We start from the raw sequence: 72,089 nt of genomic DNA, 5'->3' as shown, positions 1-72,089 counted from the left end.
TAGTGAAAGAATTTAAATTGTGGATTTCTCATTACAGTCATTTTAAGTAAGTGTGGGATGCTCGGATAACAATCCCAGGGTAAAAAATAAAGGATGAATGAAACACCATACAAGTTTGGTTAAATGAGGCATTGATGGATTATATATGCATATAGATATTAAATAAATGTGTATATATAAGCAGGTAATGAAGTTCTAATTGTACATGTTAAATACTGAATGTTAGAACAGTGGAGGCAACATAAAATGCAAGTAGTGTTGGAAGCTACAGTATGTATAGGGTTTAAGCTCTGGGTCATCGGTGAACCGAGTCTTTAACTATTCAGGTTTATTTGATTATTTGATTTATAATTAATAGTATACAGTAGGGGTGGCGAACCTGTTTGCCATAATGACCCCCCCCCCAAAAAAAAAAATATATATATATATCACCACAAAGACCCACAACAGATGTGCAAACAACAGTATCACAACTTACACATAATTACATTTTTCATACAGTTTTTATGGATTTAAATCAGCCTACCTCCTTTTATTTGACTAAGTGGGACACCTAACAGTCCTTGGTTTCCCCAATCTTTTTAAGTTCTGGCTTGTATTTAGTTGTGGCTACGCGTAGTAACTCTTTTACATGTGTGTCAGAAAAACAAAGCGATGCTTTAATTTCACGTGTTTCAGTATCGAACAAAGTGATTCACAGATGTAAGTTGACAGTAGTTTAAGTGCAGCCTGTTTGACACTGGGATATCGCTCAACCGGCACAATCTTCCAAAACTCCATGGTTCCTTCCTTCAGAACGCTTTTAAGTCTGTCATCCTCAGAAAGTTTGATCATTTCAAGCTGAGATGCTGCTTCATTTTCTACTAAAGGGGCTTTTAAACAGTCTGATTCAGCAGTGAATGGGTTGATCAGAAATGTAACCTCAGTCTTTTTTGCTGTAGGTTGGAGAATTTATCCTCAAAACTTTTCTCAAGATTTTCAAGCAGTGTTGCATATCGTGCAGTACTCCCTTTTACTCTGCTGCTTGTCCACTTGCCTTCAACAAGGTTGGAAAATGTGTGAAGTCTCTCTTTTGGAGATGTTTCCTGAACAACTTAAGTTTGTTGACAAATGTAAAAAAAAACATTTAGCTTCAGGTCAGGCAGCATCTTTAACCTCCCTTGCAGATTCACATTCAGTCCATTCAGATGATGCAGAATGTGAAATCCTTTGGGGATCATGTAGCTCAGGATAGTGCTTATGTTTCTCTGTAAGGAACAGCTTTACCGCATTCAAAAGTTTAAAGAAACGAGAAACCACATTACCTCTTGAAAGTCATCTCACACGGCAGTGCAGAAGCAGATCAGATGGAAGATCTTCATCAAGTTCATCAATGAGATTTTTGAACTGTCTGTGATTGAGAGCATGTGTGCATATAAAATTTTAAATTTCCAGCACAGGTTTCATGATGTGGTCCAAGTTCAGCTTTTTAGACACCAAGTGTTCTTGATGAATAATACAGTGAAACGTCCAAAATTCTGGAAAACGATCATCAGCTTTACACAGCCCTACAAGACCTTTCTCAGATTCCAACATGGCTGGAGCTCCATCAGTAGTTATTGCTATTAGTTTTGATAACTGCAGATTTGCTGTCATCAAAAACAACAGTCATCAGTGTCTCTTTCAGATCGATGCTACGAGTTCTGTCTTTCAGCAGCACAATGTCAAGCAGCTCTTCCTTATATGTCTTCTGACACAAACTATACAAATATTGCCAATTGTGGCTTGTCTTGAACATCACATGACTCATCCAATGCAATGCTGAAACACTCACACAATTTTTGGAAAAGCTGAGTTTGCTATTCTGACTGACATTTCAGTGTCTTTACCTTGTGTTTACGAAGTTCACTGCCTTTGGGAAATTCCCGGGCTACAGTAGATTGGAGTGAAGTGAAATGGCGCCAAGATTTGAAGTCCTAAAATATGACAATAAAGTCTGGCAAATCAAGCAGAATGGCTTTCCGTTTCTTTTAACAACAACAAAAAAAATTTCGGCAATTGCATTTAAAAACAATATTATTGACAATATTATTGACATTTTAAAACACAGCGAGTGGGGGAGGGGTGGGGGGTATGACTCCCAAATGAAGTAGCCCAAATAAGAGAGGATGGAGTACTGGACACACACAAACACATGCTCACGCCCATGCACAAACACACACACATACACACACACACACAAACTAACGGAAACACTGCTCTGTCAGAAAACTTCTCTCGCGCACACACACACTAAAGGAATCGCTGCTCTCAGACAGAGAGAGACTCTGGATCTTTAACAAGGAACCTCTCTAATTACTTTTGCTTCGCGCGCACACACACACACATGGTCACAGTTTTAAAACAAACAATACACACGCATGGACGAGTGACTGCACAGCAGCTTTAAGAGTATGTTTGGTCAGGTCTGTGCTTTAAGCAATAATTTTCAAATGGACTGGACGTACAGCTATGAAGCCATCCACACGATTTGAATCCAAGCTATCACATGTTACCTGCTCTGTGCTCAGGAGATTTAAACCTGATGATGTCACAGATACACATGGACAGGGACTTTGGTGTCTGGTGTTGATTGATACAGTTTTCTATCTCGTCTTCACTGAGACGTAACTGATGTCTATGTTGGGCGTCTCTGAGCTCCTGTAGGTGAAAGAGTTCAGTTAGAGTTTCCTCTGAGTATGTTCACTAACTAGTGAGAGGGAATAAACACTGAGTAAAATTTTAAGGTTAAAAAAAATTACAATTCATTTAAAGAATATAAATGACTTTCCACTTTAATAAACTGCAGTTAAACAGAGACATTACAAACACTGGGGTTCTAGTGAAGGTGTGTATGAATGTTCTACTCAGGATGGAAGATTCTCACAGAGGGTGTATTTGACTCACACACTATCAGAACACACACATCTGCAATCGTAACACACACACACACACACACACACACACACACGCTCATTTACTCCGCTCTAGTGGGGAAACATAAAAACTCAAGCCTGGTAAATGTGTAATTGTTGATCAGGTAGTGATGAGAAGTTTATCTGTGGGCTGTAAATAAGAACCAAAAAAAAAAAGAAGAAAATCACAGATTCACAAATCTCTTAATTTACTGAATAGTTTTTTAATTACATTTTCTGTTTTAGGAAAAAAAAAAGATGCAATCATTAATGGTTAGTTAGATGATCATGTAAAGACCTCTGTCATGATTTAACACCATAAAAAGACAAGATCTTGACACTTTCATATATAAACACACGTATAGATTTAACACTATTTATAAACATCACACAGAAAAGAAACATAACAGTAAATACAGAGACATTTACACTTTAATCAGGAATTTCATTATGATGACATGGTGGTACATCTCTCTCCTGTGTGTGTGTGTGTGTGTGTGTGTGTGTGAGAGTGCTGTAAGGTGACAACACTACACTGTTTAATTGATGTTTAGGCAAAACAAAGTTAAAAAAAGATTATTTCGAAAGTTTCCCAAAATGTCTTACAATAAAGATTATATGTCTAGTTTTGCTGTTTATGTTCCACTTAACGAAAAATAAATTTTACTTCATACACCCATAAAGATAAACTGCTATAGAGGAATTAGAGAGTGTTATTATAATATAACTGTTGTTTTATGATTATATGCTATGGGCTCATTTGTGCTGGTCAGCCTCCAATGTAGACAGCTAGCTTAGCTGTTGTAATTAGCATGGTTTCTGTGTTAGTTTCCTTACACATGTGGGCACAGATTAAACTGACATGGTGGAAATAAGTGTTTATATCGGAGTGTGTAATAAACTAAATGGAGTTTCATGGACTATTACTTTAATAAATGGAGTTTATACTCTGCATTTTCCACACACACTAAAAACTTATCATTTACATCTTGAATGTTGAGTACAAACCAACAGCACCTGATTCACACACTGACCTTCAGACACTTTTTAGAGGCAAGACACATCTCTCTCATGTGTGAAGTTTTCCTAGTTCCTCTCTCGAGTGTCATGTCTCTCTTGTGTGTATGGTGGCTTTTTGATGTGTGTGTGATGTCTCATCTGTGTGACAGATTTCTCATGTGTGTCTTCTCTCTTATGCGTGTGACAGCTTTCATGTTGTCTTGAATAACTGAATGAATAAATGATTAAAGTATAATAAACAGTCAATAGGAATGAAAAATAGAAACGTCTTTAAATGCAAGCTGGTAGCAAAACAAAAAAGTGGGACAGAGAGAGATGGAGATTTCTTTCTGCGATATTAATGCTCTTATAATCTACCAATATCAGAACTATGGTCAAAGCTTTTGTATCTAGCTGAGTATTTACATCAGTGTGTGTAATGGATTAAACATGATCACTATTGTTCTTAACAAATGTCATTCATCGATTGTTATTGCTTGTCACTTCTTAGCAGTACCAGCTTCCTTGCCGCTGCTTTTGCGCTAGCTTTCCTGGGCTTGTACTGCACTTGCAGAGGATGCACACTGCACACACGTGACAATGTACTGTACACCAGACATGTGATCTAACTTCACCCAATAAACATGCGCCAACACATGTTTGTATCTTGGAAAGTTTGTAACTTGGATGTTTGTATGTAGAGGACTTACTGTGTTGCTGTTAACGAACGTCATTTACACTCAGCAACTGTGACACACGAGAGATGACACACGGGGAAAGATCAGACCCACACTACAGAAAAAGGCACACACACTAGGAGGTAAAACACAAGGCAGAGATAAGATATAACATAACAACAAGAGACAACATACATTAGAAAAACATGTCACACACACAAGAAAGACAACACAAACATTCAACAAAGGTGACAAAATCACTGGAGAAATATCTCGCACGAGAGAGATGACACACAAACCAGGGAAACATGTCAAACATTATACAAAAGAGAGAGGGATACTGTACGTCTTGCCCCTGGATCAGTAGAAATGTGATCGACCTGTGTTGCTCTGAAATGTGCAAACAAGTGAAAAAGTGACAACCTAACATTTCACTACTTTGTCGAATGAGGTAATGAGTTGAGTTAGTGGGAGGAGATACAGTAAGCAATAAACATTCCTTATAAGTAGCAGCAAAGATAAGAATAGTTTGTGCCAATTAGCAAGTGATAAATATTATGCAAAAACATATTTATGGTTGGTGTGTACAATAGTTTGATGATTGTTGATCAGTGTGTTTGCGTTTATTGATTTATTAGTCCAGTCTCAATGCTTTAAGGAAGTTGAGTTAATCTGAGTGGTTGTGTGTGTGTGTGTGTGTGTGTGTGTGTGTGTGTGTGTGTGTGTGTGTGTGTGTGTGTGTGTGTTTATTAGTTCCTTTTAGTTGAGGAGAAGGATGGCTTGTTGAAGAATATATGTGAGAATGTGTGTTGAAATTCTATTTTCTTTGTACAGTGAGACCAAAGCCTGTAGTGAAAGTCCATCCAGCTGAGAGTGTGGGCTTACAGTTGGTTTTACACCTTCATTCATGAGAAATTTCACTGCAAGTCTCGGTTTGACTTGAACTTTCCTAGGATATTATTTTCTTGTTCTATAGTATATGTACACCGATCAGCCATAACATTAAGGTGGAAAGTGTCAGAACACACTGTCACTACTGTTTAGATGGCAAAGGGGGACCTACTGTAGAATCAGGACAATAATGAGGGTAACTGAACACACGGTGATACTGTATGAAAAAATGTGTTGTGCAAACGAGTGATGGGAAATCGATTGCGCATATGTTATCATTTTGAACTTTGCATTAATTTTTCTCTGCGATTGTACTGCCGCCCGCCGACCCAGGAGAAGCTCATTCTCTCTTCTCTTTGCTGTTAGAGACCATGACAGAAAGGCTAAAAAATCATGAATGGAGATCTCTTCACTATTTGGTGAAGTCACGTGGTAAAAAGTCTACAGTAAAACCTATAGTTACGTTTAATAGCGAGAGTAGCAACATTTCCATACACACAATGCAGCAAGATCACACAGGGCCGAGTATAAACTGTGTGTCCATAAGAAAACCACTTGTTAGTGAGACTAGTCGGGAAAAAGGCGTCAGTTTGTTAGGGAGCATAAAGATTGGACTTTGGAGGGATGGGAAAATGTCATGTGGTCTGATGAGTCCAGATTCCCTCTAGTCTATAGTGATGGGCGTGTCAGGGTAATAAGGGAAGCACATGAAGCGAATCACCCATCATGCATAGTGTCCTCTGTACAGGTCTCTGGAGACAGTGTTTTGATCTGAGGTTGCTTCAGTTGTTCAGACTCAGCAACGTTATATAGTAATAAAGTGAAGTCAGCTGATGACCTGAAAGTACTGAATGACCAAGTTATCACATCAATAGAGTTTTCCTCCCTGTTGGCACAGACATATTTCAGGAATCATATTGTGCGAGTGGTTCTGGGAGCGTGAGGAATCATTTTCACACATGAACTGGACACCACACTGTGATTGAGTCATGCAATCACACACACACACACGCACACACACACACACACACTTGAATGTGAAATATGAGAGAGATGTGACAATTGCACAAGAGAAACTTCACATAGAAGAGATAACATACATTATAAAAAGTCACACACACAAGAAAGACAAAATTAATACAACAAATATGACACACTCACATGAGAGAGAGAGAGAGAGAGAGAGAGAGAGAGAGATGTCTTACCTGTACCTCTACGCTCCACTGTAGAAATGTAATTAACTGTAACTTTTACAATACATTTGTAATGTCTTTATTAATCGTCTTTATTAATTAGACGTCTTTATTAATCAGGAATGTGAGAGAATAGATGTTCATGCTGTAAAGGTAAAAACAGCTCTAATCTCTCCATCATTTCATATCAACAGAAAAACCCAAACCGACTGTGAGTGTGGATCAGAGCTCCATCTACACTGGAGACAGAGTTACTCTGAGCTGTCATCTGGAGGGTCCTGGATGGACTTTTCTCTTTTATGAAAATCAGAAAATAAGTCCTCTCTCTAAAGAAGCTGCAGATGCTAACACACATGAAGTGACAGTTTCTAATGTACGACAAACAACATACTACTGTAAAGCACGCAGGGGAAACTACGAGTCAGAGTTCAGTGATCCAGCCACGATCACAGTGAGAGGTACGTCACTACAGGGTTAAAGTTAGTAAGTCTGTGAAAAAAACTATTTATTTTTAAAAAATCATTCTAATTGTGTATTTATATAAAATCATATTTAAATAATGTTTAGTCGTACTGTATGTGTTGAAGTTTTATTATCTTTGTACAGCGAGACCGCAGCCTGTAGTGACAGTCCATCCAGCTGAGAGTGTGTTCACTGGGGAAAGCGTCACTCTCACATGTGAGATACAGACTGGAGGGTCCTGGCAGTACCACTGGTATAGAGATAATAATAAACTCAGTGCTGAAATAAGGAAAACATACACAATCACTGACGTTAAAGAGTCTAATAAAGGTGATTATACATGTAAAGGAACAAAGTTATCAGACCCAAAATACACAGAGACCAGTGCTGCTGTTACACTGACTGTATCAGGTGAGTGGGTTTTATTTCTATTTTGTTAATGTTGTTTGTGTATAACAGTGAAAAGTGTAGGTGTGTATTCTGTATAATGGCTTTAAACATGTTCTTTATATAGACATAATGTATGTTCGTCATTTTACTGATAAACACACGGCATATTAATAAGTTTACAGCCATCAAGCTCACCTCATCAACACGAGTTACATGAACTAAAAGCTCAGTAATTATTTATTATAAAACAGTCAGGAGGTAAAAGAATCAGGAAGTTTAGTATTTAAGTTGTAAAAGTTTTCTCCTGTAACCTGAAGTCATCGAGCTTTTGGGTTCTAATATCTTTTGAGATTGAAAAACAGAATGTTTAGGTTTTTTTTATCATTTTTTAAATTATAATAATCCATGTAATAATAATAATCTGTGAAGAAGAATATTATGATCAACGGTGTCAAAAGCTGCACTGAGGTCGAGTAACACACCATAGTTACACAACCTTGATCAGAGGCCAATAGAATGTCATTTACTACTTTAACGAGCGCTGTCTCTGTACTGTGATGAGGCCTAACTCCTGACTGATACAGTTCATGTATGCCATTTCTATGTATATATGAGCATAGCTGCTCCGCTACTATCTTTTCCAGGATCTTAGAGATAAAGGGGAGGTTTGATATTGACCTGTAACTGGACAGCTGACAGGGGTCGAGGTCAGGTTTCTTAATTATTGGTTTGATAACTGCTAATTTAAAAGATTTTGTAACATAACCAATGCTGAGTGATGAATTAATTATTCTCAACAGGGGTTCTGTTATTGCTGGTACTATCTGTTTAAGAAAATGTGTCGGTACAGGATCTAATATACAGGTTGATGAATTTGAAGAAGAGATGAGTGAAATTAGTTCATTCTCTTCAAGGGGAGTAAAGTATTCTAGGTTCTGATCTGACATGGCTAGATTAACATCTGCATCAATTACATTGTTCGGTTTCAAAACCTCAATTTTATGCCTAATATTTAAAATTTTATTATTAGAAAAATTCATGAAGTCCTCACTATTGCATGATGTTGTTGTGGAGATTTCTGCAGTGGTCTTATTTCTGGTTAATTTGGCTACAGCATTAAATAAGAATCTAGGATTATTTTTGTTATTTTCTATAAGAGTGGAGAGATATGTTGATCTAGCTACACTAAGAGCTTTTCTATAGTTCAGGATGCTCTCCTTCCATGCTATTTTAAATACTAACAATTTAGTTTGACGCCATTTACGTTCTAATTTCCGAGTGGTCTGTTTTAAAGTGCGCGTGTGATCGTTATACCAGAGAGCGAGTTTCTTATCTCTAATAATTTTTCTTTTAACTGGAGCTACATTATCCAAGGTACACGGAACGTTGAGTCTAAATATTCAGTCACCTGATCGAGTTCTGTGGGGTCAGACGGTGATCTAATTGAAGTTGATAACTCTGGGAGATTACTGATAAAACTCTGTTTGGTAGTTAATGTGAACGTACGTTTAATACGGTAGCGCGGCGCAAATTTTTTATACTAAATCCGAATAATATTATTAAATCTAAAGTGTGTCCTGCTTTATGAGTGGGTCCTACTACACACTGATTTACCCCTAGCGAGTCCAGTATGGACATCAATGCTGTTCTCAGGGGGACTTCTTCATTTAGAGCTACATACTCATCCTGTTTAATCCAGGTTTCTGTTAAACAGAGTATATCAAACTCCTGATCCGTGATAATTTCATTAACAGTAACTGCTTCAGATGCGAAAGATCTAATATTTAACAGATAAGAAGTGCATTCTCTGTTCTTTGTTTTGGAAGAGACCATGACAGACAGGCTGAGTGAGAGGAGCGGTTTCCTTTTATCCACTAACATTTTGCTTCCATCATACAAATCACACTGTCTTATTAGTCTAACCTGTAATATTTCTCTCCAACGTTTCACTGATTTTTAAAATATGTAACATATTGGGACAATTTCGGATTTTTTGCGGGATGATTGGCAACCCTATCCAGGGTCCTTACGACCTTGTACGAGATAAGCGGTATGGAAAATGAATGAATGAAATTCACCACCGTAAAAGAGGTAACAATCATGGCCAATAATCCATAGTGAATTATACTGGAATTATAATTTTCACTAAATATGTGACTACAAATACAGTAGTTATCAAATATCCTTGAAATAGCAGTAGGTGAGTTTCAGGAGGAATTTTAGCCCATTCTTCCTGGCAGAACTGCCTTAGCTCCGTCATATCACTTTAGCTCTGTCATGCCATAGCTTATCTGTTGGGTTGGGGTCTGGGCTCTGACTTGGCAGATTTTGTTTTTTTAAAGCCATTCTGTTGTGGACTTGCTCCAGTACATTTACATTTAGGCATTTGGCAGACGACTTACATTTTTATCTCATTATACATCTGAGCAGTTGAGGGTTAAGGGCCTTGCTCAAGGGCCCAACAGTGGCAACTTGGTGGTTGTGGGATTTGAACCTGGGATCTTCTTAACCGTAGTCCAATGCCTTAACCACTGAGCTACCCCTGGCCCCATAAATACGCTCTAATAGATCCTTCACTGCGTGTGGTGATAATTACATAAGTCTGCTGCAGGTTCATAGCTTCTGTCGTCACAAGTTGGAGCACATAAAGGGATAGGGATAAAAAAGGACTCAAGCAATCAAGAAAGGAAAAGGTTTTTCTGTGCACCAGAAAAGCTCTTGGGTGCAAATATCCTTTCTATGACAATTCATAACAAATCATAGAGCATAGTACAGTACAGGTGGTAGATAAATTGAGACAGTTCTTAGACAGTTCTGCTTGAGTTCGGCATGTCCTGTAGTGGAGTCCTTGGTGATTTGTCAGTATATCTTAACATTTCATAGCAAATGTGTAGTTAATTCATAAGTGACTACAGCTTGTGCCATCACAGACACAAGTGACCAAAAATTTTCAAGAATGTCAATTTTTAGACAATTCCTCAAACAGTTGGGGAATGTGGGGAAAGGCTCCTTATACACTGGGAAGTTAAGCATAAGTGTGTTTCCTCTGCAGATGTCTTTTAGCTCAGTTGGGTTTATTCTGCAACAAACAGAAAATGTAACAAACAATGAGTTTGGAATTTAAAAATATATTTAAAGTAAAAGCATTTCCTGTTGTATCTTCTTCTCCTTCTTCTCCTTAGGCCTATATGTTTGTTGTTTACCATTTGTAAATAACTACTTATTAACGTTAATTCTTTAGTCATTTCTATACCTGTACATAGACTGTCTCACCATTTACTTGTGTGGTTTTTCATAATACAGTTTCACTTATAAACAAACTAACAAAGCAGTAAGCAAGCGTAAACTCAGTGTAAAAGTAAAAGAAGAAAAGATCTTATGTAATATGATCCTTATATAAGCCTATAATAGGGGTTCTCAAACATAATATGCGAAGGTCTAAATCTGATTTCCAGTCAAGGTCAAAGGTCCAGAAAGATTGTTAGAAGCAAATAATTTTTTATTAAACTTGCTTATTCCTTACACACAATGTACATTCGATTTTAAGAAGGTCTGAGACAAAATACATTCAAGCTCAGTGAAAAAATGCCACTGTTTGACTGCAATCAGATACTTAAACTTACATTCAAGTGTCAGAAAGAATTAAAATACATACAGAATTTGTGCCAAAATAGGTGTTTGTGAACTCTAAACAGCCCCAAATTTCAGCATTAAGAAGTTTACAGATGTTTAAAACCTTTAGGAGTCGGCTGGCCCACCGGTGGAGACACTTGCATTTTTTTCTGATAACCGTGAAAAGAACTTAAAATGCTCCATCATGTTTGATTATACACATAAGTGTAGTACATCATTTTAATCTGTAAAGGGTCTACTTTTATTTGTAAAATAAAGAAAATAAACAGAGTGCGCTTTTAGTCTCAGTCTTCGAGAAAATATGTTTGAAACCTGTCACCAACATGAACTGAAACTGTGAATCCTGTACACACAGTAGGAATTAATAGTGTAATGTACGACTTTAGCCATTTATATGTTTATAAGTAACTGAAAAATACACAAATGTCAGGACGTGTCAGAAGTTCTTCAGGGCCCCAGAACAGCTGCAGACTCCTAAGGGTTCAGAAAATAGTTTTTTAACTTCAAGAGAAAAATCTTCATTGTGTGATTTTTATGCCTAAACAAACTAAATAAGCAAAGTGTATTAATTTTAAAAGGACTGACCTTACAGGACAACACACTTTAATACCAAAATAATTTTAAAGTAAAAGTTACATGATGCCCTAAGGGACCGTTTGCATGTTATGTCTTAAAAATGTATACATGCCAGTCACATCGCTTTCTCCTTCTTTCCAAAAGGCACAAAAAGTTGTTCTGTCATGGCGTCCGGTGTTGTGTAAGGTGATTATCTACATACTGTAATTGTAAAGGAATTATTTACTTTTTCTTATTTTCTTTACGCTCTTATGCGACTTAAAAGTCACAGAGCGGGAAATATGTAAGCATATATGCAGCAATGTGACAAAATGATAATAGTAATTAACAGAATATGGATCTTAGTAAAATAATATAGATAGGGGAGGAATAATATAGTAAGGGGAGGAAACAGAGGTGAGCCAAGGACAAAAGCAGATGTCATAAAGACAGGTCGTAAGTCATAGCAAAAAGGAGATTGATGTAATCTCAGTGTACAGTACAGTGTGTACCCAGCGTCATAGGGGATGGGTAATGATGTAATGGTGTTCAGTGTACAGTGTGTACCCAACGTGCATGATGTAATAGTAACCCTAGACATGATGTAATCTCAGAAGTACACGTGCAACATGTACACCCACAGTTGCGCACACATGACTAAATAAGAGGGCATAGACAAATACCAAAAAGCAGGGGGCTCAGACTCATCCCGGGTGAAACTCACAGAGGCCCGGTCCATGGCAGGTTCAGGAGGGGTTGTAATCCGTTCTGCCCTGGCTGTCCGAGTCATCCAGAGGGATGTAGTGTAGTGAGCACTTGAGCAATTACAATCAGCTACAAGATTAAAATAAAATACACAACACAACAAATTGGGAAAACAAGACACGAAATTAAAATAGTGCGACAGAGATGCTTACCCATGGCCTGTTTCTTGAGAACTGTAGAGTAAACCAGAAAATTCAGGAATGTATAGTAAAAATAAGCACCACCCCAATGCTTTTTAAATTAAACAAGAAAAGTGCAAAGATAATGGAAAGTAATTTGCAAGAAAAATGAATTATAATGGGAAAAAATATAAGCACGAGGTCAGATGACGTAGGGAGTCAGATGACAAGGTATATGATGTAACAGAACTGGTAGAAAAAAAAATGTACATAATGGGTGAAATTATTGTAAAAAGTTGGATTATAATGGGTTAATTATTTGGTAAGGAAAAAAAGAAGTACAGAGGAGAAGGTGTGCATCCCTCCCCTTCCTAACTGTATATAATGAGGCTGCATGTAACTGTCACATCAGTCTGCTCTTGGTGATGCTTGGGTTTACAATCTAGGCATTACAAGTGCGGCTCACTTGGATTTTAATGCTGCAATAAATCCTGCCTTACTTCATCCAGATGTGCACAAAGTCCGCACAGAGTCTTTCTTTGGTTCTTTTTTACTAGAAATACAGTATTTGTTTAATAATTAGACAACATTAACAAGTGAATTTCAAACTCTGAATTTTTAACATACACTCCATCATTAGCATTTACATCATAAATGTTGAAAACAGAACAGCAACACCTGATTCGCACACTGTGCTTTTCTGTGTTTGTGTGTGTGGGGGGGGGGTTAGATTCACTCTAATCTATAGTGATGGGCTCATCAGAGTAAGAAGGAAAGCACATAAAGCGTGCACCCATCATGCATAGTGTCCACTGTACAAGACTCTGGAGACAGTGTTATGATCTGGTCACATTAGTAGAGTTTTTTCCTCCCTGATGGCACATGATTTCAGGAATTAAATTGGGAGGGAGTTTCTGGGAACATGAGGAACATTTTCACACATGAACTGGACACCACATTGTGTGCTGTAATCAAAGCTAAAGGTGACTGAATGGAAGCTTAGTGTGCATGACTTTTTTTTTTTTTTTTTTTTTGGCCATGTGCTCCGATTGGCCATGAAATACACTTGTATTTTACAAAATGTAAAGTAGGGTCAAAGGTCAATCCTCTCATTGACAATCTACAATAAGGGGACAAAGTATGATATGTGATGTTACTATAATATAAGTGTCAGATATAAAGACTGTTGATTCATGATTACACACTGTGAAGCACATATTTAATCAGACATCATGTAACCATGCAATTTAAAACACACACACTTGGATATGAAATATAAGAGATGTGATAATTGCACACAAGAGAAACTTCACATAGAAGAGATAACCCACATTATAAAAAGTCACACACACAAGTAAGACAACACTAATACAACAAATATGACACACTCACATGAGAGAGAGAGAGAGAGAGAGAGAGAGAGATGTCTTGCCCCTCTGCTCCACTGTAAAAATGTAACTAACTGTAATATTTTTAATAAATTTGTAATCAGAAAATTTTTGTAAATTTGTAATTTGTAATTAACTGTAATATTTTTAATAAATTTGTAATCAGACGTCTTTATTAATCAGGAATGTAAGAGAATAGATGTTCATGCTGTAAAGGTAAAAACAGCTCTAATCTCTCCATCATTTCATATCAACAGAAAAACCCAAAGCGACTGTGAGTGTGGATCAGAGCTCCATCTACACTGGAGACAAAGTTACTCTGAGCTGTGATCTGGAGGGTCCTGGATGGACTTTTCTCTTTTATGAAAATCAGACATTAAATCATCTCCCTGAAGGAGCTCCAGATGCTAACACACATGAAGTGACAATCTCTAATGTAGGACAAACAACATACTACTGTAAAGCACGCAGGGGAAACTACGAGTCAGACAACAGCGATCCAGCCACGATCACAGTGAGAGGTACGTCACTACAGGGTTAAAGTTAGTAAGTCTGTAAAAAAAAACAACAACAATGTATTCATTTTTAAGGAATCGGTCAAATTGTGTATTTATATAAAATCATATTTAAGTTATGTTTAATTGTACGTACTGTATGTGTTAAAATTTTATTATCTTTGTATAGCGAGACCAAAACCCACACTGACAGTCCATCCAGCTGAGAGTGTGTTCACTGGGGAAAGAGTCACTCTCACATGTGAGATACAGACTGGAGGATCCTGGCAGTACCACTGGTATAGAGATAAAACAGAACTTACTACTGGAATAGAGGATAGATACACAATCACTGAAGTTAAAAAGTCTCATAAAGGTGGTTATACATGTAAAGGAACACAATCATCAGACCCAAAATACACAGAGACCAGTGCTGCTGTTACACTGACTGTATCAGGTGAGTGGGTTTTATTTCTGTTTTGTTAATGTTGTTTGTGTGTAACAGTGAAAAGTGTAGGTGTGTATTCTGTATAATGGCTTTAACATGTTATTTATATAGACATAATGTATGTTTGCCATTTTACTGATAAACACACGTACAGTAGGTCAGCAACGGGAATGCCTGTTACCGCCGTGCTCACCGCCGCAGGAGAAAATAAATCAGTCACATTTCGTGTCATTCATGAAACGACCGCCAGGTGGCATTTTCATTCGATGCAGTTTTCAAATATAATTAGAGCTTAAGTCATAAAAAAGTCACATGTTGTATCAAAGAAATACTAGCGATGGTAATTTCCACATCTGAGTACTTTATACAACAAACATGAATAATCAGAACCAGAGCTATTGATATTTACTGTACAACAAGGAGTTTAAAAAAAAGGTTAAATTTTGTTTGGACTGACGATTTACTACGTGACAATTGTATTTGTACAAAGAATGAACTGTTATATAGCCTGTGTTTGGCTCATTGTTATTATAATTTTTTTTTATTTTACATTTTAAAGACATTAAATATAAAAATAACTGGAAAAATAGACTTTCAGAATAGAACATTAGAATAATTTTAAAAATTCACTCTAAACTGCTGTGTTGTTTCTGTAAACACCAGGTTGGGTTATTTTGACCCAACAACTGTTTTATTCTTTATTCTCTGGTTTCTCCAAACGGCAGCCTGCAACATGTTTACAATATTACTGTTATTGTGTCACAAAGTGTAGTATTAAGAGTTGTTTAGGCGAGAATGTGTGTGTGTACAGCTCAAAACCTCCATCAGTTATTAAAGATAGCGTCTATTTAAAAAACTGCCCCAACGTTTCGGAGATTTGAGCTCCAGGCAATGCCCATGAACATGCCTCATGTGGCCGCGCAACGCAGCCTCACCTCTAAAAAGTACTTCTGAAAATTACTGCTGGCTGTGACGTCTTTGTAGTGGTTAAAACAGCGGAGGTATTTTATTTTCTGTATTTCTAACAAGCATTCTTTGGTATAATACTGTTATAGTATAATATATCACGGCTGTGTGACGCATCCTGTACTCTGTGTTCCAGACTCTTTGGTGGAGGCTGTTGATGTTTGTTTTAAAGATTTTCTTGTCTTTAAACTACACAAAGCAGTGTCTTCCCACCTGGGAGTTTCTCCCGCTTACTGTAGATCAGATTGATGGACATGAGTCCTCATCTGTTACATTTTTGGTGACAACAGTTTAATGGTTTAAATGGTTAAAATAAATAGTTAAAATATTAAGATGGGGAATGTTTGATGTCATGTGGGCGTAATAAGATTCGTATTAAAAACTTCTAAATAAAAAGTGGCAGCTGGCACGCCTGAAAATAGATGAAGGCTTATTTTTATAGTCCAAATAATAATGCTTTTTTAATTTTTTGGCTATTGTTGTTTACTTACAATACTTGTTAATTTAATTTAAATGAGGTTTGGGTTCGGGATGTTGAGCATCGTGATCCTTCTCTTCAATTCCCTACGTAGTCTATTTAGTGCTTAACCGCACGCACGTTTTCTAGATCGCACCGGCAGAAGTAGACTAATGATTATGAATATGTCGGGAAAAACAGCAAGAAGACCATTTAAATCTGACCATTTTAATAATTCATTGATAAATTAGTGATTTCTTTGGTTTCGGCTGCAGTGATGAAGGTAATCATGTCATCTCGTCGTCTCTGCAGCAGTGGATGTGTCTATAATTCACGTTTTATACAAATTACATCATCTGATATTTGTTTTCCATTAGTTTATATAAAAGCAGACATTTTGCTTTCTGTAAGTATATATTTTTCACGTCTGTGAGGCGAGTATACACAGAGTTTCGGTTTATTTTCTGACGAACTCAAGTTCACAGAACCGATACAGAATGGGCCCCTGTTTACTTATTTTAGAAAATCATAACATTTTGTGCACTTAAATAAAAGTAGAGTCTTATAAAGTCTATGTAGCTTATATAGTTTTATTGTATAGTTTTTGTATATTAATCTGACAACTTTTTCTGATGCACACTCAAAGTTTTCTGGCTACGCAAGTGTTACACATGATAAAATATAAAGGCTCAATTTTAATTTTAAATCTGTACTGTAATTTTAGTACTGTGATTGTAAATCCGTTTAATGTTTCACTTGTATTTTATAAGGTTTTGCTGGCGGTGGTACAGCACAATGGGGGTTATTATTTAATAAAGAAAATTATGATGATCATAACAGCCTACTGCATTTCATTCTTATAATAACGCAAAACACAACCGGGGCTGAATGACAACGACATTTGCTGGCGCAGTAGCACGTCCTGACAATTTTTTTTATTTTATGGTAATTTAGTTTCATTTATTTCAGTTAATAAATCTATTTATCAAATAGTAATAGTAATTTAATCAAATTTAAAGAACACAAAGTATAAGATGACACAAGACCCTACACGTAGCTTTCCTAATTACACATGATAAAATATAAAGGCTCCTGTGTTATTGTTTACTTCGCTTAAATTCGATCCTTATAAGATTTAATAATTTTTTAATTCTACATTTGTACTGTAATGTTAGTACTGTGATCATGAATTTATTTAACTACAGTGTTTCAATTGATTTTATCCGCTACTACGTGCAGCTCTGAAGGAGCTGCGGCTCATTAATCCTTCAGAGAATGAACTAAGGCCTGAGGAGTCAGTAGTCATATACTGTAGTTACTGTAGTTATATAGCGCCACTCAGCGGTAAAAGCCAGCAAATACAATGCCAAGTGCTGCCGCCGTGAGACGCAAAGGTAAAACCATTATTCCGGTTGGGGACCATCTGTATGTGTGCATTAAATTGTGTTTTAATTAAATGTGTAAATAAGCAGATGATTAGACTGTGAATACAGAATGTTGTATACATCTCCTACTGAGGGTCAGAGATTTCCACATGTTTATTGTGTTTATAGAACTTTAATGACGGACATTAATTTGTTCATCTGATGTGTGGTATCAACACTCCACATGTTTATTGATGTTTATACAAAACACAAAGTGTTAAAAACAAAAACATTAACATTTATGGAGTTTTCCAAAATATCTTCCAGATGTGTAGTTTTTCATTTTCCAAATTACTTGTCACTCTGTACACCCATGATCATGAACTGATGTAGAGAGAGATTGAAGACCAGCTTCATATTTTCTGACTCTCACCTTAATCACAGCGAAGATTTACATTTAATATCCTTCTTCATTTTCATCACGTGTCTAAATGTAAATTCTCAGTCAGTCATAAGTTGTTTAACATCATTACAGAGAGAATATCACTGTTTTACTGTAGAAGTTATTAGTGTAATAAACACTACTTCACATTTGAATTGTATTTCATTTCTAACAGAAAAACCTAAACCTGAACTCACATCAAGTCTTAAAGGAGACGTCCTGACAGGAAACTCAGTGACTCTGACCTGTACACTGACACCACAGTCTAATGGGTGGAAGTTTTACTGGACCACACTCACACAGAGCAACGAGACTAAAACTGAAACATTTAACTTCACCATCAGATCAGTTAGTGTCTCTGATGGAGGTCAGTACAGGTGCAGAGCTGGAAGAGGAAACCCAGTCTACTACACACACTACAGTAAAGAATTCTCACTAAAGGTTAAAGGTGAGTAAGATATTTCCTATAAAGTGATTCTGTACAACACTGAACATATAAACAACATGTGAGCAGGTTTTAAAAAGTCTTTCAGCTAAATCACTGTATTAAAGTTAAAGAGAGACAGTGTGAGCTCGGCCGAGCAGGACTGGTGTGAAGTGAGCTGGAAAAGTTTATATGGAAACACACTAATTTATCTTCAGAAGAAAATGTCACCAAAAGCTGTAAAAGTCTTTTAAAAGCTGCTGAACCTGTGTGTAGTCGCTCCCAACACAACGGCTGAAATAAACAAACCATGTCAGTTTGTTAATGCACAAAAACGAAACATTACTTTTATATTTGTTAATATTATTGTGCCATTATTTAGATTCATTTTAACAAAGGCATTTCGAATTAATAATATGTGAAGCCTACATGTATAAATGACCTACTTTTATTGTTTATGTTTACAGATTAATTAATTTACAGTGTCATGAAAAAGTGTTTGCCACCTTCCAGAATTTTTATTTTTTTATTATTTAAATCACCAAACAAATTTTAATATCACACAAAGACAACCTGAGCAAAGTCAGTTTTTAAGGGAAAAACCTCTATCCAAACCTACGTGGGCCTGTGTGAAAAAGTAATTGTCCCCTAAGCCCAATAACTGGTTGTGTCACTGTTGGCAGCAGCAACAACTGCAACCAAGAGTTAGTAGTAACTGGCAGTGAGTGTTTCACATTGCAGGCAAACAAAAACAAAAGCGGGTAAATACTTTTTCACAGCACAATGAATAAAATGAACTGCGACTATAGAGCAAGCAGGTCATTGTGAACGGATAGTGTAATACGGTGGCCCATGTGGCAGGCGAATCTGTAGACAACAACTCTGTGGATTTCCAGACAGGTAGATCAGCGGAAAACGCGCTTGCTAGACAACACCGCCAATGATAGCAATCAGGTAAAACACACGGCACCTGGCCACATGCCCACTTAAGCCCCCAAAACCGACACCCAGTGTGCGAACATTAGGTAGCACCCGGTATGAGAGCAAGTCATTTCAGTAAAAGAGTTTAAAGACAAAGGTACAGACAAAGTCTAAGCAAGAGCAAAGCAAACCACTTTATTATTATTATTATTATTATTATTATTATTATTATTATTATTATTATTATCAAGGCACACAAAGATGGACAAGGTTCTTTAATAAGAATAAATAAGGATATTAGAATGATTATAGTCTGAGTCACATTAAATACAGAAAGCAAGTAAAATCAACTGGTATATTGACATAACATTAATAAGATAAAAGAAATATTAGAAACATAAACTCAGGAAAAACAATGTTATAAGTTAACTGTAAATTCTGGTCACGCTGCTTCTCTTGTTGGCTGGAGCTCATTTTAGGGCTCAAAGAGTACGTGGTCCTGACTGACTGCATAGAATCCAAAGACTGAACCGAAATGAGACTGACTTTGGTTAATGTCATATATCATTAAACCAAGCTTTAAAACAAAATCCTGGCCTAGTTTATGTACTAATTTAAATATAACCACTTATTTGGACACAGATTACAAATATACCATGGAACTTTGATCTTTTTTCTTAACAGAAAGTTGAGAGAAAATTAAGAGAAGTTTAAGAGATGCTGCATGAGGCCCATTGGTTTAAAGCACTTTATTGGACATTACCCAAGCTGGTTAACTGTTTTTTCTTTAAAACCATGCTGGTAAAGTCATGTTACGGGTATGTAGACACTTGACTAGGGAGGACCACAGACATGAAACAAGATCTTATTATTATATACATTATAGAAGTAAAAAGAGAGAAAAATTTGAGGGAAATAGATTAAATAGAACTAAACGAGAGTAAAGAGAATGAAAGTGTGCATGTGTGAGTCAGGAGCAGTGTCCAGCAGGTATGATGACACAAAGCTGGTAGGGTGAGAAGGTGGGCAGCAGTCGCTAGTTTATCAGTAGCATGTCCACGCTGAGTGTCGAGTAGGGCTGCACGATTCTTGAGAAAATGTGAATCACGATGTTTCTCAATGGGAATTAAGATCACGATTCTCTCACACATTTTTCTCTCTGTTTTTATGTTTTTTCTTCCAACAAAAAACTTTGATTACACTTGAGAAAAAAAAGTGTTGTCTGCACAGGACTTTTAACTCTCTTGTACTAAAATAAAAGTCACCTTTCCATATTTTTATTTAAATAAAGTGAAAAGTTGATAAACATACATAGAATTTTCACAATAATACATAAAAATAACTAATAAGTAGGACTTAGACAACTACAAAACTTCATCACGTGTTAAATTATATTATTATTATGATTATTATTATGATTATTATTATTATTATTATATCAGCATAAGGTAAATGTAACAGTGTTGGGTAGTTTGTTATTAAATACATAGTTTACAGTGTAGAGTTTATTGTTGTCAAAGGGTTTATTGCTGAATCTTAACACACTTCCAGTAAACTCTTCTGTAGCTTTCACTCTGTTCTCAGAGTCTCTGTGTAACAACTCGAATCAACACGGCAGCTTTAATTATCTCATACTTTAAGTTAGAGCTCAATTAGAACTGCACGTGCCTGTCTCTGATCAGACAGTAGTGTGTATTTTAGTTTTTAGCGTGTCTGTGTGAGAGACATTTACAATATGCTGATAAAAATAACACAGATGCATAATCAACTTATGCCATGATAAATACAATTGAAGAAATGTAACATGCCATCTCCCCTATGCAGTTTCACACGATTCACTGCGTGGTGATTATGTTTCCAATCTTTCTGCGTGAAAAATTAAATGTTGGTGTTTGATACACCTATATGCATTAAGCCGACACATAAAGCCTTAAAAGGAGTCGATCAGAAACAGGTCGCCAAAATGTAAAAAAAGGAAAAAAATGGCTAATGATTGGCTAGAATTCCAATGTGTGAGAGTGTTGTGATATTGAGCACATGCAGGAAAGTCTGTAGTTTGAGCACAATGCAAGTGTGAGTTTCCTGGAGTAAGTGAGTGTTTAAGCGAACAAAAATAAAATCAAACTGCAAAACAGTTTTTGGCACATTTTCTGTTACACTGTTGCGACCAGTGATGTTGACTGATACAGCAATCCGGGATTATTGTCAAGTAAATAAGTGAACTCGTGAATACAGCGTGATCTGAATGCAGGGAAAACACTCGCAAGTAAATCGCCATCATTTAGAAATTAGATCGCATGTATGTATGAATCGAGAGTGTGATTTTTATTTAATTTTTTTCTGATTAATTATGCAGCTCTAGTGCCAAGGGTCCATCCTTCATTCGTTAGCAGCAGCGACAGGTGGAAGTTGAAGGCACTGGGATTAAATCTGTGGCAGGCTGGCAAGGTAGGCGTGGCCACAAGCTGGAAAGCCGGTCACAGGTTAATGGTAGTTAACACAGCCTGGCATTTAAGGCATAGTAATCAATCATAGTCGGCAGCAGCATTTTTAGAACCTAACACAAGGAATCAGACGAGGCTGTTGTATTCCTGTGGGTGCGACAGCAGTCCAGAACTGGGCCATTAAAGACGAGGCAGTGGCTGATACCTTTATGGCGGCTGAGTCACAATAACTGGCCCTGACTGAACGCACAAGTGCTGGAAAAGTAAACTCAGTCCATTCTCTGATAGACACACAGTACGAAACTGAAAGCATACGTAGCTTATAGTTTAGCTGAGACCAGGATCATCACAGAGACAGAAAACATGTTTTCCCTCTGTAGAGCTGATTAATGAGTAAAGATGAGTAACAAAGATTGTTACTCCTGAACTGTAGAAACTGTAAATATATTTCAGGGTATTTTAGGCCCATCTAAATGCACCTAGAGAGAAGATGTGTTCCAATCGTCCTGAAGTACCCTGCGAAGTGTACTGAACAGAGTATTCAGTCATGTTAAGCGTGATTCCACACTTCAAGGACCGATTCAAGGGAAACTGCAACCGGTGTAGGGAACAATTGGGCAACGGGTCTTTACTTCACCGGGAAAGAGAATGAGAAAATAAAGTGTGGGAAAAAATGGAGCTAAAAAAGGAGTTATATGTTTATTATCAAGGGTAACATAGTATTAATAGGAATTCTTAGGATTTCATTTATCAAGAAATCCTTAGTATTATAAGGGCTCGTAATCTGTAAAAAAAATAATAATAATAATAATCTTTGTACATCTTGTTAATTAATCAGATAATTTATTTACAAGTTATATATGTTTCAATAGTACATGTTTTATAATGGTATCAGTTTGTTTCAATAAATATTTAATACTTAATACCCGTAGTGTAGGAAGGAAGTGACATCTGCGCTGGTGATGTTGCAGGGTGTTCCAAAAGGTACAGAAAGTACACTGTGGATCGGAACATAGCTAGAGAGAGAGAGTTGCACTCTGAGCCACAAACTCACATACACTAACACATGTACATGCGTCCGCATAGCAGGATGTTTAGAAGGAAGATGTAGATACAGACTGTATCCTGGGGGACTTTGACCCCTACCCTGCCGTGTGCCCTGAATACAGGGGAAGGGCTCCAGGCCACTGTGACCCTGTACAGGATAAGCAGTATAAAGAAACCTGAAAATGAGTAAGAGTGAATTTTCCTGGCAGGCTGCAGCAGGTCTGTGTGAGTGACACATTTTCTGTACACTATGTTTATTTAGCACATATATAAACATATATATGTTTATATATATATATATATATATATATATATATATATATATATATGTTTATATATATATATATATATATATATATATATATATATATATATCATAATGACACCTGATCTTTATCATAATGACACCTGATCTTTATCATAATGACACATGATCAATTTTATTAAATCATCTTCATTAGTTAAGGTGTCAGTAACCGTCAGTGTGTGATCTCTTATTCTGAGGCTTAAATGGGCACAAACCTGATTGCTGCTGGTGTGTTTAAAGTGTGTGTATGTAGGGTGGCTTGCAAATGATGTACTGTAGCTATATCCTGAATATCTCACCTTTTTAACACAGAATGGCATTAATATTATGAAGAAGCAAAGAATGTGTGCATGTTTGTGCAACAGGATGTAAATGAAAAACTTTTAGAGCTTTCTCATTGTCCGTCTCTGACAGCAGAGAAAATTAAAACACGAACATTTGTGCCAGAACTGGTAGATATAAACAACGCAACTTACTGTACATAAATTAACTTAACTAACCAAATATTTCAGTCGCTGTTCTGCAGGCCTGTCTGCCTGTAACAAATCTTCCTCCTGATCCACATCAACTTGAACTGGGCGCTCACCTGTGTGTAGACATCAAAATACATCAAGGGAGACAGATGCAGAGGCAATTCTCATTAAATTCTGTGTCTTTGCCTTTGAGAGACGACTTCTCGTGACAGTTTGAATTTTGTTCTAGAGGCCAAAACTACGTTCTACTGCCACACTGGAGACCAGAATTACTAGAGCCACTTCAGCCGGAGTTTTGTAGTCAGAAAACATTTCTCTTACAGAAATGCTTCAAAACATCCAGCTCATAGCTCTTCAACATGCTGTCAGTGCCCAGATACGAGATGTACTGAGTACAGTGTTGAGGTCAGCGATGAGACCCACATGCTCAAAAGGGAATCTTTTTCTGATAGATTTCAGGAGGACAGATTACATTTGTATCTGTCAAAAAGATGGTCTTCAGATTTTTCTGTCACTGCTGAAGATATTCTGAAAATATTTGGTTAACGTGACCTCTGTTTCAGAGTGTCCTCATTGAAAAGTTCAACAACCCCATTTATTATGTTCTAGCATCAGCTAAAGAATATCCCTGGTGTCACCCTGATTTTAGTGGATGAGGAGATGGAGCGTGGCAGTGTAGAGGACGATTTTATATCTTGTGTAAGCGATCCTTTTAGCATTTAAATGTAGAAGAAAAATTATAGTAATTGATTTTTGATGGTCCTCTATTATGTATACACAATGACACTGATTTAAAGAAACTTACAGATATGTGACCATAATTCTGCACACGAGTCTAAATCTTTCAGCAAATACATACAATTTTTTTTTGTTTCCCTCACAGAGATTAAACCTGTGGTGATTATAAATCCTGATAGACAGGTGTTCAGAGGAGAGACAGTGACTTTCAGGTGTAACAGGACAGGAGGAGCCACTAAGTGGACATACAGCTGGTATAAGAATGATAACACACAGCTACGAGACACAACACAGGAGTTGATCATCAGATCAGTTGGAGACTCTGACGGGGGTAAATACACCTGCAGGGGGACGAGGAAAAGTGACTCTCAGCTCTCACAGATCAGTCCTCCTGTTACACTCTCTGTATCAGGTGAGTGTGTGTGTGTGTGTTTTGTTATAATGTGTGTGCTGGTACACATGACCTTGTGGGTGGAGATTTACTGATGGTGTCGGACGTGAGGGATTTAAACCCTGTAATGTAGATGTTGGAGTTTGTGTCATGAAGTGGTGTGTTATTTGCTCCCATTCACTGGTTCACTGGATGTTTGTCGTGTGTTTAGAAAGTGTTTCTGTACTGATTTGTTTGTAAGTCGGGGACAAAGTGAGTCTTACACACCTTTGGCACAAATATACAATATAAAGTAAACCACTCCACTTGACTAAATCTGTCTCCTTTTTCCAACACTGCCATCATGTGGCCAAAACCCGTAACTGCACCTAAAGTAATAAGTCTAAGAGTGAAATAAAGTCTCTGCGCCTTTAAATCTAGACGAGGTGAATCCCGGACGGTGTTTAGTTTCAGAGCGAATTTCACCATGAAAGAAATAATGGAAACTCCAGTGATTTGTTCAACAACCCAAAAATATTAATATAAAAATGATTAAGAGCAAGTTTTAAAGGGGTCCAGTCCCATTTTTCATAAGTTAATATGATTCTTTAGGGTCCTAATGAAAAGTTTGTAATATACTTTAATTAAAAACTCTCAATGGTTGTGTAAAAAAACACTACTTTTACCTGGTAAAAACTAGTTCTGTTCTCAGCCACCTATATCAGTGCATGTTACTTTAAATGCTTATGATCTCTGCTGAGCCCGTCCTCAGTTCTGTGGGCGTGTCTTCACAACACACATGGGGTATAGCTTTGACAACAGTTAAGGGTATCGTTTGATGAAAGTATGGCAGCGGGAGGCTTTGAAGACACATCTGTGCAACCATATCCAGGAAGGTTAGTTTACTTAATGTCACTTTGATTTATCTTTGTATATAATGGCAGGTGTTGCGGAAGAGAGGTTGATTTTACGGAAGCTGTTTACGGTAGTGTAGTCCAGGGCCGGCAATGCTTTGTGGGTAATGCAGTTAAGTGCGAAAACGCGAAAATGTGAGATAAGATGGAATATAGAGCCCGAGCCTGTTTTCTTCAGTAGTTTTTGGTTTGATTTAAGTACGGAACCTACGCGGAAGTTTGTAATATCGCCTGACAACGCAGAAATTAAAAGAATGGACATGCATCGACTCGATTTGTCTTTCTCATCACTGCATGGGCATGAATTAACGGGCTGTTACGCTGCCGCGAGCAACAACAACATAAATCGGAGAAGCTTAGTGAGAGAGATACGGACGCGATGTGTTTACTGATGTGTTTACATGACTTCTTAATCTTCGACAGACATCGTTATAAACCATCTAACGTAACAAAGGTAAGCATAATATAGTTTTCCGACTACGTACACAGTTTGCAACTAGACAATCACCTTAATGCATTGTTTATTATAATCGAGCGATTAGGGATTATATAGAGACGGATGTACATAGAGAAGAAGCCATAACCATGTTCTATGAGAGTATAAGTTAACTTACACTCAGCATTCATCGAGATTATTAGAAAAGGCGATCTGCAAAGAGTCATAGTAAAATAAATCACACTCACCGAGCCTGGTGAAGATGAAGCAGGAACATGAAGCGTTAGTACAGATCCATTTTTAGGAGCAGCTTCCTAGTAAAACCTGCTTTATATTGACCCGCGTTTATAAGCAGACTGGTGAAAAATGATTATCGCAAACATGAACGCATTTAGGTAAATCGGCGGGGACGTTAGCTTCAAAAACTAAATTCAGCCACTGCGTCCTCAGCGGCTCAGATACCTAACCCTAGGTAGGTACCCTAGGTCACTAACCCTAGGTAGTGAATGACGACTGCTGTGTTCGCTGTTACACCCAACAACTGTACACAACACTCGCTTAGACGCCATTTTGCTCTAGCGGCGAAAAACAATTGCCGACAGCTTCTTCTCACTCGGGGCGGGTCTTTGCTAAAACACCAGTGTCAATCAACTATAGTAGGAGCGGCCTCTTTTGGTGTGGCGTCACATCGACAGGCATTTGCGAATGGCCGATTTCAGAAGGGGCATGTTATTTTAATAAATAAAAAGAAAACCACTGGGCGGCTCTTTATCATTGTAGAGTGGTTGTGTACGCACTCTCCTAACACACAGTTCAGTCCAAACAGCTTGAAAAAGTGCATGTAGGCCTGTATGACCCCTTTAAGTAACAATAAAACCAATTAACCTGCACTTCATGTTAAGAAAAGAATCAGGCTGTCTGTGAAGCAGAGACAGGAGAGGGGGCGGGGTTAATGTGTATGACGACTGTCACTCACCCGCGTGACACACATACGTGGACGGATGTTAACTTTACTTAGACCTCACACTAAGTTTGTGAGGGGTTGTGGTGATTCCCGGACGCCATTCTGTTAAAGTTTTCTACTTTCTTAGTCTGTGAACTCTGTTTTGTTGAGGATTTTCTAAAATTAGGATTATTCTCCATCAGGACAGTTTTACAGGACGGACGTTTCTATCATTCTGCTCTTGGACTGATGATTTGAAACTGGTGATGCTGATGCATCCCCCCCTTGCGTCAGGAAAGACAGCAAGGAGCCTGACTCTGACCATTTTAATAATTCATCGATAAATTAGTGATTTTTCTGTTTTTAGCTGTAGTGATAAGGGTGATCATGTCATCTCGTCGTCTTCATAGCAGTGGATGCGCCAATAATTTATGTTTCATACGAATTACATAAGATGTTTTTGTTTTCCATTAGTTTATATAAAAGCAGAGATTTTGCTTTCTGTAAGTATATATTTTTAACGTCTGTGAGGCGAGTATACACGGAGCATTAGCATTTCACTACATTTTGTACTGTGTATGACTGTGTATGTGACAAATAAAATTTGAATTTGAATTTTGAATTTGAGTTTCAGTTCATTTTCTAACGTGCTCAAGTTCACCAAAAACAATACAGAATAGCACTGTATCCTTGTTTACTTTCATCATTTTACAAAATCATAACGTTTTGTAGTCATTGTGCGTGCACTTAAATAAAAGGAGAGTCTTAAAACTATATAAGCTACATAGCCTTTATATTATATCGTTTTTGCCCATTAATCTGACAACACCTGTGGCTCACGCACGTTTTCTGATACACACAGCCAGAGTTTTCTGGCTACGCGAGTGTTACACATGATAAAATATAAAGACTCACTGTGTTAACATTTACTTTGCTTAAATTCGATGGAACTAAGAAACGCCTATATTCAATTTAAGTTTTAAATTTGTACTGTAATTTTAGTACTGTGATGATAAATTCGGTGGTGCCGGCGGTGGTACAGCGCAACGGGGGTGCTGGGATGTAAAAATGTAATTTGTTAAAATGTTTTTATTATTTATTAAAAAACATTATGATGATCATAACAGCCTACCGCATTTAATTCTTATCATACCGTAAAAACACATTGACATCTGCTGATGCAGTAGCATCATTTAGTTTCATTTATTTCAGTTAATAAATCTACTACAAATTTAAAGAACACAAAATATAAGTTGACACAAAAACCTACAGTACAGTGGAACTTCGAATTATGAGCATAATTTGCTCTGGAAGTAGGCTCGTATTCCAAGACACTCGTAAACCAAATTAAATTTTCCCATAAGAAATAATGGAAACTTAAATTGTTCGTTCCACATCCCCCAAAAATAAATACATAAAAATAATTAATAAAAAAAAGGAAAAATAAATCCCGACAGATAAGTGTTTCCGTTTATGCACGCAGGCGTTGTGTGTGTGTGTGTAATGTGCGTGCACACACTCACACACATTAACGGAGAGACTGTTTTATCAGAAAAATTAGCAAAGAACATCGCTAATCACACTCGCGTGAGCACATACTAACAGAATTACTGCTGTAAAGTAAAACAAACAAACAAATGAACCGCACTATACCTTTGACAGAGCAACGTTTCTGAGTGTGTGTGTGTGTGTATGTGTGTATGTACACACACACACACACACACTCTCTCGCCTTTACAGTCCCTCTCCCAACCCCTCCTCCTCTCGGCTTCCCACAAACATACACAACACACACTACACACACACACACACACACACACACACACTCTCTCTGCCTTACACTCTCTGATTCTTTTCGAAGGCAAAGTGAAACACGACAGGCTGATATAGAGAGGGAGAGAAAAAATGGATCTTTACCCTCTAATGAGACTTGCTTTTGCTTATACGCGCAGTCTACACGGATGTTATAATAAACAAAACGCGCGCTGTACACACACGCTTGCAAAAATGTTTTACACACACACACACATGGTCACAGTGTTATAGTAAACAGTGCACGCGTGCACTGATGTTGATTATACCAGTAAGAGACGAGCACTAAGACCCAGCAGGGGAGACGATTACCCACAATTCCGCAGCACAAGAAAGAGAAAAAACGTTGGCTCAGTTGTGATCACAGGATGCTCGACGTCAAAACAAGAAGCGCATGCGTGATACGTGATACATGATACTTGGTACTCGTAAACCAAGACTTTTTCCTCGTCTTGAGGAACACTCGCAAACCGTGTTACTCGTAATCCGAGGTTCCACTGTACACGTGTAGCTTGTCTACTTACACATGATAACATCTAAAGACTCACTGTGTTAACGTTTAAACAAACACACTAATGGAATGACAATATTAAGACAAATTTTGAGATTTGACACAATGTTTACAAACATCATGTATAAAATATATATATATATGTGTGTGTGTGTGTGTGTGTGTGTGTGTGTGTGTGTGTAAAGCTTCCCAATACGTCTTCTAAGGATTAGATGTGTAATTTTGCAGTTTGTGTTCCACTTTCACAAAATATTTTTTCCTTTTTTTTTTCCTTTTTACACACCAATTATGATAAATTGATAAAGAAAGAGAGAGAGATTGGAGACTTGGATGATCACGTATCAGTTACAGTATTTTCTCACCCACACTTTGATATTATTGACACTTCATATTTAATATTTCTATAGATTTTCATTCACATCATTTAAATAACTGAAAATTCATAAACAATGTGACATTAGTCCTGATGTGTTTAGTGTCGTCACTGAGAGAGTAATAGTGTTTTACTGTAGAGGTGATTTGTGTAGTAAAGACTACTTCACATTCTGATACTGTATTTAATCTCTAACAGAAAAACCTAAAGCTGTGATCACATCAAGCCGTACTGGAGCTGTACTGTTAGGAAACTCAGTGACGCTGACCTGTACACTGGATACACAGTCTACTGGATGGAAGTTTTACTGGATTAAAGACGGCCGTAACCTTGAGACTGTAACAAACTCCAACAAGATCACCATCAGCTCAGTTGGTGAATCTAATAGAGGTGGATATCAGTGCAGAGCTGGAAGAGGAGACCCAGTCTACTACACACACTACAGTAATGAACTCCAGTTAGACGTTACTGGTGAGTAAGAGACTTTCTCTCATGTGATTCTGTACAACACTGAACATATAAACACCATGTGATCAGCATCACAATACAGTAACATTTACACAGTTAGACACAGAGAAGTGTTTCCTGTAGATGATTGTATTAAAGTTAAAGAGAGACAGTGTGAGCACGGCTGAGCAGGGCCGGTGTGAGCTGAGCTGGAGATCAAGTGGAACAACACTAGTTTAGATTTAGTGGAAAATGTCACAAAAACCTGTAAAACTCTTTTAATAAGCTGCTGAGAGGCTGTTTAATGGTCTTCATAAAGTTACTGCTTCAGAAACATCACCATGCTCGAGTGGAGAGTCTGAGTGTGAATAAGTGAAGAGGACCAGGGGCGAGATTTTATACTGAAACACTGAGTGGAAGAGACTGTGGAGATTAGAGAGGGAGTGTGTAGGAGGAGTTATCAGCTGATAACAGGTGTGTGTGTGTGTGTGTGTGTACAAACACATGCAGTTAGTTTCTGTTCCCTCCTGACACTCAGTGTTTATAAAGATGAACAGGACAGACACACTGTAATTCAGTCATGAGTTAATAGTGTAGAAGTGAATTTTACTTCATCAGTAGTGATTGTATGTGACAGAGTTTAATCATTTACACGTCAGCAGATTTACTGTATCTATATTCTGAGTGTTTGCAGAAATTCTGTATTCAGTTTTTTTAAATGTTACTCATTTAAATTAAAGTTTTGGAAATTAATTCATATATAAACTTTTTTTTTTCTTGTAGAAAGTCCCAAACCTACAATGAGTATAAAGCCTCATGAACAGGTTTTCAGAGGAGAGAGTGTGACTTTAAATTGTGACATACAGGAAGAAGGAGACACTGTGTGGACATATGAGTGGTTTAGGATCAATAACCCAGCCTCCCCAACACACACAACACAGACGTTTACTGTTAAAGATCTTCACAGGGGTAAATACGCCTGCAGAGGGAAGAGAAGTGATTTTCAGGTCTCAAAGATCAGTGATCCTGTTACACTCTCTGTATCAGGTGAGTGTGTGTGTGTGTGTGTGTGTGTGTGTGTGTGTTATTACTTATACATGTAACATTTATCACTAGTTTCTGATTTTCTTCCAGATGTTATTGTGAGATAAACCGAGTCTCATTATTCTGATTGTACAGCTCCTTATTTCTGTTTATTCACTTTTCTGTCTTAAAGTCACCAAATCATCTGATGTGTAAAGAATCAGCACAATTCATTATCTATTCTGATCTGTGTGACACATTTCTCCTCAGCTTTTATTTACACTGTCAGGAAATAACAGACATTAATGAGAACCAATTCCTCTTCATCTAATAGTCAAACTGATTTTACTGTCAGGAGTTTACACTTAAAACAAACAAACACAAACAAATAAATAAACACACCAATTATGATAAATTGATAGAGAGATTAGAGAGTTGCATCATCACAGTTATTCTCTCACCCTCACTTTGATATTACTAATGTTTTACACTTAATATCTCTAAAGATTTTCATTCTCATCATTTGAATAACTGAAAATTCATAAACAATGTGACATTAGTCCTGATGTGTTTAGTGTCGTCACTGAGAGAGTAATAGTGTTTTACTGTAGAGGTGATTTGTGTAGTAAAGACTACTTCACATTCTGATACTGTATTTAATCTCTAACAGAAAAACCTAAACCTGTGATCACATCAAGTCCTGAAGGAGACGTCCTGACAGGAACCTCAGTGACTCTGACCTGTACACTGAATGTGCAGTCTGATGGATGGAAGATTTACTGGACCACATCCAGACAGAGCAAAGAGACTAAGACTGCAGCACAGTACTACTACTCCTCCTACTACTCCTACTACTACTCCCATCACTACATCAGATCAGTTAGTGTCTCTGATGGAGGTCAGTACAAGTGCAGAGCTGGAAGAGGAGACCCAGTCTACTACACACACTACAGTAATGAACTCCAGTTAGACGTTACTGGTGAGTAAGAGACTTTCTCTCATGTGATTCTGTACAACACTGAACATATAAACACCATGTGATCAGCATCACAATACAGTAACATTTACACAGTTAGACACAGAGAAGTGTTTCCTGTAGATGATTGTATTAAAGTTAAAGAGAGACAGTGTGAGCACGGCTGAGCAGGGCCGGTGTGAGCTGAGCTGGAGATCAAGTGGAACAACACTAGTTTAGATTTAGTGGAAAATGTCACAAAAACCTGTAAAACTCTTTTAATAAGCTGCTGAGAGGCTGTTTAATGGTCTTCATAAAGTTACTGCTTCAGAAACATCACCATGCTCGAGTGGAGAGTCTGAGTGTGAATGAGTGAAGAGGACCAGGGGCGAGATTTTATACTGAAACACTGAGTGGAAGAGACTGTAGAGATTAGAGAGGGAGTGTGTAGGAGGAGTTATCAGCTGATAACAGGTGTGTGTGTGTGTGTGTGTGTCTGTGTGTACAAACACATGCAGTTAGTTTCTGTTCCCTCCTGACACTCAGTGTTTATAAAGATGAACAGGACAGACACACTGTAATTCAGTCATGAGTTAATAGTGTAGAAGTGAATTTTACTTCATCAGTAGTGATTGTATGTGACAGAGTTTAATCATTTACACGTCAGCAGATTTACTGTATCTATATTCTGAGTGTTTGCAGAAATTCTGTATTCAGTTTTTTTAAATGTTACTCATTTAAATTAAAGTTTTGGAAATTAATTCATATATAAACTTTTTTTTTTCTTGTAGAAAGTCCCAAACCTACAATGAGTATAAAGCCTCATGAACAGGTTTTCAGAGGAGAGAGTGTGACTTTAAATTGTGACATACAGGAAGGAGGAGACACTGTGTGGACATATGAGTGGTTTAGGATCAATAACCCAGCCTCCCCAACACACACAACACAGACGTTTACTGTTAAAGATCATCACAGGGGTAAATACGCCTGCAGAGGGAAGAGAAGTGATTTTCAGGTCTCACAGATCAGTGATCCTGTTACACTCTCTGTATCAGGTGAGTGTTTGTGTGTGTGTGTGTGTGTGTGTGTGTGTGTGTGTTATTACTTATACATGTAACATTTATCACTAGTTTCTGATTTTCTTCCAGATTTTATTGTATGATAAACCGAGTCTCATTATTCTGATTGTACAGCTCCTTATTTCTGTTTATTCACTTTTCTGTCTTAAAGTCACCAAATCATCTGATGTGTAAAGAATCAGCACAATTCATTATCTATTCTGATCTGTGTGACACATTTCTCCTCAGCTTTTATTTACACTGTCAGGAAATAACAGACATTAATGAGAACCAATTCCTCTTCATCTAATAGTCAAACTGATTTTACTGTCAGGAGTACGGTGGCCCTGAAGTGCAAAACAAATTAACAAAACCCAAAACAAAATAAAAAATTCAAAACCAAATTAACAAAACAAAAAACAAAATAACTAATATCTGGCTGGCCGAGAAGTGCAATACAAATTAACAAAATGGAAAACAAATTAAAAACCAAATAACAAAACCCAAAACTATTTTTACATTTTATTTCTGTTTTGTTCTTTTGTTTTTGTTGTTGTTATTTTGTTTTCGGATTTGTTAATTTGGTTTTGAATTTGTTACGTTGTTTTCCGTTTTGTTAATTTGTATTGCACTTCTCGGCCAGTCCGATACAAACCGGAAAAGGTAGGTATAGTTTGCGAATTAAATGCTTACCGCTAATTGGACGAGACATCTGTCACTCAAGATATACAGGAAGTACTGTAGTAGCGGTAGATTTGTGTGTGTATAATATGGCGTTCTTACGGTAGCCCTGAAGTCAGTTTATTTAATTAATTTTTGTGCACTTCACGGCCATCATAGTTTAAAGTGAAGAAGAACACACAAGAAACAAAGATAAAGAAACAATTTCCTACTTCCGAGGAGCGGCAAGATGGCGACCTAGGCGCACATGTTTTTTTGAGCTCTGGCAGAACTGTTACTTAAATTTGTATCTTTGTACTCGCACAAGTTTATTGCAGGGGAAAAAAAACTCCACTAGCTAATTAAACGCATCGGTATCACTTTTATCTGTTTGACAAACTTATAATTAGCGTTTTTAACGCGTATAACCTTCGGGACCATGGCGCATTCAGCAAACAGGGGCCAAAGTGCACTTATGGAAACGGATCACAGTTATAGTCGAGAAAAACGACGAGATGCTTCTCATATCACCCCAACCAAAAACCCTCAAAAAAAGGTAAAACCAGACGACAGACATCTCCAATGCAGCCTTGCTGCAAGCAATTAACTCATTAATAACCAGATTTGATTCTCAAGATAAAAAATTGGAAGATATTGCCGATAAAATTAAACAAAACACCATTATGATTGCAACCATCTCCAAATCGGTGGAGTTCAATGCTGCAGATATCAAGGAGTGTAAGGACAAATATGCTGTTCTGGAAAAACAAACAGCATCTCTGGTGAGATCCAGTGAGGAGTTACAGTTGAAAACATCAGAACTGGAGCGTTACAAGCGGAGATGGAACCTGTGCATTAAAGGATTGAAAGAGTATGAAAATGAAAAGACACTTAAAGAGGTGGTTGAACTTTTGGGTAATATAGCCCCACATTTGGCACAGAAACTGGAAGATGTCGTTGACTTGGTCTACCGGATTGGGAAAAAAGAAAGTGGAAGACACCGCCAGATCATTGTTCAGTTTGCCATGCAAAGATACAGAGACGAATTTTGGAGGATCACAAAAAATTCGCAGCTGTGCATTGATCGAGGGATCCAGTTTGCGGAGGATCTATCAGCTGATGACCGGAGGGCTCGGGCAGCTCTTTGGCCGCTCATCCAAGAAGCCAGAAGTGCCGGGAAGAGGGCGTTCTATCGTGGTCCTTTGGGATACATTGATGGTCGTCTAATTTCATCAGCAAATAAAACCAAAGGGTGATTACTCCTGCGAAATGAAAATAAGGATTTACGAAGCGAGATCCAAAGAAAAAATTATCTGCCAGAGCATCAGTGCATTATTATTAATATTCTTTTGTTGTGTGGTTTTTGAGTCAGATTTTGATAACTGACGATATTTCATCCCTGTTGGGATAGGTTATTTATTATTACTATTGTTATTATTATTATTTTCTTTTTTCTTGTTTGTTTGTTTATAGTGTTATATCTATTTAATGTTTCAATTAAATAGTTGTATTTCTTTTCTTTCATTAAACGTTAGGGGTCTAAGAAATAATACCAAAAGAAAAGCTACCTTTTTGTTTTGTAAAGAGAAAAAAGCTCAATGTGTTCTTTTGCAGGAAACTCACTCAAGTGGCGGTGATTGTACTTTTTGGTCTAATCAGTGGGGTGAACCAATTTTATTTTCTCATGGTACAATGAATTCAGAGGGTGTTGCTTTTTTGTTTAACAATTTAACTGGAAAACTTATTGAATCAAGATCTGCTTTAGATGGACATTGGTTATTTTGTATTAAAAAAATAGATAACTGTTACATTATCTTGGGAAATGTGTATGGGTATAACAATATGTGGCCCCGCGTTGGTATGGTTAAGATAAAGAGGCGATCACACAAGCAATTATTTTTATGTGGGGATCTTTTATTCTTGACTGTATCTTTGTAAAGAAAATACAGCATTAAATATATTAGCCTCACTGGCTCTTAGCAATGAACACATAAACAAACAAAATAAACAAACAGCAACAATCAATAAAATAAATCAAACACCCATTGGGTGCATACAGCTTAATTTTGAAACCTCCAGGCTTACAGCTAAATTTTCCCAACAGAATTTAACCCTCTAAAGACAACGGTAGCAGCCTCCTAAATACAGAAAACAACAATTAGGAACTGCTTACACACACTCACACATCAATTTGCACATCACACCGATTATGTACACATGAAACATATGACTTGAACTCAGTAGATAAAACATTTACATTAACTATGGCATTAAGTACAAATAAAACAAACTTACAATTATCCTTGTACCGCAGAATTACATCAAACTCTTCCAGAACCTTCTCCCCTCTGCATACAATATCACTTGACATTAGTCTTGGTCATGCTATTTAAGTCACATTGCGCATTTTATCGTAATATATGAAATAGACTTACGCGCTCTCCCATGGATACACAAAGCACTTGCTCACAAAATCCCAACCAGCGCTGAACGAGAAAAACTCTACTCTAAACTTTATCCTATGTTTCTCTAAAGTTTTGCTGTTTAATAAACAAAACTATAGGAGCAAAATTTCGTCTAACTCATGCTTTTCCAGCATTTTCTGCGTCTCTGCCACACATGCGCTCCACACGCAGTCCTGTAATTGTCTTAAAGGGGCAGCGTCCTATTTTCCCATGGATTTCTTAATGCATAAAAAGCATTGAGCATATATCACAGGGGTTTCCCTTTTGCCTTTTACTTTACTGTCCAAACCACCTGGTTACAAATATATCCCAAAACAAACTTTCAATTTCAGAAATCTCAGTAATATTAGAGGAAATGAAAACAAAATATGCCACTGATTTTGTTATACTGGGTGGTGACTTTAATATGGTGTATGATGAGTGGCTAGATAGATCACCAACTAAATATGATGTACATAATTGTAATTCATTACTGCTACACTTTTGTAATAAACAGGGTTTAATAGATCCCTGGCGTGAAGCGAACCCTTATCAAAGACAGTTTTCTTGGTTTAAACCCGATGCCTCTAGCAAGTCCCGAATTGATTTCTGGTTAATTTCTTATAATTTTCTACACTATCAAACAATATCCAGTTTATCGGCAGCTCCTCTTACAGATCATTGTTTAATTGAATTAACAATAAATCATAAAAACAAACATGTTCGTAATAAAGGTTATTGGAAACTTAATTCTAACCTTTTTGTGAAAGATGAGTATGCAAATTTGATTAAAGATATAATTTCAATGATTATTAGTGACGATAATTTGGTCTCATGGACAAGTAAATGGGATTTTTTTTAATATAAACTTCGTCAGAAATCTATTTGCTATAGTAAACAGGTAAACAAAAATCATATCACAGAACAGGCCTTAATTGTTAAAGAAATAACTGATTATGCAAACAAAATAAATTTAACAGAAGGTGATAAATCAAGGTTGTTATTTTTGCAATCACAATTGGATGAAGTCTATATGAGAAATGCCAAGGGGGCATTAATTAGATCAAGAGCTAAATGGATGGAAGAGGGGGAAAAAATACAGTTTATTTTTGTAGGTTAGAAAAAATACGTCAAGAAAGGAACTCTAGGGTTAACCTTAATCATTGATGTAGCAGATACACAATTAATAGCTAAAAAAATAGCTAGCTTTATACTCTTCTTCCTCGTTAATATTAGATCCTGATCCTCTTTTTGAAAAACTTAGCGACTCTATCCCTCAAATAGATGAACAATTCAAACTGACATGTGATGCAGAAATAACAATTGAAGAGCTTGATTCTGCTGTTATGTGTTTGTCATTAGATAAATCACCTGGACCAGATGGTATTTCATCTAACTTTTATCGCTATTTTTGGGATTTGTTAAGAGAATTTCTTTTTGCAACTTTTCAAGAAATTATTAGAAATTCATCTTTGCCTAACTCGATGAGACAAGGGGTAATTACACTTATTCCCAAACCAGGAAAGGATGTTAGATTTTTGGACAATTTCCGACCTATAACTTTATTAAACAATGACTATAAATTGTTAACTCATATATATATAATAATCGCTTAAAATCACATTTATCCAAAATTATTGGGGAGACTCAAACTGGGTTTATCAGAGGTCGATCTATACAAAATAATATACGGCTGGTTTTGGACTTGTTAGAATATAACCAAGAAATTGAAGATGATGGAGTTATTTTATTTTTAGATTTTTATAAAGCCTTTGATATGTTAGAGCACTCCTTTATTTTTAAATGTTTGCAAAAATATGGGTTTGGTGAGAATTTTTGTAAAGTTGTTAAGCTATTCTACACAAACACTAATAGCTCCGTTGGCCTACCAACAGGTACTTCGCCCAGACTTGATATCAAAAGAGGAGTTAAACAAGGCTGCCCCATCTCACCTTCACTATTTATTTTGGCTACCGAGATGTTGGCCCTCCTTATCAAAAATTCCAAAATTAAGAAATTGAATGTATTTGGTCAGGAAATTGTAATTAGTCAGTTAGCTGATGATACAACATTATTTTTAAAAAACATTGATCAGATCCCTAAAGCAATTAAGATAGTTGATTACTTTTCAAAATTTTCAGGCTTAAAACTTAATATTGAAAAATGTAAAATTATTCCCATACATGAATGTCATCTTAAAACTGTATATAACATTCCAATTAAATCAAATGTTAAATATTTAGGCATACACATTTCTAAAGATGAGATCAAGATGGAGAAGCAAAATGTCTGGGATAGATGGAATGAGTGTAAAAATAGACTTGAGGTATGGATGCAGAGAGATTTATCTATTTTTGGTAGAGTTTATTTAACTAAAATGGAAAGTCTGTCTAAATGCATCTATCCTGCATCTTGCCTTTCTATTTCTAATAAAGCCATTAAGACTATCAACCAAATTAATTTTAACTTCATATGGAAAAAACGTGTGCATTATATCAGGAAAGCACAACTTGTACAAGATTATGAAAATGGGGGATTACAGTCCTTTGACTTTACCTGTATAAATGGTATGTTGAAAATTAAATGGCTAAAATATTTTGTAACAAATGAAAATAAATTTTGGTTTTCCGTTCCTAGAGGTTTATTTAAAAAATTGGGTGGAATTGATTTTCTATTAAGATGTGATTTTACTGTTTCTAGACTACCAATTAAATTATCTTCATTTCACCAACAGGTTTTGCTATATTGGAAATTATTATACAATCATAACTTCACTCCACACCAAACCTCAATATGGAACAATAGATTTGTTTTATTTAGATATAAATCCTTGTGCATTCTTGATTGGCTTGAAAAAGGTGTTTGGTCAGTTCATCACTTGATGAATGAGGACGGGAGCTGGTTATCATTCAGTGGTTTCTGCTTAAAATACAACTTACATGGTGAACGCAAACAATTTGAACGAGTATTAAAAGCTATTCCAAAAAGTTTTATAAACCTTGTACAAAACAGCTTTACTGACATCTCAGATGGTTCATGTGATCTCCCATCACTTCTTTTTAAGCAACGCTTCCCAACAAAATCATCCGCTCTTGTTTAAATTTTCTAATATATCCAACATCATTATATTATAACAATATTTTACAAACTTATGATAAACCAACCGTTAAAATACTACGAACACAATATATTGCCTTTCCAGTGGCTCCTAAAGCAAAGGAAACCCATTTTAAAATATTTAATGGTATTTATCCATCATCTGAGTTTTTAAGACACCGGTTTAACTTTGAACAAAATGCTTGTACTTTCTGTAAAGTTGACATTGAGACTACTGATCACCTTCTCTTTTCCTGTGAGTACTCTCAATAAAATATCAATATTACAAATATTCCTTTCTAAACATTCTACTGCGTTGCCACGGGTTACTGACGTCATCCTCGCGCATTTGAGTCATGGTCGTGGCTAAAAGGGATATATAGCTCCGACCGGAAACTAACAATGAAATGAATTGTTATACCTATTGGATCATTTTTCACGTCTAAAACTAATCCTTTCTGTAATACAAAAAGTTTTATTGTTGTATAGTGAGAGAAAAAAAACATTAGATTGATGTGCGCATGCCCAATAGAGCTCGAGCTGTATTCCTTTTAGCCTTAACTGTATTAAACCCATAATCAAAATCAAATTACAATTATTTAAAAAAAAATAGTATCACAAGCTGTTCATAAAAGTTTTTTTAAGTAATTTTAATATTTTTGGAATACTATTAACTTTGTATTGGTGAAACAAGATCAAAAAAAGTTACAGAATTTGTCATTTAGACAAATCATCTTGTTTATACTGTTTTATATTGCTCTTTAAAATGTCACTTTAATCAACTAAAATAAGCACACTTGCACTATTCTTATTGTTGTAATCTGTCCCTTTTTGCAGAACAGTAACTCAATTATCTTACCTCGGTTGTTCTCCAAGTTCTCCAGTGTTTATTTAAGTTTTTTTAGTGTTATTTGTAACAAGGGTTGAGAGAAATGTAATTTTAATTCTCTATATTTATGCACTGTACGTGTAGCAGAATTGACAATGACGTTGACTTTGACATTGCCTGATAAGGACAAATATGGTTCATAAAACACCACAATAAAGAGGAGGATGGGTACAGTTTAGTAACCTTTAAAGTGGCACTTATTCAGTAAACAGACACAATTTTAGCCAATAAAACATTTTATTTAGAGGCAGAGCTGCTCCGTTTAGAGTGTACTCCACCCAACCTGTACACTCAATCTGCTTATTCATTCATTTATTTATGCTGTAGTAGCAGTCCATGGAACAGAATCCTTCAAACTCTCGGTCAGAATAAAATGACGAAGCCTAAAACATTTCACGAGGCCTAAAAACATATGTAGCGCAAAACGGACTCCGATACAAACTGCCAACCCTTACTTCGAGTGAAAACCTGTCTGTGTTTCGTCTCACAGTAATATGTGTCTGTCGACAACAATTGAACAAACAATTAAATGACGAAAATAAAGAAAAAAATTATTTATATTGACTAAACACACCAAGCCTTACTGCCGCCATGTTCTTACACGCTAAAATAAAGGTACTTCCATATAAATAGGATTACCGCTGATTGGCCAACGCAGAAGCTCCTTTCACCAATGAGAAACCTTTCGGCACGCCCCTACCTTTTGACACGCCCCCTACCCTTCTGCATGCTGATTGGCCAACACAAAAGCTCCATTCACCCACCAGTTTCTTTTGACATGCCCTCTACCCTTCCGCACGCCCCGACCTTTCGGTACGCCTTATTGCTCCAGCCTGCAGTTATCCCTACTTGCTGTAAACGCGAGCGGGCCCCCCTTCAGCCCCCCTTCTCTCAGGTTGCCAAACAAACACACAAACCCTTCTCTGTCGCGATTGTTTTCAAAGGTGAGGAGCTGTTTAATTTGTTTTTTGTTGTTGTTGTTGTTGTTTTACTTTACAGCAGTGATCCCGTTAGTATGCGCTCACGCGAGTGTGACTATGGATGTTTCTTGCTAATTTTTAAATGGTTTTAAAAACGGTCTATCCATTAATGTGTGTGTGTGTGTGTGTGCACGCACATTTTACACACACACGCACACCCTGCGTTCACAAATGGAAACACTTATCTGTCAGGATTTATTTTTACGTTTTTTTACTCCCCGTCACTAGGAGGCTCCCACACACATCAAGGCTACTACCACCACTCAGTCGGGAGGACGAAAGCTATCCCGTGTTTCCTCCGAACCACGTGACGCGAGCCGACCACATCTTTTCGAACTGCTCGCTCACGCACCGTTAGGGGCGGAGTAACACACTCGGAGGAAAGCGCTAGCCGCTCCTTCCGTGTGCGCAAGCTCACAAACGCCCCTGATTGGCTGTAGAGCCGTGATTAATGTGGGAGCACAAGTACCTCTCATCCCCCCCCCCTGAGAGAGCTCGGCCAATCAGCTCTCTCTGTGCCTCCGGCTGTGAGAGGAAAACAGCATCCCCCGGGGTTCGAACCAGCGATCTCCGGATGATAGGGCGAGCGCTTTACCACTGCGCCACTCGGAGGCCTTTACTTTATATTTTGTATTAATTATTTTCATGTATTTATTTTTTTGGGCTGTAGAACGAATAATTTAAGTTTCCATTATTACCTATGGGAAAATTAAATTTGGTTTTAGTGTTTTGGAATACGAGCCCACTCCCGGAACGAATTATGCTCATAATCCGAGGTTCCACTGTATATATATACTGTATATTTATTTAAAGTTTCCCAATATGTCTTCTAAAGATTAAATGTGTAATTTTGCAGTTTGTGTTGCACTTTAACAAAATATTTTTTACTTTTTACACCAATTATGATAAATTGATAAAGAGAGAGAGAGAGAGAGATTAGAGACTTAGAAGATCACACAACAGTTCTTTTCTGACTCTCACTTTGATATTATTGACACTTTACATTTAATATTTCTGCAGATTTTCATTCACATCATTTGAATAACTAAAAATTCATAAACAATGTGACATTAGTCCTGGTGTGTTTAGTGTCGTCACTGAGAGAGTAATAGTGTTTTACTGTAGAGGTGATTTGTGTAGTAAAGACTACTTCACATTCTGATACTGTATTATTATTATTATTTTTTTTTTTTTTTACAGGAAAACCTACGCCAGTGCTCACATCGAACCTTAAAGGAGCTGCACTGACAGGAAACTCAGTGACTCTGACCTGTACACTGACACCACAGTCTACTGGATGGAGGTTTTACTGGTATAAAGACACCCAATACCTTAAGACTGAGCCTGTTACAAACTCCTACAACATCACATCAGTTAGTGTCTCTGATGGAGGTCAGTACAAGTGCTATGCCAGAAGAGGAGACCCAGAGTACTCCACACACTACAGTAATGAACTCCAGTTAGACGTTACTGGTGAGTAAGAGACTTTCTCTCATGTGATTCTGTACAACACTGAACATATAAACAGCATGTGATCAGCATCACAATACAGTAACATTTACACAGTTAGACACAGAGAAGTGTTTCCTGTAGATGATTGTATTAAAGTTAAAGAGAGACAGTGTGAGCACGGCTGAGCAGGGCCGGTGTGAGCTGAGCTGGAGATCAAGTGGAACAACACTAGTTTAGATTTAGTGGAAAATGTCACAAAAACCTGTAAAACTCTTTTAATAAGCTGCTGAGAGGCTGTTTAATGGTCTTCATAAAGTTACTGCTTCAGAAACATCACCATGCTCGAGTGGAGAGTCTGAGTGTGAATGAGTGAAGAGGACCAGGGGCGAGATTTTATACTGAAACACTGAGTGTAAGAGACTGTAGAGATTAGAGAGAATGAGAGAGATTAGAGAGGGAGTGTGTGTGTGTGTGTGTGTGTGTGTGTGTGCATGTGCGTGGAAGCATATGCATATAGACTTTCAGTGATCAGTATTAACCATACCAGATTTAAATACCAGAATCATGAAAATGTTAAAAGTGGCCTGCTTGCATAATGTGTGTGTGTGTGTGTGTGTGTGTGTGTTGTGATTGGTGGAAAATGTTTCCCGTATAGTGAGCTGGCCAATCAGAGACCACATGCCGTGGCGAATGGTGGGCAGTTAGTAATGTTGTGTTTTCTGTCAGATTAAACATGATTACTGAAGTTATTTAATGAGAAATGAAGGTTTGTGGGACTGTACATGTTGTTTAGGACTTTAAAGGCAGACTGGACCTTTTTTTCTCAGTTAATTTCATGTAAATGGTTTCTTCATATTTTAATTGTAATTGTCTAATTTTGCTTATTTGCTGAGATATAAAAGTACACTCGGTCATGACACTATGTCTCTGTTAATCTTCTCTCTCCATGCTCTTATTGTTATCTCCATGCTACATGTCTGTTAACATGATGGACAAAGGAAAGTAAATCTCAACTTCTGATCTCAGTGAATTGATCGTGTGTCCAGCTAAAAGCTAAAACTGAAGAAGTGGTTTAGCGTCTCCGAGACAGTAAAAACATTTCATTCTGGAAGTCATTAGTTGGGTAAAGACAACCTGACATCTTTAACTGTGTTTCATTATTACAGAAAAAACTAAACGTGAACTCACGTCAGACCTTAAAGGAGCTGATTCAACTTTAATTAACATTAATTAAGTGTAATGTGTTACATGTGCAGCTCTCCTTATTTCATGTCATATTTTGTTGCCATGGATTTTTTTTCACAGACAAATCAAAGTCAAAGAGGCTTTAATTGTCATTTCACCCACATACAGTAGGATACAGTACATAGTGAAAATAAACAAAGTTCCTCCAGGACCATGGTGCTCCATAAAACACAGAACTACACAAGACCTCACATGTAAAAATGATTCTAACAGAAGATTATACTGTAGTACACAGAGAACACGAGTGCTGCAGCCGTAACGCAGATCAATAAATTACTGTATGTTTAATCTTTTAATAACCAGATAAAGAATGTAAATAAAAAAAATTACATGGAGACTAAAATAGAGTAGTATCCATCAAGGGGTGTGTGTGTGTACGTGTGTGTGTACGTGTGTGTACGTGTGTGTGTGTGTGTGTGTGTGTGTGTGTGTGTGTGTGTGTGTGTGTGTGCGTGCACGTCCCCCCATTTCCTGGGTGTTGAGAAGTCTGATGTCTTGTGGGAAGAAACTGATTCTGTGGTCCCGAGTGTTTGATCACTAATATTTGTAAATATTTGTGATGGAGACACAGATGAGCCTAGCTGTCCTCACTGTCTGCTTCAGGGTCTGTGGTTTGAGACAGTGCAGTTTCCCAAACCAGGCAGTGATGTGAGGAAGGAGATGAGCTCTCAGCGGCTCAGTAAGTCGTGTCTCTGACACTGTATTCTCTCTACAGTACATAGACAGTGACACTGCTGAGACACTCCTCACTGTCCTCACTGCAAAGTCTTTGTTTTGTGGTTGAGTTGTACTGATTAAATGATGCAAAAAACTTAGTTGCATGATTTAGATGACTGTACTGTATTAGGCGATACGGTGGTGTAGTGGCTAGCACTGTCGCCTTGGACCTCCAGGGTCCGGGTTCGGGTTCCCAGCCAGGCTCGATTCCCGTCTCTGTGTGCATGGAGTTTGCATGTTCTCCCCGTGCTTGGTGGGTTTCTCTGTGTACTCTGGTTTCCTCCCACAGTTCAAACATATGCAGGTTAGGCTTATTGGCATTCCCAAATTGCCCGTAATGTATAAATGAGTGTGTGAGTGTGTGTATGTGTGTGTGCCCTGCGATGGATTGGCACCCTGTCCAGGATGTACCCTGCCTCATGCCCTAACCCTCCTGTGATTGGCTCCAGGTCCCCGCGACCCTGAATACAGGATAAAGTGATATAGAAGATGAGAGAGTGAGTGTACTGTATTAATATACTGTATATATGTGTGTGTATATATATATATAAACAGTGCATTACAAAAAAGTAAATAAAATTTGTGTAAAAAAGTCTTATAATGAATCGTAAGTTAAAGAATGTTTTTTATTTAGTATTTTTCAGTAGATTGAAATCAGGTTCAGTGAACCATAATCAACAACTGCACATAAATCATAAAAGGCTCATTTAGCAGAGAATGACTGATTTAAACTGATTTTTTTTTTTTTTTTTGTAAATTACTGTTTATACATCAAACAGCTGGTGACTGCTGGAAGCTTTTTGTATAAAACTCAACAATTTAGACTCTCTTTCTCTTAAACCTAACGAGATGTGAATTGTCAGTACAGTGAGATGATTATTTAGTGTTGAGTCTGTATTTAAAATTGTGATCTACATTTACTTCATCAGTAGTGATTGTAGTGTGACAGAGTTTAATCATTTACATGTGAACAGATTTACTGTATCTACACTCTGAATGGAAACATGAATTCTCTGTTAAATGTTAATGCATTTGAATGTTTTAAAAATTCATCCTAAAAATAAAAATAAAATAATTCCCTCATAGTTTTGAAAATTAATATCTAAATATAAACAGTAGTGTTTGTGTTTTGTTTCCTTACAGAGATTAAACCTGTGGTGATTATAAATCCTGATACACAGGTGTACAGAGGAGAGAGAGTGACTTTCAGGTGTGACATACAGACAGGAGGAGACACTGAGTGGACATACAGCTGGTATAAGAATAACACACAGACCCCACACCGCACAACACAGGAGTTTAAAGTGAATATTACAGAACAGGACTGGAGTCATTATGGGGGTAAATACACCTGCAGAGGGACGAGAAGTGACTCTCAGATCTCAGAGATGAGTGAAGCTGTTACACTCTCTGTATCAGGTTAGTGAGTGTGTGTGTGTGTGTGTGTGTGTGTGTTGTTATAATGTGAGTGCTGGTACACATTACCTTGTAGGTGGAGGTAATTACCTTGTGGGGACTCATTTGAAAGTGAATTTGCTGTTTCAGATCAGTAAATCAGTTCGACATTTTCAGGTTGCATTTAAGAATATTTTTACCAAGTTAGAATGAATTTAGATGATTGTTGTTGTTTTTTTGTTTTTTTTTTGCTGATCTAGAGTGTGGATTTTTAATTAATTTATTTATTTATTTTATTTTAGTTAGTTTGTTAATTAATCAGCGTTAGACTTATTAACACTAGAAGCGCCGCGCCAGTGTCACCTACTAATAACGCGGTTCAGCGGTCATTTGACCCCCTATTGTTTTGAATGGGAAGCTGCTGCTGACACACAATGATCGCTAGATGGCGCTTTCACCCATAGTTTAGCTCCAAGATCAACTTGCACTTGAACAATGCGCCATTCATTCCCGCGTTGATAATAAGCGGTATCTTTTTTTCATATTCAACTGAGAAAACCTACTACAGAGTCTCTAAGGGGACAAAGAAGGAGGGAAAAAACAAGTCAGAGGGAAAAAACGAGTCATGTTTTGCATTATAACCCAAAGTTTTTGGCATGACTTTTTTCTGCCGTTTTTTCTCCTCCTTTGTCCATCTAGGGGCTTCGTACTATAACAAAAAGGAAAGCTCTACTTAATTTTATATCGTATGAAGAAAATGTTATTAGTTTGTTCATTCTATTTGAAGCTTCTGAACGTCTCGGAGCAGCGATTTATTTCTGAACTCGCTTCCGTGAAATTATCGCTAAAACAATATTAAATTTGAATGAATCAGATCTACCACAGCAGATAATAAACTATGCTATGTCATAACCAAAGCAAACTCCACGATTATGCCTCATTTCGTTCAGTGCTGCTAGGCAACGGACCATGCGCCTAATCGGTTCACTTTGCCGCGGTGTATTATAAACCTGCGGAATGTTTCACTGCTTATGTTCATGTAATAAAAGCGAGGGAAATGTGGAAGTGATGTGTGGCCACTGAATGAGAACTAAATCAAAGATTTCGGTAACTACATCGAGTGTAACATCTGCATAGTGACACTAAACAGCCGAACAACTTCACTTTTCCGTTTACCTTTGAGAAAAAATGTTGTATTTTGTTTGTTTATATGTTTATAAAAGTACACGAAGTAGGCGCGCGCTGTTAGTTTCAGCTGAAACTCATGATCAATGGTGTTGGGGTACTTATGTAGTGATAATTAGTTTCTGCCAAATCAAGTAATAGCGATTTTATTTGAAAAGTATATATATAAAGATTAAGATTAAGAAACAAGCTGAAGCCGAATATATATATATAACATGCATCTTTATACATTTTGAATCTGCATCTACATTTTCTGTTGCATGTATAGAATTAGTTTCAGCTGAAATTCATGATCAGTGGTGTTGGGGTACTTACAGTATGTAGTGATAATTAGTTTCTGCCAAATCATTAAAACTAACAATAGACTATGAGAGGTGGTTGGAAGGTGTTACTCTAAATATAAACAAATTAAATACACCTTTTTTTTTCTCAGAGGTAAACGGAAAAGTGAAGTTGTTCAGCTGTTTAGTGTCACTATGTCATAACCAGTGAAACAACGTGGACTCATCGCTGTGCTTGTTGTAACTGAAAAACGCTGCAACTGCTTCAAAGTCTTTCCACTCCGTGACCGCTGAAATCCGACACGACACCACGTTAGGCTACGTCTTGACTCATTTGCATATCGACGGTCATTAGATGTTGACCGAGGGCTCAGGGGAGGGGTGTGTGTGTGTGTGTGTGTGTGTGTGTGTGCGCGCGCCTACTTCGTGTACTTTTATAAACATATAAACAAACAAAATACAGCTTTTTTTCTCAGAGGTAAGCAGTGAAACAATTCGAAGGTTTATAATACACCGCGGCCAAGTGAACCACGTTCCCGCCGATTAGGCGCGTGGTCCGTTGCCTAGCAACACTGAACGAAACGAGGCATAACCGTGGTGTTTGCTTCGGTAATGACATAGCATAGTTTATTATCTGCTGTGGTAGATCTGATTCATTCAAATTTAATAATGAGGCTTTATATCCTCAGGAGGGGCCATTACATATGTAATATGTTAAACAATATTGTTTTAGAGATAATTTCACAGAAGCTTCTAACAGAACGAACAAACTAATTAATTTTCTCAAAACCTTATAAAATTAAGTAAAGCGAAATCCCCTAAATGTCCTTATAAAATATCGCTGATTATCAACGCCAGAACGAATGGCGAATTGTCGATATTTTACGGAAGCATATATATATATATATATATATATATAAACTGCATATATGGAATGAAACCGTCTCGGGTTACTTTGCTGTAACCCTGTTCCCTGAAAAGGCGGGAACGAGATGCTGCGTGAAAACGCTATGGGAACATCTTGTCATGTTGCCGGTTGTGAAGCATGTGTGTACCAAACACGCCAAATTTTTGGCTTTTATAACCTCGGTCAGGTGACGTCATCTGATAGGACGCACCTGCAGGTTATAAATAGGAGTGAACCGGAAACATTCCTCAGATTGATTGTCTGAACGGACGTCCGGTCACATAGACAGTGCGGCATTGGGACGCAGCAATTTCGTTCCCGCCTTTTCAGGGAACAGGGTTACAGCAAAGTAACCCGAGACGTTCCCTTTCAAAGGCTACACTCGATGCTGCGTGAAAACGCTATGGGAACGAGAGTGCCAACGCCGCCGCACTGCAAGTGTCTGGACTCCAAGGTTGTGTAGCGTGTGCGCACAAGGCCGAGAAGGTCTCAGAACTATGTCTGGGTAGCTGACTCAAGGACCCGTGGGCCCGGAGTAGCATGAACATCCAAACTATAAATGTAATAAATGCTGCAGGAAAATACCTTTTGCTAGTGCAATAGAAGGGGCGATCCCCCTGGTTGAATAAGCCCTGATTCCTAGAGGCGAAGTGAGCCCACGCGCCTCATAGGAGAGGGCAATAGCCCAGTATAGTGGGGGCCACCCCTGTTGCGGCCCCAGACCATGTAAAAGCTGCTTTGACTTACGCCACTAGCTGATGCGGTGGACGTAAATCTAAAGAGCACGTACTGGACAAAGTAAGTGAAGTCTTTCCTGCTCCGAAGCTGTAAAGGCGGAGGACAGAAGGCTTCAAAACAATAGGATGCATATTGGCAAATGTGTGCGGAGAGGGCCAACCCTCCGCATCACAGACTTGCTGCAAAGGAATACCTCTTGCTAGTGCAATTAATGAGGCGATTACCCTGGTTGAATGAACCCTGATTCCTAGAGACGAAATGAACCCACGCGCCTCATAGGAGAGGGCAATAGCATCTCTCACGCAGCTTGCGGCTTCAAAACATGTAAAAGCTGCTCTGACTTACGCCACTGGCTAATGCGGTGGACGTAAATCTGAAGAGCATGTACTGGACACAGTAAGTGAAGTCTCTCCTGCTCCGAAGCTGTAAAGGCGGAGGACAGAAGGCTTCAAAACAATAGGATGCATGTTGGCAAATGTGTGCGGAGAGGACCAACCCTCCGCGTCACATACTTGCTGCAAGGGAATACCTCTTGCTAGTGCAATTGATGAGGCGATTCCCCTGGTTGAATAAGCCCTAATTCCTAGAGGCGAAGTGAGCCCACGCGCCTCATAGGAGAGGGCAATAGCTGTCCGATCCTCTTAGAGAGGTAACATTATTTAGAAAGACCATCTTAGAATAGTCTTAATTACGCTGGCTGGGAGACCAGCTTGACTTAGAGTCAGAGAGTAGTGAAGGGGACATTTGCTGATCTTGCGAGGCAAAGAGGTCCACCTACGCTACATGAAATTTTCCAGAATGTAAATCGCCCTGAGGGACAGGAATCTGGTGCGCTAGCTATTTAGCGGCGCGAGCACAGTCCGCCCTAGCGATTAATATATGAGACTGCCATAGTGTTGTTCACCCGCACTAGGACATGGTAGTCTCAACTGCTGGAGGAAGTGCTTTAGGGCCTGAAATAGAGCCATGATTTTGAGGCAATATATGTGCCGCGCAAAACGATGGCCTCTCCAGCTCCCTTGGGCTGGACGGTCATTTAAGACCGCACCCCAGCCCATGAGGGAAGCGTCTGTCGTTAGCATGTGCGACGACAAGACGAACTTAGAGTGGGACCCAGAGTCAGAAACCGGGGTCTGAACCACATAGGAAGGGTACGAAGCACCTGGCGCGTAGCCCTTATTGGGGATTGGCCCTAGAGTAAAATCCCCTGGTTCTTAGCCACAACTGAAATGCTCTCATGTGCAGAAGGTCCAAAGGTGTCACCGTGGCTACAGCTGCCATGAGAGCTAAGATCTCTGAAAGTGAAGGTCACTTTCTGGTCTAGCTTGATTTCCTTGACGGTGTTGAGAATGGATTCGACACGAGCGGGAGACAGCTGTGCCCGCTTACGCTCAAATTCCATGTGACACCCAAAAAATGTTGTCCTCTAAACAGGAAAGAGCATGCTTTCATGGCATTGGATCTCAATCCTAGGAAACAAAGATTAGCTAGAACGACATGCTGATGTCGAAGCGCTAGCTACTGAGACTGGGCCAGCCAGTCATGTAATTCAATACGGATGCTCTGGAGTCGTAAGAGCCAGAAGTACATCCATGTATTTTGTGTATGTGCGGGTAAAAAAGCTAGACCAAATGGAAGGACCCGATGCTGGTAAGCTTCGCCCCCGAAAGCGAACCTCAGGAACCTCCTGTGTTGTGGCAATATTTCCATTGATTTATTTTTAGATAGCGGTAAAGCCCGCAAAGTCTAAAAAATTGGACGCAGCCCCCCGTTCCTCTTGCACTTTCCGGTTTCATGGAAGTGGAGACCACGCCATTGAAACGCGGAGGGTGATGTGAGAACTGAATCCTGTAGTTTCTTTGTACAGTGCTTAGTACCCAAGGAGATATACTTGGCAGTAGCTTCCACGCTGCCAGTTTCTCAGAAAGGGGCAAAGCTCAGCGGCTTGGTTAAACGGGGGGGATGTTAGATGTTCGGTTCCTGAAACACGGCAGGAATAACCCGAAGAACTAACATTTTATTGGAGACTGGAGTTGCCCGAAACACCAGTGGTGGCGGAGCAAGAACACCGATCTCCTGGGGGTGCCAGGGAGAACACTTCATTCTTTAAAAGGAATTCTGCGTGCCTCTCCCCATTGGGGGGCCACCCCCCACGGTCCTGGGCACATGAACCTCAGGGCTTCTTTGTGAAGACAATATGCCAGTCTGACCTCTTTTGAGGCGGATTGCGTGACGCACCCCAATCTTGCGAGGGGGTGCCCAGCTCAAAAACACTCTCCTTGTGTGTTTCATGCCTCACAACAGTCAGACCCGGTCGAGACTGGGTGGCCGACAGTCCCGACTCTTGAGCAAGGCGAGGAAGGAATTTCCCGAAGGCTTGTTATATAACTTCGCCTCATGAACCTAGTGGCGACCGAGTTAACGACATCGCCAAGTAGGCCGGGAGGCGAGATGGGGCATCTAGGAGGAATACACGATCCTTCTCCCTAATACCCCTGAGATTCAACCACAAGTGCCTCTAGCAGTTGAGCTTGTAGCACAAGTGATCTCTAGAGATCATAGCGGCCATAAAACGGCCGATAGCACAAGCCGTCTGCTTTGTTGCACGAAGAGACAAGTCTGTGGCCTGGCGTAAATCCAATACGCCTTACCTTGCAGAGCCCCGCCAGTACTCAAGTCTCTCAGCAGGTCAGCCTGGTAGACGTGCAAAACCGCCATGGTGTGCAATGCGCCAACCTGACCTGCTGCCTGAAAAGCTTTTCCCTCCAGGGAAGATAAAAAGTCTACACAGCTTGAAAGGAAATAATAACTTTTCAGGAAGGATGATGTCCCAGAAGGGAGATAGCCTGGAAGCGTCTCCTCTATCTGGGTGTCATCATATAACTCCGCGTTTCTACCTCAATTATATTTAAATAAATAAATAAGTTGATGGCAGGAAAACACGGGATGAATACAGCTTACTCCATGAAAGGGTTAACTCATATGGAGATTGCTAAGAAAAGGGGAGAGAGCGTCGTTGAGGCTCCGCCCCCGGCCACCCGACAGAACCTGCCGTCTATGTTTTTATTTTTATTATTTTTAATTACCATCTCCGCGGAAGCAAGAGAGGATGTTTATCCTTGCCCATTCACAAGAAGCGCGGCGCGCGCTTGCGAGCGGACAGAGGGATTTCCCAATCCGATGAGAACGCGAAAGAAAGGAGTTTTAAATCCGTCTCTCACTGCTCTGCCGGATGCACGAGTTTAAGCCCCAGGAATGCGCGGCGGCTCGAAGATTCTCAAGGAATGCGAGGCGCGCGCGTAGCACTTAATCGAAGCAGTAAAGTGTAGAGATCGCCCTCCGATATGGATTATACACACGGAGGGACATCTCGTTTAAACTCTGCCATTATCGGTGAGTTAAACACTTATTTTTGCTGGTTAGACACACACGCTCACAACTAGACAAGGTGAAGACAAGAATCTGAGGAATGTTTCCGGTTCACTCCTATTTATAACCTGCAGGTGCGTCCTATCAGATGACGTCACCTGACCGAGGTTATAAAAGCCAAAAATTTGGCGTGTTTGGTACACACATGCTTCACAACCGGCAACATGACAAGATGTTCCCATAGCGTTTTCACGCAGCATCGAGTGTAGCCTTTGAAAGGGAAATGCGATAGTTACATATACACACTGAATGACGCATAAATAGTATGCGCGATCCCTTGCACCATCTGCTGAGAGAAATGAGAATCGCAGGTTGGAAAAGGCAGGAAACGGCATGACCGGTGCGCAGCTGACAGCGATTTCACGTAAATAAGAGCAAAATAGCTTCATACTGGCTTTTACTGGTGCGATTTAAAAAATTTAAGCATACAGGGTGATTAAGCTCACAGAACTAGGAAAAGTCATGAAAGGAGGGTCCTGGAAATTGATCAAGTGTGAAGTATTTTTTTTTTTTTACCCCCTTGCGGTCCGCTGCTCGGCGCTTCTAGTGTTAAGTTATACTTCTTTACTGTTTTTCTCTTTTCCTATTTTTCTTGCCATTTGCGAGTGTTCCACAAGACAAGCAAAGTTTTTTCATTTGAAAAATGAGTAAGTCTTGATTTACAAGTACCAAGTATCATAGAGTGTCATGTAGCACACACGCGTCTCCCTTGCTCGGTCTCAGTTCGCATGCGTCACTCGTATAGTTAGCATCCGTGCACACGTGTACTGTTTACTATAACACTGTGACCACATGTGTGTGTGTGTGTGTGTGTGTGTGTGTGTGTGTAAAGCATATTTTATTTTGTGTTTGTATGCGTGTGTGGGACACACTAAATAGAGACTCACCTGCTCACCTCATTGTGTAAGGGTGAGTCTCTATTCGGTAAACTGATGTGCATGTGAAAGTCGTCTTACAGAGCAGCCACCTTACCCCCTACCGCCACTAGTGCCTGTGTGTGTGTGTGTGTGTGTGCGTGCGCTGGGTTGAGTGAGAGTCCCTATCAGTAAACTGGTGTGTGTGTGTATATGTATGTGTGCATGCGGGTGTGTGTGTGTGTTTGAAAGTTATCCTACACAGCAGCCCCCTTTCCCCGCTTCCTCCTCTCCTCTCTTTGATTCTTTTCAAAGGTAAAATGCAGGTTAATTTGTTTTATTTTTTCTTTATATTTTGTATAAATTTTTTTTATATGAATATTTTTGGGTTGTGGAACGAATCATCTGAGTTTCCATTATTCCTTATGAGGGAAATTCACAGTTTTAATATACGAGCATGCTTTCCATAACTAATTATGCTCGCAATCCAAGGTTTAACTGTACTTTCTTTTTCCTTGTCTTGTTATAGGTGGGTGCATCACTTTTCTTTGTCTTTATTTTACCTTGTTGGTTTCAGGTTTGTGTGTGTGTCTGCGCATACAGCCCATTTGTTTTTCTAGATCATTGGATTACATTCTGATCTGGCAGGGTGGTAATTTATATATTTTTGTTGTATAATTTATTATTGTTATTATTGACTAAAGAGATTTTATTTAATATAACAAGGGTCTTAAATGTCAAACCAGGATTTATGAGTGAAAGTATAAAACAGACAATTAAGAAAGAACTTTATTGATCCAAAAGGGAAATTGCTTAAAATGTACAGAAGATGTCAAGCACAGTACGGTGATGAGACTCTTAGCCTTTAGTGTCATTGTTTCAGAGTGAGTGGATTTTCAGTTTCCTTCTGTCTGTTTACATTTAAAGGTCACAAGTTACACTCCTTTTTAACTGAGTTTGCATGACTTATAAATCTCCAAGTGTGTGTGTTAACTTTCAAGCTCAGATCCTGCATTCTGACAAACTTGATTTTCTTTCAGTTTTTACTCTCTGTCTTAAGAGCTAAAGAAGGCTAGGTTACATATTAGCAGTTAGCCGTTAGCCTAGCTTTAACATTTACCCCTTAAAAAGTGCCCAGAGAACTGAAGATCCCTTTTTAAGGCCTTTAATTCCTTTAATTAATGTTAAAGACAGGAAGCATCACACCTTTCTGATACCAGTCTGACTGCTGGAGCATCATTTTCTTTTTGATTTTGTTTTAAATTGTTAGAAAATGATTAAAATGTCTGTGAAATATGGGCATGGAAGCTGACATGATTCTGCATGTTTGAGAAAATAGTTTTAAGGTTTTACTGTTGTGGCTTTACAGTAAAGATCTGTAAGTTTAGTTGAAAACAGAAAACAGTGTTAGGGGGCGTTACTTTTTAAAGTAACTAATTACATTACAAAATTACTGTGTTTAAAAAGTAATCAGTTACATTACAGTGTTACTTTCTGATAAAAGTAACTAGTTTAAGTACTTTTCCGTTGCAGAAAAAAAAAAAAAAACTCCTTTGTGATTCCTCATGCATGTTGTTTTAGTCAAGACCTTTATAATTATTCTACCATCATCACTCAGAGAAGTTTGGCCCATAATCTGTTAACTACTAATACCCCTATCTCACCTACGCGGTTTCGCGTGGTGGCCGTGAGTACGGTTCATCATGATTCACCGCGAGTTTTGGCGCTGTGATTAGGTTTTCATCTTTTCGCGCGTCGGTCGTCGCTGATATAACAGCAGGAATAACAGAGGGGGGCAGGTTATCGGGGGCGGGTTATCGGGGCAGGGGTTGTAGGACGACTTTCACATACACACACACACACACACACACACACACACACACACACACACACACTAAGAGATTGGGAATGACTGCTGTCTAGCTCACGGATTACATAAATTGTCTAAATAACGGATTACATTCTTAAAAATATAATTAAATAACTGAGTACTTAAATGACGGACCTAACGCGTTAGATTACAAGTTACATTAAAAAAGTAATCCAAGTACTCTAATGTTACTTTGTATCGCGTTACACCCAACACTGACAGAAAAGCACACTCTATTTATTATTTAACATGCACACACAACTTCTACGTTTCTACTTAGTTTACTGTGTTCATATAACTCATATAAATAATGCACATTTATTCATTTGTTTACTTGTTGTGATGTGGTAACGAAACCCACTTTAATTGATATTTAAGCAAAACACAGTGATAAAAATTAAGATAATTTCTCAAACTTCCTAATATGTCTCCCAAGACCAACATGCTCTGTATAATAAACTGTGTATTTCATTTCCAGCAGAAAAACCTAAATCTGAACTCACATCAGACCTTAAAGGAGCTGCACTGACGGAAAACTCAGTGACTCTGACCTGTACACTGGAGCTGCCGTCTGCTGGATGGAGGTTTTACTGGATCACACCCACACAGAGCAACGAGACTGAGACTGGAACATTTCACTACTTTATCAGATCAGTTAGTGTCTCTGATGGAGGTCAGTACAGGTGCAGAGCTGGAAGAGGAAACCCAGTCTACTACACGAACAGCAGTGATGCACTCTGGGTAAATGTTACTGGTGAGTAAGAGATGCTCAGTAGGGCTTCTTTTTAAATCATCACACCAGATATTTACACACTTGCATTAAAGAAAAAGTATAATTTCTAAGCATTGGTGTGTTAAGTCATGACCAGCGTGAGGGTGAATGAATTCAGATAAGCATCAACATCAAATAAAAGTCGAATGACTGGTAATGATGGTGCCGAGTCTGAAAGCCTAAGAAGATTAGACAGTGCTGCATGATCTGAAAACAGTATAATCAGGACAAAGTCTTCCCAATGGGGGCCTCATCCACACCAACACACACTCTTAACTCTAACAACATGGTCAGTTTTAGCTAGGCCACCTTGCCAACAAGTCTTGTAGTGACACACAGAGGAAATCTCTAGGAACCAGTTTACAAATCCAGTGTTTTCCCATAAATCATGATCTGATTCACATACAAATGCTAATTTTGATAAAACACAAAGGTCAAATCAGTTATTACTTTTCCTTCCTTCTTGTTCCTCTGCTCCTGAATGACAGTAGTAAGACATGCAGAGAAAAAACAGTCAGTTTCACAATACCAGAAAGAAAGTAGTAAAGATGTGACACATGAAATGTTGATAAGGCATCGTGGAAACACCATAAACCTGATAAAACACATGAGGAACTGGTGACTAAAGAGCATGAGGAGTTACAGCAGAAGTGAGAAGAAACCGAGAGAGCACACACACACACACACACACACACACACACACACACTGACAGAAGCATTGTCCAGGTATTCAGTGATAAAACTAGGTTATTTTAATATAGACATAATATAGACATTATATATGAGCCACTTCTTAGCTCCGCCCCCTCTTCCACGAGCGTTGCTGAATTAGAAAGAATCACTGTGTCTGGAATCATTTCAGCATGAATATACACATGGCTGCGGTCTGATCAGGAGTATAAATCAGAATGAAAAGTCCAAACATTTTAATCTTAGGATACAACAGGGAGTTTAAGAATGGATAGTTATTAGATTTATTTTACTCTGACAGGTCTTTCTGCATGTAGTGAGGGCCAGATGAAGCTTCATTTAGGTGTCGATCTAGTGGACAAATCTTGTGTAGCAACTAGATCGTAACATCACAAGCAGCACAAGTAATATGTAGATGTAGTTGCACTGTTCAAGGAAATGTTTATGCACATAATTAACATCTCTGAATACTTGAAAATTAACTGAAGAGTGCATGAGCCTTTACTTAAGCACCAAACGAGTTGGTCACGTGACTCCGGAAAACACAAGGCTTCGTTTGTCATTGGTCACGTGACTCTTGGGTAACTCACACACACCTCGAATCGAGGCTTTATTTGGACATGCCCCCTTCTGCTCGATACAAGCTTTGGAGCTTCTGTGTCATAGTAACATCACTATTTGCATGTTTTCACATCCTCTACAGACATACAGCATGCTCGCTGTAGTGGTTATGTTCCTGGCAGCTCCGTACTACACGAGTGTGTATGAAACGTTAGTGTACATCACAACCAGAGGATGTAACATACAAAAAAAAAGTCAGTCTCTCTGACTAGCAACCACACCTTTTTGTGCCAAGGTTTAGACAGCTGATTGACGTCAGAATGTGCCATTTTTCAGACTAGACTGTGTGTTTTGACTGTCTTAGGGTCTGTTCATGTATCACATTTTTTGTGTGCTCAGTTGTGTTATTGCCCAAATGAAAATTGACACAAGTTAGAGTTGCTTTGGTTTAAGTATCTGATTGCAGTCAAACAGTGGCATTTTTTTCCACTAGGCCCGAATGTATTCTTTCTCGGACTGCCTTAAACACAGATGTATGTTGCTTGTAAGTTATAAATAAGTTTAATAAAAGCAATTTGGTCTATCTGATCTGTTATCACCGAAATAAGAATGGGTTACCTGTTGAGTCTGGTTCCTCTGAAGGTTTCTTCTTATTGCCACCTCAGATAGATTTTCCTTGCCATCACCACCCTCTGCTTGATCATTGGGGACAATCTGATAATTATTATTTATACTTTATATAATTTATATATATTGTATATTTTGTTACACTTTTTTCTTTTTTTTTTACTTTTGGTTCCTGGAACACTGTGGACCGCAGGTAAGTTTCATTTGCCTTAAAGTGGAAAAGCTTCTCTCTCCTGAGGCAACAGTGATAGACAATGTTAACAGTTAATGCAAGGCAATGCTTAGATTGTCATAAAGCTCCAAGAGATTCTCCTTGTAGATGTAATCTAACATCTCTGCAGGTGTAGATACTGTATGTGATGTAGAAAAACATAAACAGCTGCTCTCACTCCAAGAATCCTGTCCTGACTGTCAGTGTCTCCCAGTGTCTGCTCCAGATTCCTACATCATGAGATTCTAAATCCATTACTGCAAAGTAAGGAGGTGCTTCCCCTTTCAAAGAGCTTACAACAAAAACAAAACATCACTACTGACTGAATAAACTAAACGATTTCTCTTAATTCTTTAGAGAAAATTTTGTCGAGGAATTTTGTCACTGTTTTGAGGAAAATTTGAATCCTTTATTTGAACTGGTGGCCTTTTGACAATACTTCATCTTTGTTGGTCAGTTATTTTCTCAGTCCAAACCGCTGAGTCGTTAGAAAGCACGATTTTGCTTCCCAGTAGATTATGGGGCGGGTGCTGGGTATCAGGGACAGGGCACGCATCTGAGCTGCCGGCAAAAGTAGTGACTGGTGCCGCTGCAGCTTGTTCAGGGGGTGGTATATCTGGGTCTTCCTCCTCTTCAGATGATTTATTTTGATTTTAAGGTAAAACAAATTTTATAGCCAAATATAAGCCAAAGCTTTCAGTATTTGATTTCTTTAGTTTTCTATCGTTTTTGAGCACTGCTTGGATAAGCACGCTTCATGGTTTATTCTTTCAAAACAGTATGCAATGAGGCTCATACACTTTTAGTCCGTTCTACTCTGAATCACACAGGAGTTTATATGTGCAGAGCAGAGTGTCTTTCACACATACTACAGCAAACCACAGCCTCTGTGTGTCACTGGTGAGGAAATACGTTAACATCTATTGTGTGTGATTTTATTATTATTATTAGGATTTAAAGGAATAAAATTACTGATATCCATCAATATCCATCTACAGATGGAGCCACGCCAAATAGCCGCGGGCGTGTGAATTGCGTACGAATGGCGTACGGCTGCCCTATGCACGCCGTAATCCCCCCTCCTTTTTCTTCGAGAAAGGCGTGTCAAGATTTCACAGTAAACACGCCCATTCAAGCCCTATTTATGCATTTACCTGGTTCCACCACTAGATGGCGCTTCGTTCTCAAGGACACGTTAACACAAGCCAGCAATTTAGCTGCGCTGAGTTGCAATCACGTGATTTTAACAACCCGCTCCCACCCCCGCCGAACTGACGCTACCAAACTGCACTAGAGATGAAGATGGCGGCTTAATGGACTATTCGCGGTAAGTGGTGTTTTAATTTATAAAATTTGTTTGGGATTAGTTTACAGTTTATTTCCCAGTTTAGTTTTTTTATCGGCCATTTTGAAAATCACTGGCAGCACCAGCAGCGGTCAGATGTAACTTTAGATAACTTAATGATCTGTTTACCAAGTCTGGAGTTAACATTACAGCTTACTGTCAGTGTCACAAACTCACAATGTCACTCCTCTTTAACTAAAAAGACACTAAAGCTTCAAAAATACTCTTAATGTCCCTATTACAAAAGCTGCACTACCGGATGAAGAGTGTTTGTGCTCTATAAAAATGCCTTTAGAGTCTGACCGCTTGTTGTCTGGATAAATTCAGCATTTATTTATTCTTAGGGTAAGAGTTAATCTGCAGGTTATTTCTGTGAATATAATGTGATGCAGTTCATGAAGGACACAAGCTGAGGATAGATGTATAGGAGCTCGTGAGCTAAACGCTCATAACCCGGTTTATATTTTTCTTAATGTGGCCGTGACTTTGCGCGGTAGCGCGAGCGCTTAGTTACCGAGCTGGATAAAAACTCTGAAGTGTTTATCAGTTAAGGAGTGTGAGGAGGGGGAGGTGTGTGTGTGGGGGGGGGGGGGCTTCAGTACTGGGTAAGTTATAGTTTGGCTTCAGAGATGAACTAATATATACGAGTGTTATATCGCCTAACTTATTTGTATGAAAAGCGCATTTTAATTTAATGCAGACGATAATACAGACAGACCGGGGTTAACACTAACAAAATTCAATGGTTAAAGTTATCCCAGTTTATTTACATTCCAGAATTCCCCAAAACAGTATTTTACACACTCTGTGGTGTAGGTTTACTAATATCTTTTATATTTATTACAACTAGATATTCTGTAACGTTTATTTATCTCTGTCTTCACTAAATTCTCCTGTTTTCTTTAATCAGAGCTCCGCCCTGGAGGATTGGGGGGTCAGACGGATGACGGTTGGCCTTTTGGAGCTACTGGAGGAGCCTGAACAAGCTGTTGAGGGAGCTGTAGGAGGGATGACGTCACAGTGCAACAGCTTTAGAATGATGTTTGGTCAGGTCTACTGTATGTTCTGAACATGGAATTGCAAAACGTCTGATACTTTAGGGGGAAAACAAAGAATTAAACAGTTCCATCTTTAATATATATATATTTTTTAATGATATTTTAATATAAAAGAACCAGATAGAGACTGATAAGCAGCTGGTGTTATCCGGGTATTTTAATGACCTTTAAGCAAAAATTTAACATGTTTTTACCTGTTTTATACAAATTATTGTTTTACCTTTGACTAGTTTTGGAAGAATAAATTTTATTTTTAAAGTCATGTGTGCGTGTTTTAATTGTTGGGGGATTGTTTGTGTATTTAAAAATACATTTACTTAAACCAACAACTTCAATGTGCAAAAATGGGACCCGACGTTGTTTTAAATAGTCAAATAGTTAGGCTAATAATAATGATAATAATAATAATAATTATTATTATTATTATTATTACTGGTTATAGAAACAAATTAAAACAACAGTTAAACACTTGATCATATGTATCTGTGCTAGTTTGTGACTATGTGACCCATAATAATTTTTTCTCAGTATAAAAGTTTTGGGGGTTTTTAAGAACTCCATTAAAAGAGCAAAGACAAACTTAGAAGGAGTGGAAGGTAAGAAACCTTAGTGGAGAATACTGACTGTGACATGGTGCTAATTGCTCTCTCTGTGTGTGTGTGTGTGTGTGTTTGGCGGGGGGAGGGGTACTTCAGACTTACTTGTCTCTGCCCAAATGTTTGTGTTAAAGCAACGGAGAAATGCCGGAGCGCGCGCGCACACACACACACACACACACCTCTCATCCACAAACGCTTTAACTGTTGTCTTGTAAATCGTTGATTAAACCTATGAACACAGCTGTTCAGCATCAGTCCTAAACACAAGCGCAGGGTCTGTTTTTGTCCTTAATTAAAAGACACCAATATGTTAATAATTTACACAATGATAACATGTTGTTTATGTTTAATGTTTTTTTTGCGGGAAAAGGTAATAAGCAATATTTAAAATAAAACAAACCAGGAAGTAAGTGTTTCATACATTAAGGTGCTGTGTATAACCAAGTGCCCCAACAGACATAGCAACAGTGTGGAGAGTGTGTGCGCTGTGGGGGATTGGAAGGTGAACGAAGATAATCATTTACAAAACAAAAGACGTTCAGAGGTGTTTTATGCCCTAAAACGCCCCCCCCCCCCCACGGCACGGATTGCCCCCCATTACGCAATCGCTATCTTCAAAGAAAAGCCGCCGTCCCTTTTCATTTAAATGCTATAGCGAGTGTTTTTTCCTTCCCTCCGCTTGTGAACACAGTTGCGTTCAGTAACACGATGTAACCAATTACCTAAACAGCAGCAACAACAACCATTATGATCACACTTTGTTGAATTTATATTGCTTAAATATTTCGCAGCTCTGTCCTCTTTGCATTGCTACGTGTTTATTTACTTCCTTTTCGCATCGCACGTAATGCACTCTAAAATCGACACTATCAAACTTGGAAATGATATAATATCCAATCAAACATCACGTTATTAAAATTAACGAATTTGTCACTACTCTTCTCTTATGCAGCACGGCTAAAAATATAATAAAAATTACACCAAAGTGCTGCAGGTTTGGTGTCCGTGAGCTTTTCCTAATCAGAGTTAGACGGGGGGCATTTTGTGGCTTCTCCAGTTACACTCTACTTAGATATTACACAGAGAGGAGTTAATTTGAAAAAAATTTTAAAATTGTTTTCTTCATCCTAGCTTAATTTCATCTCATGAAATAATAGTAAGTTTTGGAGTTTTGGTATGAGTATATCTCCCCAGCCAGTGTTGGGACAGGGTAGCATCGTGGCAGGATTGGTGTAACTTTTCTTATCTTTTTAGCCGTGCTGCGTAAGAGAAGAGTAGTGACAAATTCGTTACTTTCGTTACTAGACTATTTTGTCTGCAAGTGAAATACATCGATACGTTAATAATTTACACCACGATAACATTACTGCAGAAGGATCTAGAGACGTGACTTTGAGACGTTCACAGTATATTCAAACCGTAGACAGTGTTTATTCTGCAGAACATTACAAAACAGCCATGTCCAATAAAACAGTGCATCTTTAATAAGCCGCATTGGTTTCGAGTCAGTAGTAAAACTAACGAAAGACTGAGAAGCCCCGTAAACTTGACCCTGACAATGATAGTCGATCTTATATATATATATATATATATATATATATATATATATATATTTTTTTTTATGTTCGAATTAACGTTTCAGAGTAGCCTATATAATTTGTCTTGTCATCTGTTTACAGCGTTGGCTGATTTTGTGATTGAGACCCATGGGTTACATTGAAATATTTTTTATTAGTAGTAGTAAGCCAGGCTTTAGTAACCCTGGATAAATCACAATATAAGCCCTCTCTCGCGCACGCTCTCTCTCTCTCTCTCTCTCACACACACACACACAGACACACGTACACACACGAACAAGTAAAACATGAAATCGCGTAAAACCAAAAACAAAAAAACTAAATTACAGTAGTATCCTGTAGGTGATCCCTGTCCTAATAACAGGCGCTGACCCTCTGGACCTGTTTAGTTCTGTTAGTATTGTGTTCATGTGTGAATGTTTGTGGGGATTTAATCTGTTTCTGCAGCCGCATCTATTCACCGTAGTGATAAGTGATTAATGTCCCATCAGATCTTTGATGGGGGACGTTATGCTGGTTAAATGACTAAAGACATACTGATCCGTATGAACAGATATTTGTTCCAGATATTATGCGCCATTAATCGATTTGTTATGCCAATTTTTGACTATCAGCGAAAAAAAACATCAGCGAAAACATCAAAAATATAACGAAAACAAACTCAAGCAGAAGTTAAATTTCAAGCTTTATTTTGCAGTAAAATATTATCTACCAGTGTATTAAAAGGAAATAAATAAAAACACCATAATGTAAAATACTGTACATAGCCCGCATTTGTATTCCGTACCTATAACGACTGGTATAGATAAATTACAGATGTTACCGTCTTTAAGTATTATTAAGAATGTCGTGAAAAATATTGCAATAAGTAGTTTTATTAATTAATTTAATCATTAATTAAAATAGCATAAGCATCATGGATTGTGTATTGAGTGATTTAAATCTGTTTTATGAATCGTTTTTATCCCTCTTTTTTACCACATCATCTTTTTATGAAACTATGTTGACGTAAGTTATGTTATATATATATTAAATATAGTAACCGGCTGCTTGGACACTGCAGTTAACTGAAGCAGTCAATGCTCCATCTGGCGGAATTATACAGCATTGCAACTATCTTTTTAGAAAGCGCATGGGGGCGTTTATGGGGTGGGGCATCGTTAACTACGTCATCGCGGGGGATCACATTCCGTGCACGGATCGATCATGGTCCTGTCACGGTCCTGTCATGGACCTATCATGCTCCAAGCGGCTGTTTGACGTGGCTCCCACTGTATCGATCCATCTGTCTGTTTGTCTGTCTATTGTTAATTGATTACATCATGCATGTTTAATATGTTCTGTTCACAATCATTTGTGTTTCAGGTGAGTCTCCTCCAGTGTCTCTGATCATCAGTCCCAGCAGAACTCAACACTTTACTAATGACTCTCTCTCACTGAGCTGTAAGGACCAGAGAGACTCTACTGGATGGACAGTGAGAGGACACACAAATGAGACACTGTTTAATTGTTCATTAGTTTCAGGATCTACATGTAACATCAGCGCCCTCTCTACATCACACACTGGAGTTTACTGGTGTCAGTCTGAATCTGGAGGATACAGTAATTCTCTCAACATTACAGTGCACAGTGAGTCTTTAATTGTCTTATCAGTAATATACTCATTTACATACCTTGACAACATTAAAAAATAGAGTACAGTTAAACCTTGGATTGTGAGCATACAGTAATTTGTTCCGGAAGTGTGTTTGTGTATCAAAACATTCGTATATCAAAGTTAATTTCCTCATAAGAAATAATAGAAACTCAGATAATTTGTTCTACAACCCCAAAAACATTTATCTAAAAATAATTAATACAAAATATAAAGTAAAAATAAAACAAATTAACCTGCAATTTACCTTTATAAAGAATCGGGCTGATGTGAGTGAGGTGAGAGGAGGAGGGGCAGGGGGGTTATTGTGTGGGACGACTTTCTCACACACACACACACACACACTAATGAAACTGCTGTTGTCTTAACTGTGACATTGCATTGTTGTTTAACAGAATCACCTCCGTAGGACACTGCTACAGCCTATTAAACATTTTTCTTTACAGAGGTCTTTATTGCCGTACAGTGACTAACGTACAGTTACTACACTTGGACACAAAATAATGGTTTACGCACATACATGCGCGCACACACACACACACACACACACACACACACACACACACACACACACACACACACACACACACACGGTCACAATGCTATAGTACCAGTACACGTACACAGATGTTGACTATACAAGTGATGCACGCACACTGAGCCTGATCATGAGAGACGATTACCCACAATCCCACACCGCATGAGTGAGAAGAATCACTGGCTCAGTTGTGATCATGTGATGCTTGACAGACAAAGCCCATGCATACTACTCGTAGTGTAAAACTATCAAATTAAAATTTATTTAAAATTTTGGCTCGTCTTGCAAAACACTCGTAAACTAAGTTACTCAGCATTCCAAGGTTTTACTGTATTGTAAAGAAACAAACTGATACATCTCTCTGCATCACTGCCTTGTTTAACAAAACATATGTTAGTTCTTGATCAAAGCTTTAATTTATATACTACATTTAAAAAATAAATTGTTCTTAATTTGTTCCATGTTCAAATGTACAATGTTATTTGGGTCTCAGGGAGGGCAGCACTATTAGGTACAAATTGTAAATATGTTCTACAACTGACATTAATATAAATTTTATTATTCGTTATACTGTGTAAACAAATAGAAGTCAAACATAAATCCTCAAGGGAAAAAAAAGCTATAAAATCTACGTAGGGTTGATTCCCTACAGTGCAACATGGCGACTGGTTTCAGACCTATTGTTCTGTATAAGTCACATAACTCCTTTCTTGTAGCTGTCATAATTATTTCCATAACTTTTTATTACATTTAGGCATGTGACAGATGCTTTTTTCCAGTGCGACTTAAAAAAGTTAATAAGTTTACGTCATCCATATCATCCAGTCTGCATAGACATGGCAAAATAAACTAATCACAGACAGATGTATTCAATCCACGACATAACTTTCACTTGGGCAAAATCTAATGCCTTTAATATACAGAAACCCAAACTTACACTGCTATTTCTCAACACATGGACATGATGAATAAGTAAATAAATATATGAAAAAATAAATAAATCAATTTGGTATTAAAATGGAGCTTTTTTTGCCTACAAAAATACAAACAAAAATATATTCATAACAAAAATCACCCAAAATGTGAATCAATAACACATTTGATGTGACGGGTCAAATTTTTACTGCTCATCTGTCTATACTTCCAAAAACTTCTTTTGGTCATAAATATGGCAGTGTGGTCTTACTCTAACGTCACAAGCTACAGATCAGTTGAGGTCTTTATGCTACAATTATATTTGTATTTGAGCCACTTTATGCTTTCAATGTTCTCTTTCCTACAGATGGTGATGTGATCCTGGAGAGTCCTGTCCATCCTGTAACTGAGGGAAATCCTCTGACTTTACGCTGTTTATATCGCAACACAAACATCTCAGACTCTGGTGCTGATTTCTATAAAGATGGATCAGTTCTCCAGAATAAGACTACAGGAGAGATAACCATCAGTAGTGTCTCAAAGTCAGATGAAGGTTTCTACCACTGTACACACCCAGAGAGAGGAGAGTCACCGAAAAGCTGGGTTTCAGTCAGAGGTGAGGAAACCACGTCTACTTATTTTTATTAATACAGATTGTCCTAGTCCATGTTTACCTGTGTTTTATTTTTAGTATGTTTAATAAAGTTAAAGTCTGTGCTTATGTCCTGTGTCAGTCTCCATTATTAGCATGTCATTTCTATTTTAAGAGTTACATGATTTAGTACGATTCTTAAAAAGACAGTAATATGTACAGTCTGGTTAAGAATTTGAGACACAATTTCTAAAATATAGTGTAAAAATAACAAATACACAGGGGTGATATTTAAACTTCTTTAAATATTTACTACACATACAGTATAATGTGGTTTTCTACATTTGTCTGATAAACACAGTATGTTAGACAGAGCCGGTCCTGACTACCCTGACTTGTGAGCCATAAGAATCATTTTTATTTCTCAGACAGTCCTCCCATCCCATTTCCCACTCTGTACTTCCACTACAATGCTTCTACTCTTCTGAGAAGGCTTTCCACAAGGTTTAGGAGTGTGTTTATGGGAATCTTTGATTATTCTTCCAGGAGCACATTTGTAAGGTCAGACACTGATGTTAGACGAGAAGGCCTGGCTCACAGTCTCAGCTCTAATTCATCCCAAAGGTGTTCTATCGGGTGGAGGTGCAGGCCAGTCAAGTTCTTCCACACCAAACTCGCTCATCCATGTCTTTATGGATCGTACTTTGTGCACTGGTGCACAGTCATGTTGGAACTGGTTTGGGGCTGTTTTTCAGGAGTTAGACTCGGCCCCTCATTTCCAGTGAAAGGAACTCTTAATGCTTTAGCAAGACATGTTGGACAATTTCATGCTGCCAACTTTGTGGGAATAGTTTGAGTTGAAGTTGTTTTAGCTGCAAAGGGTGGGCCAGCATCATACTAAACCCTATGGATGAAGAACTGTATGTTACTCAAGTTCACATGCATGTGAATTTGGCAATGTAGTGTTTATATATATATATATATATATATATATATATATATATATATAGTGTGTGTATTGTGTTTATATATATATATATATATATATATATATATATATATATATATATATATATATACACACACACACACACACACACTGTTTATGTGTGTGTGTGTGTGTGTGTGTGTGTGTGTGTGTATAATAGATACTTTTTCCTCCCTCCGTTTCTCTCACATGAAAAAGCATCACAGTCGGTACTGAAGCTCCTCAGCAGTGTGGTAGCGGCCTCTCCGTATGTGCTGGTGACCATCATTCTGGGAGTGAAATGTTACACAGCTCGAAGTAAGAACTCAGTGTTCTTTATTAACCATAAAATTAAACCCTAACGTTTAATAAGAGGTTGATCTAAAGTGTATTATTTCACAGCTGAACCTACGGAGAACAAAAGGCCAGAATCAGTGATAGAGGCCGAAGCATCTTCCTGAGTCTTTCAGAGTCTTCTTTTTTTTTTATTTTTTAAATAAACTAGCTTTTAAAAAACAACAGTCCCAAGTGTAACATACAAGACATTTGTGCATGTGTTCAGTCAGTAAGTGCAGTTTTAGTCTTGAGGGGCCTGTAAGATGGTTTCTGTTATTTTGCATTCCTGATTTTTTTGTATTGTATTACTTGTATGCATTTATTCTGTTAGATTTACTTTGTGTCATAGCTTTAGCTAGTGTTGTCATTTACTTTGTTTGATTAATTTATATTTATATATATATATATATATATATATATATATATATATATATATATATTTTTTTTTTTTTTTTTTTAAACTATAGTCAGTATTTATTTAATTATATAATTTGCTCTGGGATACATATAAAGGATGGTTTGATGCAGAGTTATGTCTTTGATAGAGTAAAGCTTATTTTGTAATGTTTTATAAAAGTAAATATCTAGGTAGATGCATTTTGTTGTTTAATAAATTTAATAAGCCTGAAGTTACTTTGGCTGTACTACACTTTAATAAATAAAATATGAAAAAATCTCCAAAAAGTTTCGTTTTTTTCCTAAATAACCCATGTTTTCATAAAGACAAGAAGCCATCTTTTCTTTTGTTAAGGTTTTACCCTTGTGACAGCAGCTCAGGTCCCATATTAACTAAACATCTCAGAGTAGGAAATCTCCTAAGTGGCCAGTGATGCAATTTTAGTCCTACTTTTAGGAGTAGGACTAAGGAAAATGGCATTCAAATCAATGAAAAACTGCTTTGTGGGCATCATCTATTACAGATATTAAAATAATTGCATTTATGTATAAACTTATATATAAATGCAATACTATAACTACCTTATAGGTCAAGAGAGCAATGTATAGTGAAATGGATATTTACAATGGTGATTATAGAGATATACAAATATGATGACACAACTGAACATAGTCAATATAACAAACAGATTCACTTACAGGCAATGTCTTCTCAAGGGATAACATTGAGTATGGCAAAGGATTTTCCTAGGTTACAACATGCTCTACCCATTGCTTTCTCTACATTACTTCCTGAAACACACACTCACTTCCTGTCACATGTCACTTAAAAAAATAACCAGCATGGGTCAATAAACAACTTTACCTACAATTGGCAGGGCCAGAACACTTTCGCATCTGGACATTGGAAAAGGGAATTATGCAAAGCTTCTTTTTATCGACTACAGCTCAGCTTTTAACACTGTAGTCCTTTCCCAAATCATCATGAAGTTCAGTGAACTGAGGCTTGGTCACTCATTATGCTCCTGGATTAAGCATTACATTAAACATCGGATCACCTCAAGGTTGTGTTCTGAGTCGCCTGCTCTTCTCTCTCTACACCCATGACTGCTATGCTCGACACAGCTCCAACTCAATTGTGAAATTCTAGAATTATACAGTGGTGGTTGGTCTGATCCAGAACAACGTGGAGACAGCTTATCTGGAGGAGACAGTAGCACGATTTTATTGGTGTAAGATCAATAACTTAGACTGAAATGTATCAAAGAGCAAGGAGATGGTGGTGGGCTTCAGGAAAGGAAAGCAGGTCTCCCAGTATACGCTGCTCAAGGACTTTAGTGGAGAGGGTGACCAGCTACAAGTATCTGGGAGTCCATATCTCTGAGGACTTATCCTGGACACTCTTCACTGGTGAAGAAGTCTAGGCAGCGCTTGTACTTCAGACAGCTGAGGAAGTTCAGGATCTCCTAAGGTCTGCGTAAAAACTTCTACACCTAGTCTGTTGTCTTTGGGAATATTATCGTCTTTTATGGGACTGCTGTATGGGAACAGCAGCTCCCAGGACAAAAATGATTTAATGAGAGTGATCAGGTGTGCCGAGCGCATCACTAGGACTAAACACATCTACAGGACATTTACATCAGGCAGTGCAGGTCCAGGGGACAGCGCATCCTAAAAGACATTCACTACCCAAATCACAATCTGTTTCAGTGGCTGCCATCTGATAAGAGACTCCGATCACTCAGGTCACGTACTGAAAGACAGAACAGCAGCTTTTTTCCATCAGGCTATAAGGATATTAAACACATAACCTTACCAATGAATGACAAATTCAGCACAGTCACTTTAACACATTTTATCACATATTATTGCACTAGTATCACATTTTACATCATAATTCTGTATAATTTATAATTATAATATATTGTATACAATTTATTTTATAGTCTTCTTAGTCTTATTTTTATTTTGTACACTGTAAACCCTAATGTTGTCTTTACTTATACAATCAAGTAATGTTGACTAAACATTACTTAAAATTTTGCATTTTGGACCCATCACTTAAAAATATAAGTTCATTTAACTTATTTACCATCAAAATGCATAAACTTAAGATTTTAAGTGTTGTGAACTCAAAATCATGATTAATCCTTTGGGGGAAAAAACATTTTCAAAAGGTCAATTTTCACAAATGTGAATGTGGCGTGGGCGGGGCGGCTGCTGACGACCAGCATGCTTTGCGGGGATGTCGGTGTGTTCACCATGTTGGGGAAGGGTGTTTGGGTTAGTGGCTTCGGCCCTGTTTGTGTGTGTGGGCAAGGGTTGACGTGTGAAACATGCTCCAGTTCGTGCTGAGGCTGAATTGGATGGTGGTTTCTGTGAGAATGTACTGCTCATGCCGTACATGCTGTGTGCCTAATAAAGTACTCTCCAACATTCTTTCCGGCGGAAAATTGTGGCGTTTTGTCAATAAAAAAAATCTAAGCTTAAAAATGCTGTTCATTGTTTTATTTCAGTTCGGTGTGCACAAAGCTTGCAGTCAAATATAAGAACATTGTTTAACAGGTTTAAGTTACATTTTCATGTTGAGTTAACTTAAATATATAAGTACACTTAAAAAAAATGTATACCAAGTGAACGCAATTTTTTAAGTACATTAAATAAGTGCTAAGTTTGTTGAACTAAATGATTTAAGTACAGTCTACAAAACCGCCAAGTTAAGTAAACTTAAATATGCAAGTTTTGGAAGATTCCATTACTTAATTAAATTGAGGCAACGAGTTTACTCAATCAAATTAGTCCAATTAACTTATTAGGGTTTTCAGTGTACTTATTCTTTTTTTTCTTCTTAAAAATCTGCACAGTCTGAAGTTTAATGCAATTGCATTTTACTACTGTTGTACTTGTACAACCATATATGTGACAAATAAAATTCTTGAATCTTGAATGTGTAGGCTGCTTTGCGTCTCTCAGTGTCGTGAACAGTGACATCACACTTGCTCAAGGGCCCAACAATGTAAACCTGGTGGAGCTGAGACTTAAACTGCAAATCTTAATTCAGTGACTTAAACTTAATCCTTAACTTTTTGAGCCACCACTGGTGCAGTCCTAGTCCTCGCTGAAAGTAAATTATTTTTTTTAAAAATGACCAAAAAAAACAGTTTTTACTTTGTCGTTGTGGAATATTATGAGCAGAATGATGAGGGGGAAAAAAAGATTTTAATACATTTTATGATGAGTTTAAAATATTGTAGCGTTTTTCACCGCTAAGCAGGCACTTGGAGAGACGGGTGAGCTTCCTTGCTGCCCAATGCAAATGGCTGGGAGTAATTTATTTTCTAACAGCACGTAATAACAACAAAAGCACATTCAATCAGTTTATAAACACACGTCTAACTCACACACACACACCCTGGCCGAAGCCACTAACCCAAACACCTTTCCTCGACAGGATGAACACCTAACAACCCCTCCCGCAAAGCATGATGGTTACTAGTGCAAAACCCCGCCCACGCCACAATATAATAAATGTGGACAATCCAAAAGGGTCTGAAACTTTGCTTTGGCACTGAATATACTACAGTTACAATATTTTATTACAATGGCACCCAGTATATCTCTGTGGGATATACTGTATTAGGCAGAAAGTGAACCTTTTTTCTTGAAGTTGATGTGTTAGAAGGAGAGAAAAAAAGGGCAAAAGTAAGGATATGGGCTTTGAGTGATTTTAACCTACT

At 38.0% G+C, this 72,089-nt stretch overlaps 1 pseudogene; it reads left to right on the top strand.

Annotated features, from left to right (window-relative positions):
• Nucleotides 1-12,260: 12,260 nt before the first annotated feature.
• Nucleotides 12,261-71,416, top strand: LOC128520489 (basement membrane-specific heparan sulfate proteoglycan core protein-like; annotated as a pseudogene).
• The last annotated feature ends 673 nt before the right edge of the window (nucleotides 71,417-72,089 follow it).

Source organism: Clarias gariepinus, chromosome 1 (genome assembly GCF_024256425.1).
Source record: "Clarias gariepinus isolate MV-2021 ecotype Netherlands chromosome 1, CGAR_prim_01v2, whole genome shotgun sequence".
In the NCBI taxonomy this organism is placed as follows: domain Eukaryota; kingdom Metazoa; phylum Chordata; class Actinopteri; order Siluriformes; family Clariidae; genus Clarias; species Clarias gariepinus.
This window is presented reverse-complemented; position numbering and strand designations above follow the sequence as displayed.